Below are 72,089 nucleotides of genomic sequence, written 5' to 3'. Positions count from 1 at the left end.
TTGCATGTTTTGTGTTCTTAGTATGGCTGATTTATTTTCCTGCTCGGTAGTGACCTTAGTTACCCAGTGAGTTATATGTGTTAGTTGTGCATTGTTAATTTCTGGCCAGTCCTGCACATGGAGCGTCCTTAGTTGTATTGTCCTCTGTCTGTATGTTTATTCATTAAATCATTTATAGTCAGTCCTGTCTGCGGCTCATGCATTTGGGTCCTCCCTCCCAAGTCAGTTTGTTTGCTTCTCGCCTTGTCAACAGAAAATGGGGTGCACAGATCTCTGTATTTTGTGTCACTTGAATTTGTGTGGTAAACAAAAGACTCCAGAGGCAAGTTTACACCAGGAGTCTCTAGCTAGGAGCTTCTGTGCCTTAACCGCTAGGCTGTTGGTCCTCTGAGGGAGACCTACTGTATGGACAGACACTAAATTCCTTCATACAGCATTATGTTAACAAAGCTTTGATTTGAGTGGAACCTTTAAAGGTCCATGCACACGCTTTTTTAATGCTACACAATGCTAAAGAATTTGACCTTTTGTATTTGGTCTCAGTAAGGTGTCTGTAACTTTTCATGCCAAAAAGCGCTGCAGAACGCCCACACAGCCCGTTTGAAAATATGTGTTTTAAGCTCTCGTCCACAACGCTCTGTTAAGGGCTGTGTCACAAGGGAAGTTGATCGCCACACCCCTTTGAGGAAGCGCATAGCCGTGACCTGCCGCAGGGATCAAAAGTCATGGTCACTGAATCCATTGTAACAGCGAAACTGGCTACCTCATCCTTGTAGTGGAGTTCAACCATATGTTTGATCCAAAATCTGACTCTGAAGTCGACAGGGAGGTTGTTGAAGTGGTTACACTTCGACTGGCGCAAGGTACTTCTAACTGGCAATTTCACATTTAATTTAATTTATTGATTTATATAATACGCAACTTGATTAGCTGCTAACGCTAATACTAATGGTTGCCAATAAGCAGCCTGAATAATACAACAGAATATTCATAACACGACTAAAGCTTGTTAGGGAGCATAGCTCGATAAACTAATATGAACTCATTTTTACATGTTTTTTTTCTTTCTTGTGCTGCTGCTGTCAAAATATTTTTTCCATAATGGGGTCTTCAGCTTCAGCTTATATTTTGCCTTATTTGTCTGTAATTAAGTGCCAATATGGGAACGGTGAATGCCTACAGAGGCATGGTGTGACAGAAATTGTTGCCGTCAAGATATTGCACGTGTTTAATACTTTTATTAATGTGACATGGTATTTAAAATTAAAATTTCGATAAATCTTACCTCAAGACGCCTGAACTAGTTGCCAAACCTACTGTAATGTTTGGTTGATGTTCCAGGACTGGAGCCAATATGATTGAATGTGTATTCATTACAGAACACATTTAATATACAGTATATCAGACAATTACACATGCATGGAATAAATCAGTATCTCAGAAATTCATAAAAAAATTTAGAACATTTTACTATTTACAGATTATTCATAATGTACCTGGGAACTCTGGTTTACAAAAATAGTTTTGTTTCTAAATATATATTGAACTAATATATTTTAAGTACTTTTAGTAAGGTGTATGATATATCAAGTGCTAATGTATAACTAATAGAAATGTAGTTATTGTTGTAATTATTGTTTTTTTTTCTTCATAAATTTGACAGTACTATGTCTGTGTGTATCTCAAGTGGTTGCAGGTATCTAGGCTAGAAGTCTTGTTAGCTGGTGCTGGGGACTTCTAGGGCGAAGAGTCCAAATTGTCATCCCACCTTCCCTGGTCTGGATCAGGGCAGTGTTTCCTGAGGGACAAGGCACCTATGTTGGACTTAGACCACCTGTGAAATACCTAAATTATTGTTTTTGTGGCAATATCATAATAAAATCTGAGATATTATAAAACATTTGTCTGTTTTCCCTCATCAAAATTAGTTAAGTGAAACAGCAATAGTCAAAGCCAACTTTATTGTCAACCAATGCAATATCTTTTTTGTCCTTATCTTGTTTTGGAAGACAGTGCAGCTCCTGTACAGATTAAGGATGCAGCTGTTTTCCTTGACACCACTCTAGAAGGTATAGAGAATAGAATAGTAGATTAATGAAATGTCTAGTATTTCCTATGTATCTCACAACCTTCACAAATGTGAACAATATATAGAGGTAGCTAGATCAGTTTTAATGGTGTTTGGAGCAAACATGTTTTCAACTTAGCTTTTATAGTGCTGGTTTGTTAAATCTTGGCATGGCAATAATGACCTCCTTTCTGTCAGGTTGCTCATATTCTGGGTCCAGCAGGACTTTATTGAAGATGGTCTCCATCACATTTTCCACATAATCTGCACCATAACACAAGAATTACAAGTTATCCGTCAACAGACTAAAATGCCAAAATAAGTTGACCAACTGCATACAGAGTAAAAATATAGACAATAATATAGATCACATTATGAATACTACAACTACTGAAATGTGAAATCCAAATCTCTGTCAAATAAAACTGCCTATTGGCCAACAAATTATCATGCTGCTTTTAAATGTACATACGTTTGCTCCTGAGGTGAGCAACAACTCTTCTACAAGGTAGCCATGTGTCCACAGCCTGAAGTGGCGTCAGTTTGAGAAGCAACCTCCTCGCGTTTTGGTAGTTGGGATACGTCAGCCTGTATAAAAAAAAACAGTAACATTTACAGGTAGCTGACTAGATAAGCAACACATACGAGAAGACAGCAACAACATACATGTTAGACTTAGATAGAACCCAAATAACCCAAATTCACAAGTCTACTTGGGCTACAACATATAAACGACAGGCTCGATAGTAATTAGAAACACAGCTGACTCTCACAACTTACTATCGCAGCCAAACCCAAGTTGTACTGAACGTTGTGTGGAGGCTACCGCTGGAGGCTAGTGCTAGCTGCTAACGCTGCGCTAGCAGCTAACATGACGCTAGCAGCTAAAATGTGAGCTGAGTGAATGACCTCAGTACCATATATCACACGATTCGAATCGGAAAAATGCTGGAGAGGCTTGGACTCATCCAAAATGCATGGCAGCACCTTGCAACAAGGTCTCTCTCTGTCGCTGTAGCTGTTAGCATCAACTGTTCTAGCAATTAGCATTCCTTACACAAGAGCGAATCTAGATTATAAACAAAGGAACTCATATAAGTCATATAAATGTACCAAAATGTCCAAAAAGTGAATTCTGCATGTGCAGGCCTTTAAAGTTATGGATCCATGAAGAATTTTCTTGTTAAGCAGTTTACAAATATATCTGGTTTTCATGGCTCAGGTGAAGTTGTGTGAAAGTTGAGTCAACTTTTTCAGTCTGGTGTCCTTCTTGGGGGAGGGTTCATCACACCTCCACACTTTTGCGTCTTTTGTTCACGTAACGAGCAAGTTCTTTGCAAGTGTGAAGTGAAGCCAAACTGGAGGATAATATGGAACGTCCCTCAGACTGAGGAAGCTTTTGGTCTTTGTCAGTTGTCATTTAAATTTAGTGCTAATCATTACAACACAGTAATACATAGTATAATTAGAACAAAAAAAATATCCATGGGGATGTTGACTGAATGTTTGACTCAATGGCATTATATTCAAAGCTGCTGTAATTTACTACTTACTTAGACATAAATAAGTTCAGTTATAAACTACTTTACATTTAAAACACTCATGAGGTTTGTGTACTCATTATATGTGGGCCTGGATTACACATCACTGCTCCACCTGGTGCATGAATGTGCAATTGCAGGTCATTTCTTAAAAAAAGTTTAGGGGGCGTTAACAAGGCAGCTACGCATTAAGTACATCACAGTGGGGGGTCATGACTGGTGTAGGGTGGCTTGGTGGAATGGTATCTAAGTCATGCTAATGTCACACAAGATCAGTGTGAAATCCAGCAGGAGCGAGGCAGCGACACTTTGCCGCTCCATCTGTAGAGTGGGACATATCCCAGTACAGCACGAGATCACAATGTTTTAAGCCAGAAATGCTCTTTAATTCATCAAGAGAGCCACAATTTTCAGCAGTTTGGTTTGAAACCATTTCAAGATTTGATCTTATATCACATCCTAAGGAATATTTGTGAACACCTGCTAAATTTACAAGAATATTTGCTGTCTTTCAATTGAAAAGGTTACAGAATCTCATCTCTGCTTTATATTGTAGCCCATTATTTGCGTTATCTAAATCAAGCTTTGTAGAAAATGTTCCTGGACCATCATCAGCTCAGTCAGCTCCAAACAAACACTGGAGGTAGCAACTGTAAACCAACCAGGCCACAGCAAAGCCAGGCTTGCTCACCTTGACATTTATGGAATAAAGTTATTAGTTTATAAAAGCAGGAATACTTTTTGTCTCCATGACAACAGTCACTGAAACGGTTTGATTGACCTTATAGGTTTTTTTGCTTTGATTTCTCACCTGTTTTATTTTATCAGATTTGTCAGCTTTATCATCTTTTTTGTCATTGTCAACAATGTCATGATCAACTTTTTAATCCTTTTTTGTTCAGTTATTACATCAGAGTTCAAGTACAACTGCCACAAATGATTCTTTACTGTATGATTGTTTTGTTTGATTATTGTTCTTTTATTCAATAGCTCATCATCTTGTTTCTTTTGCTATTGCTACTGTAAACAAAGACATTTCCCTACTGTGGAAGAAATATAACAAAAGGCTTACAATATATAGGAGTCACATCATACCCGTTCATTTCATATGTAAAGGAGCACCTTGAGATTATGAACAGAAATTTGATTGTTTGAGTGCATTTTGAAGCTCAGCTGCTCCCAGTCCTGCTTGTCAGTCATTTTGAAACGCAGTGTGGCCCTCATCTGAGGGCAGTGTGCTTTGAGAAAACTGACGAACAATCTGAAATGTCGAAAAGCAACACTGATGTGTTTAAATATTTTTTTATTGTATTAATATTATAATATAAATCAGGTCTATCAGGACTGCTTATTTATGTCGCTTTCCAACCCTTTATTGCTGTTAGTTGCCATAACTTACAACTACAGAAAGAAATGTGCCAACTGCAACTGATTAAAGCCTGAAGCCAAAAGGCTGATTTTTATCACAAATGGAGATTAAGGTCAAAGAGTTACAACTTGCAGACTAAAACTGACAGTTTAAACATTTATTTGTCAGAACATTATGTATCACAGCTTAAGGAATATTTGTGAACATCTGCTAAATTTACAAGAATATTTGCTGTCTTTGAGTTGAAGAGGTTACAGAATATCATCTTTGCCTAATACTGCAACCCATTAATAGCTTTATCCAAGTGTGCAACTGATGTGTTTATATTACTTGCACAGCTGACTTATCAGATGTTGATAGAAATGTTGGCCATATTGGGGTCTGGATGAGTGCCTTTCTGGTTCAGGAACCCTCTCTGCAACCTGCAGTTATGACAATTTGAGCGTTGTTGCCGGCCTGCAGTACGCCTAGAGCATCGAGTGACTTTTTTTCTGTTTCTGTGTGCCATAATGCCCAAAGGAGGTTGTTGGACTGTAGATAGGCCACATACAGTGTTCTCATTTGAAATATAAAAGACAGGGAGGAGATGAAGGGAAACAGAGAGCAAGTGAGTATTTTTGGGTCATGTGAGTTGCCCCATTTAGCAGTATTTGCCGACATTGCAAAGACAAAGTCTACACACACACACACACACACTCCACTTTGCTGCGTAACACTAAAGTGGTCGGTTTCCCTGAGAAGCTTTTCAATCTAACTTGTAATCAATAAATCATGCTGTTTGGTTTCTGCTTGTTCCTCGATCATTTTGCAAAGAAATAGAAAAAACACCAACAGCTTTAGTGTTTAACCCTTCAATCTAGAATTTCGATTTATCCTAGTTTATGGATGTATTTCAAATCTGGTTATCTCTGAAGGAAGGAGTGTGAATGCTTCTACCTTCCCAGTCTTGTATTGATTTTCCCCTGTTTCATAACTAAGAAAAATGACAAAGTGTTGCTGAAAAAGTTGCAAATCCTTATCCTTTATGAGCACCTCCCCTCAGATCAAATCGGTAGGCTATATAGGATCTTCTAGCATAAGGTGTTCGGCTTCAGCAGACGTCACTGTATGCAGTCTGAATCTCAATACCAAAATTAACATTTCCAATTCTTCACTTGTCTCCTTGGAAGTCAAACACTGCTGCTGTGCTGCCACCAGCGACAAAAGCTGGTGATGTTGCTGTGCAATATTGTAACAAGGATGGAAAACATTTAACTCAAGCAAATGTAGAGGCAGTTACACTGACAGAACAGATTGCTGAGTCAGTTTTAGTGAGCCGATCTTGCCATGCTGAAATTATGCATTACGATACAGTAAGATACAAAATAAAACATACATTTAGATTACAAAATACTGTTCCTTGCACATGCATAGCTACCTAGTTTATGTTTGCATCTTAGTTTATTAGTGGGAGAGCTGAACAGCTCTCACACTATTGTTATCTTCGGTCTTTATTATTATTTTTCTTCTACTTGTTCCGCCCTTTTTTCGATTGCTATCTACTTTTTAACACTTCATCGCAGAATCGTCGTTCAAATTTCTAAACGTGTGTCATCTTTAGGAGATGTGGGCTATTACTTTTTGTGTTTTCAGCTTTTCAACTTTTAACGTTATTCAACTTTTTTCATAGTTTTTTTATAATGGTCGTCTATGGGAATCATCGTTCAACTTTTTCCCTCTTCCAACTTCCCTTTTTTCATCAGCGTCTATCATTGTCATACCTTGTCGTAGAAACGTCATTTTAACTTCAAAAGCGTCTATCATCGTTCAACTTTCTCCTTGTAAATCAGCTTTGTTGTATCTTCTATACTTTTCAACTCGTAAGCATTTAAATATGGTGTGGTTTTTGTTAAATTTTCAGCTTTTCCATTAGTGTGTATTGCATCAGCTAGAATGCGCGATGTCACCGCTAGAGTGCAAGGACTTGTTTTTTTAAGACAGATCTTCTGTCTTTAACTCATCACTACAGCCACAATTTTCACTCCATCAACGTAATTATTTCAGTAAATCGTAGTCATGCTTGTCTTCTTTCTAATGATGTGTCTGGCTATACTCTCAGACCTATACGTTAGTCGCTATCGACCTCAAAGCGCAGAGAGATCCTGAACTTCTCTCATTAAGTCTAATGATATTTTTCGGCAGACGTCTTGGGAAAAAACAGGAAGAGACATATTTTGAAATTGCGACTGTGGCTACAAGCTTTCGTCCTCAAACATAAAATTAACTCCACATGTTCAGGGAAGCCTTGGGATTCATAAAATGAAAATATTTTTGTAATAACCATTATGGTTTTGCTAGAATAAGCCTATTTATCAAGGGTAAAAGTCTGCTTTCACAGAGCAGAGTGAACCTGATTTTCCCGCTTTTCGTATCCATGGCGACGGCGCAGCTGCAGATTTCACTGACAGGTCAAACTCCTGATGCTCAGTGTAGACAGCAGTTCCATGCTTATTACTGATTACTTAACTATACTATTGGATTGTGTGGTAATTAAGCGCACACTTCCTCTAAATCCTTTCAAAATAAAAACACCAAGCCAAATAATTAGCTTTAATAACAATATTTCTGCTTTTAGATGGGTAATTATGACTATTTAAAGATAGATTAACAGTTTAGTAATTACCCACACATGCTTCCTCTACGTCCTTTCAAAATAAAAGCACCAATGCAATTTATTACCTTTAACTGTACTGTTTTTGCTTTTGAATGGTTAATTATGACTATTTTAAGACTAATTGACAGTTACGCTATTACCCCCACACATTTACTCTAAATTCTTTCAAACTAAAAGCAACAATTACAATTTATTACCTTTACTGGCAAGATTGATTAGAAAATTTCTGGTTCTGAATACTTACCAATCGTTAATGAGACTATTTTAGAGTTCAGTAAATAACTACTCACACTTATTAAGGTGCTTTTTTTCTGAAAGGGCTTAATTTAAATGTTTTGCTTTAATAGGGCTATTTTTGCTATTAAATGATAAATTATGACTATCTAATGACTATTTTATAATTTAGTAATCACTCACAGTTTCTGACTGGTTGATTTTTACTAGTTATTAAACTATTACACAGTTAAGTAATTATTTACGAATACTTTCTTCAAATCAAAAAGCTAGTCAGCATATTAATGATTGTCAACAATGCACTCTGGTCACCTTTTTAATCTTTGACATCTTTTTAATCTTGTTTTAGTATGACCTTGGTCATCTTTTAAATCATTAACTTTTTAATCGCCATCTTTTGTCATCGTTTTAATCTTTGTCAACGTTTTCTCGTTTTCATTGTTTTGCCCTAGTCAACTTTTTGACCTGAGCAGCATAATCAGCGTTTGACATCGTTGCGGCAGCAGATCAGCTCTCCCACGTAATTTCTCGAGAAATTACTTTTTCTAGTTAGTTATACTTTCTAGTTTCATGAGATTCTAGATCCTCTTTGTTGTTTGTTTTCCAGCTATCCCATCCCCATGCACTGATGATAATTCAGAATCCAGGTAATCAGTAGTGGATCCGGGTAGGGAGGATATCAGCATGTCAGAGCATGTTAGAAATCCAGTACTCTAGGGGCAGGTTGTGAGTGAGAGTTGTGAGGCGCGATGCTGTAAGGAAGCGCGATGCTGTGAGAGAATGCGAGACTCTGCGAGAACAGCACGAGAAATTCAACAAGGCGGCGCGACACCGGTAGTAAACAACAGCACGACAAACTATCCGCCAATTTAAATAAATAAATAACTACCTCATTCTACGGAAAACAATCAACCATCTTACCATTCTGGATAACACAGAAGAAAGTTTTGAGTACATCGACGAGTGCTTTGAGCGTCTGGTAATGGGGAAAGAGGACACGGCTCCAAACAAGAGATCCCTGGAGTCACCTGGAGCTAGCTCGGCGGACAAAAACATCATAGACATCCTGGAGTCCATAGGGAAATAAATAACAAGCTTCGATGCGCGTCTGGCGCTGGTGGAACTCCTCCACAAAGGGTTTATGGCCCTCCGCGACTCCCTGGAATTCAGCCAACAGCAGGTGATTTCTCTCGCCACTGAGAACGAGGCCCTAAAGGGAACGGTGCAGGATGTGGCTCAGCTAGCGGCCGAAAGTAAAAAAATAAAAGAAGGCATCATTGATCTGCAGGCCCGCAGCATGAGGGAAAACCTGGTGTTCTCGGGGATTCCAGAACAGATGGAGGAAAACGAGGAAACCACCGTTAAAAACTTCCTTAAACAACAGATGAAGATTCCATTGGAAGTTGTCGACAAGATGGCGTTTCACCGTTCCCACAGACTCGGAGGAAGACGACGAGGACGTTGACGACGACCCATCGTTGCCAAGTTTCATGACTTTAAGCAGAAGGAACTGGAGCCAAGGCAGACAGCTGAAGGGAACCGACTACAGCGTCAACGACCAGTTCCCCAAGGAGATACTCGACCGCCGCCGCCGACTGTTCACCATCCGTAAGAGGTTCATGGTAGAAGGCTGCAGGGCTGTCATCAGCGTCGACAAACTGTACAACAACAGAGAGCTCTACCGGGACTGGGAAGCAACTTCATGGTTGTACCTGCAGGTGGTATGTAACAAAAACGGTTTAATATAAAAGGTTTGTTGAAAAATAATAGATGCAATGCAATTATGTGTTATAACTTTACATCTAGTATTCAAACTCGTTCTCTCGCAGATGTTTCATGTAAATGTTTTTGTCATTCTAATGTCACTCATCCACTCACTTTGCAAAGCACCCATCATGCTTAATCACTCACTTTCCTTTCACTTTATTATTCCTTCCCTTTACTCTTTTTCCTTCACCTACTTTCACTCCACACTGTGTACATCCTTCTTTTCTCTATTCTTCTCCCACGTAGTCAGCCAGCTATGTAGCCCTCCAGCAGCCACACACAAACATCTACTGCACAGGGGGAACACGTGCGCATACATAGATAACACACAACTCAGAATACACAGGTACTTAAGGTTAGCCACACACCTAAAGTCTGTCACACTACACACACAAGACTAGTGATCCACAGCAGTCAGGTAAAATATGACACCACTGAAGATTGTCACTTGGAATGTATGTGGAATCAATAGGAAGCTAGAAACGACTTAAAATATTTAATCATTTGAAAACCCTACAAGCAGACATTGTTTTACTACAGGAAACTCATATTCCCAAAACTATAGATTAGACTGTTGACGACCCCTCTTTCTTTTACAGCTTCTTCACATCACTGTCTGCTCACTCTGGTTCCAAACTTATAGTAGGAAGGGACTTTAATTTACTATTTAATCCAAAGTTGGACAGGCTAAGCAAAGCTGTGAGCAACAGGAACTGGCAATCAGTACAGACCTTAAAACAGTACATGGGTGATTTCGGTCTCTGTGACACATGGCGTTCTCTTCATCCTACATCCAGGCAATATACCTTTTTCTCGCCAGTTCACCACTCTCACTCCCGTATAGATTATATTTTAGTAAATAACTCAGTTTTACACGATGTCTCTGACACCAATATTGACTCTATCACAATCAGTGATCATGCACCAATGTCCATTTCGTTGATTAAGACAGTCAAACCATCAACCAGGAATTGGCATTTTAATACATCATTACTCAATGATCAAGACTTCATCAGTTATGTCAGGAGAGAATGGGCAACCTTTATAGAAATCAATGATACACCGGGAACCTCACCCTGTGTTCTTTGGGAGACTGGGAAGGCAGTCATGCGTGGTAAAATTATTTCATATTTATCGCACAAGAAAAAAAGGACATGCTACTTGAATTAGAATTAGAGCAAAAAATAAAATCTCTAGAGATTAAATATGCTGCCTCTCCAACCAATGATAGAATCAAAGAAGACCTAAGGAATCTAAAGTCGAAGTAAAATAATATAATAGATTGCAAAACTCAGTTTCAGATAGATCAATTACGCTGGGAGAACTTTGACCATGCTAACAAATGTGGTAAATTTTTAGCTAACCAATTAAAAAATAATAGAGAAAAAAATCATCCATTCGATAACTAATAAGAAAGGGAATATTACTCGAGTTATATACGTCCCAAATAGATCCATCCACCTCAGCCAAAATGGTAAAAAAAAAAAAATGGTAGCTGAAATTAAACATCAGCATTCATTACCCACAAATATGAATTCTGCCTTCATAAGCCTGCTCCAAACACCAGGAAAAGACCCTACACTCCCATCAAGTTATAGACCAACTTCACTATTAAATGTAGATCTAAGAAGTCTAATCTAGAAGATTAGAAAAAATCACTCCATATACAATTCACTCTGAACAAACAGGCTTCATTAAAGGTAGACAGTCAACAAACTATATGAACAGATTAATCAACTTAATTGATTATGTCACCACCCATAAACTAGAGTAGGCCATCGTCTCCTTAGATGCAGAAAAAGCTTTCGATAGAGTAAACTGGAAGTTTCTTTTAGCCACTCTGCACAAATTCGGCATTGGGGATTCATTCATAGACTGGATCCAAATATTATACAGCTCAACAAACGCCGCAGTCAGAACAAACAAGCAGATCTCACCAAGGTTTAATCTGCATAGAGGGACAAGACAGGGCTGCCCACTTTCCCCATCACTATTTGCAATATTTATTGAACCTCTAGCCGCAGCAATAAGACAGCATGAAGGAATTACTGGAATATCGACCAAATCAGTAAATCATAAAATAAGTTTATATGCTGACGATGTGTTACTGTTTCTCCTGGAGCTACAGACGTCTCTTCGTACAACTATCAACCTCATAGATGAATTCTCAGGACTTTCAGAATACTCTATTAACTGGACCAAATCTATAGTGCTACCACTTAACCTTAAGGTGACTAACATCCCTTCTACCACACTCCATTTAGGGAACATTAAATACTTGGGCATTGAATTGTCGTCTAGGCTATCAGAGCTTATTGATCTAAACTACAATCCATTATTAAGACAAATAGAAGCCAACCTCAAAAGATGGCAGTCCTTACCCATTTCACTTATGGGAAGAATTGCCACCATAAAAATGATGATCCTGCTAAAAGTTTATTACATATTCTCAATGATTCCAACTCAGCCAGCCCAGGTGTGGTTTAAGACATTAGACTCCTACATCTCCACATCTCCATATCCACAAATGGATAAAACCCATGCCAGCAGACTCCTCCTGGATAGACATTGAACAAACATTTTGTGGAAATATTAAAGCTGCAGATCTGACATTTATCAGCACCAAAATCAAACGTCATAGTTGTTACCAGAGCATTAGCATAAAAGCCTGGTGGGATTTTCTTAAAATTAATAGGTCTTCCCTTACTCTTTGTCAAAACACACCTCTCTAGAACAATCCAGACATCATACAAAACAAAAAGGCAATACACTTTCCAACTTGGCATATCAAAGGGATAACACATCTGAAACATGTTTTCACAAGAGACAAGTTTACCTCTTTTGAATAATTAGTGTCCCACTATGAAATCACTAGTGCCAATTTCTTAGAATACCAACAACTAAAGTCAATACTTAATGCAAAAAGTAAGAATACTCCCATCCACATGCAACCGTCGCCAGTAATAGAGTGATTTATTGATATATCAAGGAAAAGGACAGTACCCAAAATCTATATCTTAATTTCCAATGTAAATCAGACAGTGAGCCTTCCGATCTCTAAATGGGAAGCTGATCTCAACATCACCACCAATTACACATTCTGGAATAATATATGTTCTATTTTATTCAGAATGACAAAAAATACAAATTTACAACTAATACAATATAAAATTCTTCATAGAACTCACTATACAGGGCAAAGGATGTTCAAATGGGTCTCACAAACTGAAATATTTGCCCTTTCTGTACAGATAACACAGCAGATAGATTCCTACGTGCATTCTGGTCATGTTCACCTGTGCAGCATTTTTGGCAAAGAGTATGTGAACACCTGTCCACCCAGTTAAGTTGTCTAATCCCAGTGGCCCCTGCACTTTGGCTTCTAAGTGATCTACAGAGGCAGCCGGTAAAAGTGTCTACCCCCACCGTGTTTGGGTTTCAAATCTGCCGCGTCAGTGCCGGGTTTGTACTGCGGGAGGAGTGTGTTACGTCCTTCTGGCCTGTAGGTGGCGATTGACTCCCACTTTTGGTCCTGAAACATCGTAGTTGCTTACGTCATATATCCTCTTGTAGAACAACCAATGATCAGGTCTTGGGTGGCCTAGTGGTTAACGTGCATGGCCACAACGTTTTTTTTTTGTCCGGGGTTCGAGTCTGAGTGGAAGCAGTTTTTTTATTTTAATTATTGGAAAAACAGCGTCTCATCATCATCATGTGATCACGAGATGACAACGTTGTATTACTTAGTGCATGAATCGCCAAGACCATGAACCGCTGGTCGCGTTATAGTATGAAGTTATGAACGTAAGTAAATTATGGCAAATTATGGCAGTTTAAAACTGAAAATAGGAAGCTGAACGGTGCGCCCTCCCGCGTGCAGCGTTCGATTTATGGCAGACAAGCTACTGTAACCCTGATTTCTTGCTGTTGGTACGGGCAATTTTCTTTACGTGGAATGCTTCTTTAATGCACCACACGGCAAGACAGTACGGCACACTTTTGTCTTTACGCCGCGCTTATCCAACGCGCGTCACATTTTCTTGTCCCCCGTCAACAAGGACAGGTAGGAACTAATGTTGATGACAAATAAAATCACAGTAGCTGAAATGTCACGTTTCCCAAACATAAAATAAAAAAAATAAAAAGGAATACTAACTAAGGTTACACTACTACAATTTAAAAAAGTGAATAAGGATGATCTAGACCAGAGGTCTGCCACCGGTAACACCCACGTTTTAAATGAAAAAAACAAACACTGGGAGCCGCGGAGGGCGGCAATATTATATTATTTTAGAACATTCAACATTTGTTTTTTAATCCAAAGAAGACATAAAAGTCGGGGCTCAGAGATCTAACCGATGCTAAAACATTGTCAAGGCATCGACAAGGACAGCTAACTCGCTTTTCCCTGCTTCAAACAGCTGTTTTAACTGAGAGCAACCTGTGCGGCATCACCGGTCAATCTGTAAACGTATTAATTTTTTTTTGTAAATAAAAATAATGTTTGCCCTGTTCAAACCTGCATGGGGAATTCTGAAAGCGGCTGAGCAACTTCGTAGGAACACATTTCATATGGTACAGGTGAAAGGGAGACTAACAACACAACGCAGCCGAGGCTGTAGCAGCAGAGAAACGCAGATCTTTGTCCTGCGTGTTGATGAGCGTTTCCCATCCCCCAGTGTCACCGCTCTGGGACGTGGATGGCCACGCCCACTTTCATTTAACAGACGGACATGAAAGAGGGAATAACGAAATAAACAGCTGGTTAACTTTGTGGGAACATGGCTGTAGCTCTGCAATGACTTTATGTGGTACAGGTGAAAGGAGTAATAACGAAATAAACAGCTGGTTAACTTCGTAGGAACACCTTGTAGTAGGAACTGGTATATTTAGAAAACCCAGTAGTCCTAGTGTTAAGGTGTGTGACCTGGGGAGGAGACGGCAGCAGCGACTGAAGAGCGACTAAATAGAGTTGATGTCTTCCCCGCTGACAGGCGCATTCATTTGATAATGCACGTACCTTGGCTGACAGTTCAGTCAAAAACCATACTGAATCTTTATTAAACCGTCCCTGAATAACAAATATGAACTGCAGTTTCTTCCTTGATTATCCATGATTATTATGAAAGAAGCGCAAATCTTCGCCAGTCCAAATTGTGCAATTAATACTGTGTTTACAATAAAGGTAATAAATAATAATATTAGTATTTTCGTTTTAAAAAGCACTGCATATTTTAAACGAATGTCGAAGTGCTACAAATAACTTAGATCAGAAAGCTACGATAAATACATACGTTTATTTTTGCAGAGTAAACGTATGTAGAACAAACTACTTGCTGCATTAATGAGTCTTAGACCTGCAGCTGATCACGCCGCCTGATGCTGCCCTGTCTCCCACGGAGCTTTGTCCCGGAGCTGAAGTATTTCTCACCTGCTGATCGAGTAGTAGCAACACATTAGCATGTCTATGCGCCTCTACGAAGGAGGGGGGAGGGGTGTGTAGATTTCCTTTGCGACTGTGAGCAAACATGAGACAAGCAAAAGCTTGGTCGAACTCAGATCCAAGTCATCTGAGTATGAAACACATCACATTTCATTCAATCTCGTGTTTCATTCGAGCGGCAGTCGGGAGCTCTCTGCTACGACTGCTGCCCCGCGACCCGTCCACGGATGAGCTTCGATTAAAAATTAAAAGCAGAGGTTTTTTGTTTTTCGTTTTTCTCTAAACAAAAAAAACAGCTTGAAATTCAAGTCTGTGTGTTTTTGTTAAAAATATTTTTGTTCAGTTTATTGGTTTGTAATGCGGTGCTTTTATTCAGGATAGATAGACGGATGGGAAATCAAAGTTTTGAAACGTACACGAGCCGAATAAGTCACATCAGCCACTCATTCAGTTACAATGACACGCACAGTCAAAACAAATTCTCGCTACATCTCGTGCACCACTGCCCCGTTCCTTTCGTAGCCTGCATTTGCACATCCATACATTTGTGTATTGGTCACTCTCTGTCTGGACACATGACTCCGAAACACGTCACATGCTTGTGTAAGAGATGTCTCCACCAAATTATAAGCAGAGGTAACGAGAGAACGACTTTTTGTTTTCCGTTTGTCTCTAAACAATAAAACATATTAACTCCAATTCCGTGTCTTTTTGTAAAAAACAAATATTTTTGCCTGTTTTATTGGTTTGTAAGGCGGTGCTTTGATTAAAATCCGTTTGCCGCTCATCGAAAGAGAAACGAAAACGCCGGTGAAAGTGGCTGGATGGACGGATGGGAAATGAAAATGTTGAAACGTACACGGGTCGAATAAGTGATCTCAGCCTCAGTTACAATGACACGCACAGTCAAAACAAGTCAAACTGCAGTTCTGCAGACACAGAGTAAACACGTAGGAACAAACATGTTGCTGTAATGCGTCGCTGTAGATCTGCTGATTTCTGGCGTCCTGTCAAAATTACGACCGACAACTGCTGTAAAACAAATTCCTATCATTATTACGGTTATTTGCGTAAAATCTACGACTATTGGAAAACATTCATTAACAAGTTGTGGAAGTTTAAAACCTAAATAAGCGGCTGTAGTCGCAGATGGACTGCGCTCTACGTCTTTACTTGCGCATTCAAATTATATTAATTAAACCACGACGCATAATCATGGTATTATGTGAAGCCAATATGTTGTATCAGATGTTAGAGCGGTGGGTGTGTACATATTTTTAAGAGACGCCTTCTATTTAAAGACACGAAAAAGCTGAGGAGAATGAAAACAAGAATGTGTTGCTGCTGTGGCGCTGCCTGTTTTAAACCACACAGAACAATTATAACTTCGCAGTGAACAGAAAACAGCTAAGCCATCAACAAGTTGTTGCCCTTCACACTCCCCATGTTTTAGCACACAACAGATACTTAATAGTAAAGACTTAATAGTAAAATAGGTCTGGTGTAATATATGTGTGTTACAGGTAGAAATGAACAGTCGGACCTCAGTTACGCTGTAGTGCTTTGGAGGCTTCTAATCAACGCTGCGCCACCTGGTGGTTAAAACGAGACTAGCGTCCTGATTTTTTCCAGCCGGCTGCAGGATTAAAAATCTTTAGTCAGCGACGCACTCGCTGCGCCGTGGCGACGCGGCAGTACTGCAGTAAAAACCCTAGTCACTTTGAACCGCTGCCACTGTAAGTGGGCTTGATCTAGAGACAAACTCATCACACACATCTTTCTGCCCTCTGTGTCGCAAAGACTAAAACTAAAAAAAAAAAAAAAATTAAGCATTACTCAGTACCTGAACAGTTGTTAGATTATACCACCTTAGACACATTGTCTGCTTCATAAAATCACTGACCAAAACTATACTCTGATTGATTACATTTCCAGGTAAGGATGCATGGAGCTCGGGTGCTGCGTTATGTCTGAAACAGTGGTGAGGGGGTGACTGGTGGTTGGGGGTGCCTGCCTGCCTAAGGAACCGGGACAACGGGGCTGGTGGATTCTGGGCTGGCCGCATGGGTCCCCTGCGGCGGGGGTGTGGTGGCTGCTGAGACTGGCGGTCCTGTGCCGGACAGCGTTGGCCCACTCCGACCTCGGGTGCTCTCTCTGTGGCTGCTGCAGCTCTGCCTGGCGGGCTATGTGTGGGTGGCCTGGGTCGCAACACCCGCCCTCCTGGAACTGGAGGCTAGGATTCTTTCCTCTGCTTGTTGGATAGGTGTAGTGGCCGAGCTCCTCACGTCACCCTGGCTTCCATAAGTGGCATTGTTCATGCATCAGAGTCTGCCTCACCCTTTGGGTGAATAATGTTAAGCTACAGCCCTACTACCCTTGTAGTGGGACACTCAACACCTGAACAGGCTTTCCAAATCCAACTGTAAGTATTACTGATACTTATCACTACCAATATCAATAATGTGTAAATATGGAAATTGTGGTGTTGTATGTCATAACTTTTATTAAGTAGTATGGGATATGTATAACAATGCAAATGTGTATGTATATGATATGTATATGTTTGTATGAGTATGTGCACATACCTTAACACTATTATTGGTATTAGTATTAATCTCCAAGGTAAACCACAGTACAACAGTTGTTTAGTTATGAATGTGTTAGCCTAAGGTACATCCCTGCTTATTTATTTTGCACCGATTGTTTACTTAACAGATTTGCTTGGTTTCAGCTGCTGGTTGCACTCCCGCAGACACACCCTAAAGCAGAAACTTAACCTGTCCACCAACACAGCAACATCACGCATATTTGGAATTAGCTAAATAAACCATTAAATAAACCATAAATCAAGAAGAGTATAAATATTTTTTATAGACCCCTCTTGTTAAAGCAAAGCTGTCCATCACAATATGGCATTCAGCGTAAGATATGCTGCTTGTTAAACTGCTGGACAGAACAAATTATTAAAAAAAAAAAAAAAGAAAGAATTATTAAAAAAAAAAAAAAGAAATCCAGTACTCTTAAGACGGTTTTATTTTGATAGGTCCTGTGGTTATCTTTTGTATATTTCTTGTTTTACTTCCTGTCATGAGTTGTTTCACCTGCCGCCCATTACTGTAGCAATCTAGGCATATATTTAAGATTGCTGTTCCCACTTACTTGTTGCCAGACTGTCTACACCGAATGTCAGTCAGCGTTTCAGCATTCATGCTAAGTCTTGCCGGTCTGATCTTTGCTACTTGTTTTTGTACTCTGCCTTATTTTTGTTAATTATTATTACCTGCCATTATTGTTTAATAGCGCAACAATCACTTGGTAGCTGTCACATGACAAATGAACGAACAAAGATCCATAAGGATCTGTACGAACAAATCGGGAACAAACTAGAGAGAGCTTGCTGCACGCTACAAAGCCCGAGCTGTGAACATAGGAACAATGAACAATACCATGCAGCCCAAGCTGTCTTCGTGAACCATGAAAGTAAAACTTATTTAGTAAGACCTTTAAAGCAAAAAGCTGTAGCGGATTCAAATTATTATTAAATTAAGAGTTTGATATTAATGCAGAAACATTAATATACCTCGAAGTTGGAGCACCAGGTTTGTTTTAAAGCTGAAACCACGCTTGTATTAATCTAGTCAACGCCAGATATCAATTCAATGAGTTACCAGTGATAAACAACAATAACCACTTTCTTGTGATAAAACCAAATCAGTCTCTTATGTCGTGAATTCTTGTCGCGCTGACCTCTGCTTAAATCTGAAGAGCAATGCACACAAAACCAGATTCCTTTTAACGTTTTATTAATCTAACACTACTGGATAAATGAATAACATAATATGGAAGTACTCAAATAAACAGAATAGAAAATGAGAGAACGATCAGAATGAAATGATGAACAGTGAATGAATCAATGATTAAAAGCACAAGGAATGGTCAAGACCTGAGTGTGTGATGGCTTTGATCAAGCGAAAAGAGTACTTGTCTCTAACTAATTCAAATCTAAGGATAACTAATGAATTTGGAATGTTCAATTTTAAAGGTTTGAGAAACACCAGACTTCTCAGAGGATTAGAGATGTTCGTCTTGCCTTAGTTTGGAGCTGTAGCCGCTGTGCAGCGTCTCCAGTTACCGGTTGGTTGAGCAGACGTGCCCTCTCTGGTTCAGGTGCCACGGCCTCTGGGCCAGGAATCGTCGCCCGCGGTGATGATGACGGCTCGGGTTCAACGAAGTAACAGTCAGCCAGGCTGGACTTTCCAAGGTGTTTCAAAGCGTCAGCGCTGCTTAAACTAGCCCAAAAAGTAAACGGGCTGGAATCTAATTTAACTAGTTTGATCAAAAATAGCGAGTCAATTAAGGACTGGTTGTGATAGTTTCAGTTTCGCAGAGTTTCTTGATGACTTTCTAACGTAATAAAAATCGTTGTTCGTTCGTGTTTCTAAGTTTAACTTAGGTTTACAAAATTTAAGAACAAAGGAAAATTTAAAGAAAAGTAATGCGATGCAAAAAGAAAAGGTGAAAGAAGTTTGAAGATAGAGGGAAATCTGAGATCCACTAGGATGTCACTGGTTTATATACCCCAGGGGCAGTGGTCACTGCAGGGCGGAGAATTTAGTTCAACCAGTGGTGAAGAGTTCCACCTCTTCAGAACAGGAATCAAACTATTTGATTTGGATTGCTCCTAAATCTGGGATAACTAAGCTTTCCTCTTTTCATCAAGCTCAAAGTTCCATCACACCATAACACAATAAACATGTAATGATCACTTTGACACTCAAATGAGCAGAAAAGTCAGAATGGTTAAACAGCAATATTAGATGCATAGAATATTAAGGTCTTATACGTGGTCCCTTACAATGCTGTACCAAATGAAATGTTATTCATGATGCCTGGTCTTGTTTTATGTAACACCCAGTAAACACTAAAACATACACGAATAATAAATGCAAGTAAAGTCAAATTATAAATGACCTAATCTGGACATTACTAATTAAACAATTGTAACACTTAAAAATGTAATACAATAATGAGGTTACCAAATTGTAGCTTGTGGACATAGTCTATGTTTATGTTGCACAGATTAAAATAAGTAAAGAAGGTGAGTATCTGTATTTCAACTTTGTGCCTACACACAAAGGGAAAGCATGGTGATAAGTTGAAGTCCCTTTGTAACTTTAGGAATTTCCTGGCAAATCTGTAGATCAGGCATTAAACATCACACAGAAACCAATCTAATATCAAATGAAAACATTTTGTCCACAGAATACAATGACATCTGAGATTTACAGGTAGATCAACAAAGTAGACTCATGGTTCTTTGATATGGACATTTGAGATGTTGGCGCTAATTGGTGCCGGTTCTGATAGAAACCAGCCTCCTGTGGTGGAGAAAGGTTCAGGGTCTCTTATCTCTGGCGACTGGTCTGACGTAGAGGCTCTTCAAAGGAGGGAGTTAAGTTCACATGTAGGTCAGGTTACCTCAGTCCAGACGTGGATTGCTACAAAGCAATAAGTTCCCTAAAATCTTTTACCTGGTGCCTTTATTGTGTCCAAACGTGAAATTATTATTATTATTATTATTATTATTATTATTATTATTATTATTATTATTATTATTAATAATAATAATAAATAAATAAATAATAATAATAATAATAATATACGTTTTGTGCCATTACTATCAACTTCAAGTTTATATATATAAATACATATATACCAATTTTGTCTAAGTTTTGTCTAATAAGAGTCTAAGTTTTGGTGGCGATCACATGAAGACAGGATTTGTGTCAGGAACACACGGAGGAGGACCCAAATGCACGGTGCAGACGAGGATTATAGTTCACAAACAGTGTTTATTACTCAAACGTAGTCAGGCGATCCAGGTCATACACATGAAGGCTCAGTTCAAAGGCACAAAAGAGGCAGGCAGGATCAGATCCGGTAAACAGGCAGAGGTTCGATGCACAGGTAAACTCGGCAAAGGTACAGGCTAGGGCTAGACAAAACTCGATGGTCAGACATAAATTTACCACAAGGTCCAAGGCGAATGTACAGACAGGGTGTTGACAGGAATCGACGGTCAGGTACGGACAGGATCGTGCAACAAGAATAGCTATACGGAGACGCTGGAATGTGGTACTGAGACTCGACAATCTGGCGAGGTACTGGGGTGCGAGGTGGTGCTTAAATACACGGTGAACTGATTACTAATGAAGTGCAGGTGTGGATAAATGACTGGTGGAAACAGGGACAGCTGTGACATACGGTAAACAGGAAGTGAAGCTAGAACAGAAACAGAAACCGGGGATACTACCAAAATAAAACAGGAAATGGAAACTGGAACCAAAACATGATGACATGGCTGACAAACTAAGTCCTTAAAAAAATAAAAGCAGAACTAGAACCAGATCGTGACAATTTGAAGCTTTGTGATTGGCTATTTTGAAACTGTATGAAAAAAAAAAACACGTTAACATCATTAACACTGTTTCATTGATTTCATTCAGTTGCCTCAGTGACTGCTAGCTGACTAGTTTTTTCCAAAACTGAAAAATCAACCTATGACTACGTCCAGGGATCTGTTGTAGCCACTCCTCCAGTTTGGGGGTCACTGCCCCCAGGGCTCCGATCACCACAGGCACCACTGTGGCCTTCACCTTCCAAGCCTTCTCCAGTTCTTCTCTGAGCCCTTGGTAATTCTCTAGTTTCTCATGTTCCTTTTTCCTGATGTTGCCATCGCTGGGTATTGCCACATCCACCACTACGGCTTTCCTCTGCTCTTTGTCCACCACCACAATGTCTGGTTGGTTTGCCATTACCATTCTGTCTGTCTGTATCTGGAAGTCCCACAGGATCTTGGCTCGCTCGTTCTCTACCACCTTGGGAGGCGTTTCCCACTTTGACCTTGGGGTTTCTAGTCCATACTCTGCGCAGATGTTCCTGTATACTATGCCAGCCACTTGGTTATGGCGTTCCATGTATGCTTTCCCTGCCAGCATCTTACACCCTGCAGTTATGTGCTGGATTGTCTCAGGGGCCTCTTTGCACAGTCTACACCTTGGATCTTGTCTGGTGTGGTAGATCTCGGCCTCTATGGTGCTCAGTGAACCATGGAGCTCCTTTTCCGAGAAGCCACAGCTCTCATCTTCAGAAAACCTGCACTGCGCGAGGCCCTGGGATTCACTGAGCTGCAGTCAGAGCGTGCATCAGTGCCTGCGTCTCAGCCTGCATCAGTGCCTGCGTCTCAGCCTGCATCAGTTCCTGCACCTCAGCCTGTGTCACGACCTGCATCAGTTCCTCCATGCCTTTTGGTCCCGAAGGGACCACGGCAGCGGGTTCTGGGGGGTCCAGGCTGACACAGTGTGAAAGATTAATTGTTTCAGACCATTCACAAAAGAGTCAGTGTTTGTAAATTGTAAATTATATAGATATATAGAATGCTCATACTGTATATCTATATATCATGTGCAAATTTACAAACACAAATAAAGAACTGACTCTTTTGTGAATGTTTTTCACCAGTAATGTCTTACCCATTTTTCACTGTCATGTGGTCCGAATCACACACACACACACACACACACACACACACACACACTTGCTGAGGACAATCTCTGCACATCCCCTGCTGCATGACAAATCATGTCAGTTTTCCGTCAAATTCCATTGCCAAACATTTGAATGGATGTTGATCCATGAATATTTAATTGGCACTCTGTCCCCTGAGAAGAGACTCTGAAACCCTCAGTATCTGACTAACAAGAATGAAGGATGAAGTGAGAGAAATAACATAAAATCTTTGTGTGTATGTGCACAACAAAGCACTCAAAATGGAGAGTGCGGATGCTTCACAGCACAGCTTAACAGTGATGTCGTATTGACATCACACCATTGAGTGGAAGGGTGAAAAAGGACAGCGGATGCAGGAGGATGAAGGAGGGAAAAAGAAAGGCCACTGAGTAACATTTGACATGACATCTAAGAAGAAAATTAAGGGGACTGTTGTGGAAATCTTGTTATGAAGAAATCTAGTGGAGATCATCAGTGTGATAAACCAACTCACTAGCATGCTGGCATGGAGTCGGTGACAATGTAGTTGTAGCAGGTGTCAGCCTCTACTGCGATTTGTTGCTATTTTCCCATGTTCTCACTGCATTTTCATAGCGCCACAGTGTCTGTTACGTCTTTTTGGCCTGTAGGTGGCAATCAGCTCACACTTCTACTTCTGAAAAGCTTTCGTTGACTGTATCATGAAGGCTTGTGCAGCATCTCGTACTCAAGGTGTGAATGGTGTAGTGGGTAATACGCACAACTTTATACCTTTTGACCCACAAAGTAAAAGGAAGACCCAGCAGCGTTTCTGTTAAAGATGGCTTTTCTGTTATATTATGAGACAACTTTCATAACAACGTCAGGGACGTGGGCATTCTTATGTACAGGTCTGCTGCAGTAAAGGCTTTTACACCTGAATTATTACGGTGTGAGTATCAGATGATGCAGAGAAATCTGAGCTGCCATAATGTGAATACATAGATCTCTACCGCCGTGTTCCCATGTGCACAGTCTTAATTTACATACTTTGTGCTGAGTTCAACCCATGATTTGCTGACTTTGATGTGTTCTTCAGTTTGTCACCCTGCTGTAGGTGATGAACTGAACTCAACAATGCTCATCACGTCCCTTCCACTACTGACGGGCGCATTGATATGATAATGTATTCTAACCTTAGCTGCAAGTTCAGTAGAAAAACACATTAAATCTTTACCAAACCCCCCTTGAAAAACATCTACGAACTGCAGTAGCTACTTGATTAATTATTTGTGATTATTAGGGGAATAGTAAAAGTGCAAATCGTTGTCAGTCAGAATAAGGCAATCAACTTGTTTTAGTTTGTTTCACTTATTTAGTTTTACCTACCTTTTTGTAGAAACACTCAGTCAGTGCGCCGCCGAGCATATTTGGTCAAATCAGATGTCACCATAATTCAAGTGTGGATTGATAAACCTTTTACAACAAAGATGATGTGTCATGCAAAAAAAAATCCAAATGTTTATTGAGTTCAGTACAGTAGTTCATTTATTTCAAAATCTTTAATAGTATCAACTTATCTGTTAGGCTACCTAATATAAAACGTTGCGTTCAGTGCAATATTTACCTAGTTGTTTAACCAAATAACATTTATAATATCAACTATGTTATTCCTTGGCTTTGAGAAAACTTTAGATTTTCAATGGGGGTTGTCCAAAAAAAAACTCCTTCTACAGTCAAATGTCCAATGTGTTAGAAATGGAGAGCTATGCTATATTTAGTGGAAATAAACATGTGAGGCAGGAGCAAACTACAACCCACGGCCAACAACGGGTCTGTTTACCAGCTGCTGAAGGGGAACCTATGAAGATCAGCAGGACCTGCTCTGACCCTCCAACATCTGCCAGGCTCCTGGGCTCAACGAGTGTGAAAGCTTAGCTTTTAAACAGGAGCAGGGTCAGTGATGGCCCTCCTTACGTAACAAAAGCAGCTCTTGGCAGGGTGCCAGCTAAAGCGTGCCAATCATTTGAACACCCAGCCAGTGTTAGTGGTGTGCAGCTATATGTACGGCCTTTAGTCATTCTACTGTTAAAACTACAAAACAATCTTTAACTATTCAACTGTTAATCTGTTGTTCAGTTTTTTTAATATCTTTCTATAGTATAGTTTCTGAGTTATAGCAGTTTAAGCATAGGGTGGTTTTTGAGGAATTTTTGAGGAATTCTCAGCTTTTCTATTAGAGTGTATTGCGTGAGCTAGAATGCGTGATGTCACAGCTAGAGTGTGAGGACACGTTTTTTAAGTCAAAACTTTAACCTTAACTTTAACTTGTCATTACAGCCAGTTTTTAGTTATAATATATATACAGTGGCAGCGGTTCAAAGTGACTAGGGTTTTTACTGCAGTACCGACGCGTCGCCACGGTGCAGCGAGTGCGTCGCTGACTAAAGATTTTTAATCCTGCAGCCGGCTGAAAAAAATCAGGACGCTAGTCTCGTTTTAACCACCAGGTGGCGCAGCGTTGATTAGAAGCCTCCAAAGCACTACAGCGTAACTGAGGTCCGACTGTTCATTTCTACCTGTAACGCACATATATTACACCAGACCTATTTTACTATTAAGTATCTGTTGTGTGCTAAAACATGGGGAGTGTGAAGGGCAACAACTTGTTGATGGCTTAGTTATTTTCTGTTCACTGCGAAGTTATAATTGTTCTGTGTGGTTTAAAACAGGCAGCGCCACAGCAGCAACACGTTCTTGTTTTTATTCTCCTCAGCTTTTTTGTGTCTTTAAATAGAAGGCGTTTCTTAAAAATTCGTACACACCCACCGCTCTAACATCTGATACAACATATTGACTTCACATAATACCATGATTATGCGTCGCGCTTTAATTAATATAATTTGAATGCGCATGGCCAAGTAAAGACGTAGAGCGCAGTCCATCTGCGACTACAGCCGCTTATTTAGGTTTTAAACTTCAACAACTTGTTAATGAAGGTTTTCCAATTGTCGTAGATTTTACGTAAATAACCGTAATAATCACAGGAATTTGTTTTACAGCAGTTGTCGATCGTAATTTTGACAGGACGCCAGAAATTGGCAGATCTACAGCGACGCATTACAGCAACATGTTTGTTCCTACGCGTTTACTCTGTGTCTGCAGAACTGCAGTTTGACTTGTTTTGACTGTGCGTGTCATTGTAACTGAGTGGCTGAGAGACTTATTCGACCCGTGTACGTTTCAACATTTTCATTTCCCATCCGTCCATCCAGCCACTTTCACCGGCGTTTTCGTTTCTTTCGATGAGCGGCATACGGATTTTAATCAAAGCACCGCCTTACAAACCGATAAAACAGGCAAAAATATTTGTTTTTTACAAAAAGACACGGAATTGGAGGTAATATGTTTTTATTGTTTAGAGACAAACGGAAAACACGAAAAGTCGTTCTCTCGTTACCTCTGCTTATAATTTGGTGGAGACATCAAACTCTTACACAAACACGTGACGTGTTTCGGAGTCATGTGTCCAGACAGAGAGGGACCAATACACAAATGTATGGATGTGCAAATGCAAGCTACGAGAGAAACGGGGGAGTGGCGCACTAGATGTAGCGAGAATTTGTTTTGACTCTGCGTGTCATTGTAACTGAATGAGTGGCTGATGTGACTTATTGGGCCCGTGTATGTTTCAAAACTTTGATTTCCCATCCGTCCATCTATCTGAATAAAAGCACCGCATTACAAACCAATAAACCGAACAAAAATATTTTTTAACAAAACACACGGACTTGAATTTAAAGCTGTTTTTTTCGTTTAGAAAAAAACGAAAGACAAAAAACCTCTGCTTTTATTTTTAATGGAAGCTCATCCGTGGACGGGTCGCGGGGCAGCAGTCTTACAGTAGCAGAGAGCTCCAGACTGCCGCTCGAATGAAACACGAGATCGAATGATATGTGATGTGTTTCGTACTTAGATGACTTGGATCTGAGTTCGACCAGATTCAGATTCATTGAGTTTGTCTCATGTTTGCTCACAGTCGCAAAGGCAAACTTCTCATCTCTCCCCTCCCCGTAGAGGCGCATAGACATGCTAATGTGTTGCTGCTACTCGATCAGCAGGTGAGAAATACTTCAGCTCCGGGACAAAGCTCCGTAGGAGACTGGGCAGCATCGGGCGGCGTGATCAGCTGCAGGTCTAAGACTCATTAATGCAGCAAGTAGTTTGTTCTACATACGTTTACTCTGCTAAAATAAACGTATGTATTTATCGTAGCTTTCTGGTCTAATTTATTTGTAGCACTTCGACATTCGTTTAAAATATGCAGTGCATTTTAAAATGAAAATACTATTATTATTATTTATTACCTTTATTGTAAACACAGTATTAATTGCACAATTTGGACTGGCGAAGATTTGAGCTTCTTTCATAATAATCATGGATAATCAAGGAAGAAACTGCAGTTCATAGATGTTATTCAGGGACGGTTTGTAAAGATTCAGTGTGTTTTTCAACTGAACTGTCAGCCAAGGTACGTGCATTATCAAATGAATGCGCCTGTCAGCGGGGAAGACATCAACTCTATTCAGTCGCTCTTCAGTCGCTGCTGCCGTCTCCTCCCCAGTTCACACATCTTAACACTAGGACTACTGGGTTTTCTAAATATACCAGTTCCTACTACAAGGTGTTCTTACGAAGTTAACCAGCTGTTTATTTCGTTATTACTCCTTTCACCTGTACCACATAAAGTCATTGCAGAGCTACAGCCATGTTCCTACAAAGTTAACCAGCTGTTTATTTCGTTATTCCCTCTTTCATGTCCATCTGGTGAATGAAAATTTTTTAACAAAAAATTAAAACGTTCACATGTGATTTGTAAATGCTGCACTGAGCTCTTTTGCTTTGACGAGTTTTGTGTCTACATAAAAGCGGGCAGAACAACGTCCGAACCAATGAATACGTTTACAGATTGACGGGTGATGCCGCACGGGTTGCTCTCAGTCACAGCAGCTGTTTGAAGCAGGGAAAAGCGAGTTAGCTGTCCTTGTCGATGCCTTGACAATGTTTTATCATCGGTTAGACCTCCGAGCCCTGACTTTTATGTCTTCTTTGGATTAAAAAACAAATGTTGAATGTTCTCAAATAATATAATATTGCCGCCCTCCGCGGCTCCCAGTGTTTGTTTTTTTCATTGAAACGTGGGTGTCACCGGTGGCCGACCTCTGGTCTAGATCACCCTTATTCACTTTTTTAAATTGTAGTAGTGTAACCTTAGTTAGTATTCCTTTTTATTTTTTTATTTTATGTTTGGGAAACGTGACATTTCAGCTACTGTGATTTTATTTGTAATTAACATTAGTTCCTACCTGTCCTTGTTGACGGGGGACAGGAAAATGTGACGCGCGTTGGGTGAGAGCGGCGTAAAGAAAAAAGTGTACATGTGCCGTACTGTCTTGCTATGTGGTGCATTAAAGAAGAAAACCACGTAAAGAAAATTGTAGCCCGTACCAACAGCGAGAAATCAGGGTTACAGTAGCTTGTCTGCCACAAATCGAACGCTGCACGCGGGAGGGCGCACCGTTCAGCTTCTTATTTTCGGTTTTAAACTGCCATAATTTGCCATAATTTACTTACGCTCATAACTTCATACTATAACGCGACCAGCGGTTCATGGTCTTGGCGATCCATGCACTAAGTAATACAACGTTGTCATCTCGTGATCACATGATGATGAGACACTGTTTTTCCAATAATCAAAATTAAAAAACTGCTTCCACTCAGACTCGAACCCCGGACAAAAAAAACGTTGTGGCCATGCACGTCAACCACTAGGCCACCCAAGACCTGATCATTGGTTGTTCTATAAGAGGCTATATGACGTAATCAACTACGATGTTTTAGGACCAAAAGTGGGAGTCAATCGCCACCTACAGGCCAGAAGAACGTAACACACTCCTGCCGCAGTGCAAACCCGGCACTGACGCGGCAGATTTGAAACCCAAACACGGTGGGGGTAGACACTTTTACCGGCTGCCTCTGTATACACTCGCTGGATACTCGCTGGACTTCTATACGAGTGGTCCCCGGTTCGAATCCCCGTTAGGGCGAATAAGCATCCAGTGTAGGTCCTAGGGCAAGGCCCTTCAAGCTACCGCCTACCTCATAATGATGAGAGACAATGAACCACATGAGATACCGGCTCCGATGTCGCTCGGTCTAACAAGGTCTGCGTCAGGTGTTGGGGAACCAGAGCACCTCGGTGAGAAGTGGTTACAGATAGAAATGATCTTTGACAAGCTCAATAAACAGAATAAGGAACAAAACAAAAATCAGATTAACTAATAAGACTAAACATAACCTAGGCATGGCATGAGCAAGGCTAAATAGAAGCTAGGCATGGCATGAGCAAAGTTAAACAGAAGATCTCTGCACGATAGAGTCCATAGAAATAGTCCATAGAAAAGCATCAGCTATCAGCAGCAGTAATGACCCAGCATAGACTGTCAGGCTGGGTGAGCTTGTAGGTAAGCAGAGGGGAAGTACAGGTGTGCGGAATTGCATAGAGTATAATGAGGAAGAGAGAGGGAGCAGGTGTGGTCCAGAGCAGGGGTGTGCCATGGTGAGGGAGAATAGAAACAGAAAGGCTGGCAGAGCCAGCCCAGGGATTATGACAAAAAATCCTTAGGCAGCAATGCACCTATGGCGCAACCATACTGCATACCGCTAAGACATATTGAATATCCACTGGACTGAGGAGACAAAGCCTACTTATACATCAACACAACATCCTCCCACTGTTATTTATATGTTATTTACATGCAGACTCGGGGTGGGCGGATCAATCCTAATATTGATAATATCAATACAAACGCTAGTATTAATATCGATCGCTATCCCAACAAAAATATGGATACTTTGGTTGAATCTTTAGTCTTCCGCACTGCTGCCGGTTTTCGGTTTTGTAACTGTCTCGCCTGTCTGTGTCTGTAAGTGCCTATGTGTAAGTGACGTGCAGACGTGCACCAACACCCTTCTCCTCCCCCTTTGTGATCTCACGTGACTCAGCGACTCAGGCCAGCAAACAAACAAGTACAAGGGAAAGACAGAGGAAGCAGAAGGATGGAAGCAAGAAAGAGTGTGGTTATAAAACATGACAACCTAATAGCATCTAATCATTACAGTATAAATTTTGCACAGGATCAGCATACTATTCAGTGTAACGGATCGATAAAGAGGTTGATAGTGGAGAAGATTTTATTGATACGACAGAATTTGAAGTTCAGTTTTTGTCTACAATGTTATTTGGATTTTAATAATTAAAGGTAATTAAAAAAATCAGAATATATAATGGGGATTTGTGATTTAACAGTAATTTATTGTTGGCAATAGATGATTGCCATAGAAGCTGCCAACTCCACATGAGTCAACTTGACAAGTGACTGACTGATGTTCCCTGATTCAGCTGTGGGCTGGCCTGTCCAAGGGGCATTGACATTTCCAAATGAAATCGTCATTCGCAGTTCTATAAATACAATCATAAAGATGGAATATCATATGTACATACTTATGAAACATGACTAAACAAGTGCAAAAAAACCCCACCAGGATGTTCATCCATTACCATTTTAACACCTTATCTGCATGTTTCGAAGATAGGGAAAGACTCATTTAACAGTTGCAGACAATACATATTATTGACATAATTGAGACATCTCAAATATGGGGTAATTGTAACTATAAGCTTTAACATAAATTTCCTTCCAATTACTATATTTCCTATTTATTTATAGTCTGCATTGTCCAAGATTTTTCTATTTTCTTTTGCTTTTTGCAACTGTTTTTGTAGCACAAGGATATGCAGATCATCTTGTTCTATAAAACTGTAGGCCACTAATTTAATTAGCTTTATTTACATCAATCTTGTTTTCTGGCATATTATTTGCTTACTATAGCGCATACTGGCATTGTTTGTGACCACGCCTTGCCAGGGTTAGTTCGGGTTGAGGCCACACCAGCCACATAGTTGCACCCCCCGACCTTATGTCACAAGATGCAGGATGCAGCTGCTCTGTCCTCCATGCGCAGTGGAAGTGAAGTCTCTGAAGGAGGTTTTGGGGGGTCCTTATCTTTGAGCTCCAGTTTGCTGTAGTGTTGAATGATTGATGAAATACAGACCTATTTATGACACGCTGAGCGAAGCAGTGACTGACCGGAAAGATAGGATCATGGCAAGATTGAGCAGGCAACCCCGAAGACAACTACAACGGCTAAGTGAAGTACTATCAGAAAGTCTCATGGAAGATGTGAATGCAGCATTGAGAGCGATCCTTACCACAACAATCACAGAAACCAATGAGCTGATATACGCTTCACCATCAGTGATCCTGGAGGTGCGGGGCCACCATAAGTCACCTCCTCTACATGGATGACATCAAGCTGTACGCCAAGAGTGAGCGATACATCGACTCGCATTGTATCGGGAAAAAAAACAACACTTTTTTTGGTTTGTCGCTCTCATCAAGAGAAACGAAAATCCAGTTTGTTTTGTATTTTTTCTTCACCACCAACAAACCGGAAGACAAGTACAGATATACATATAAAATAAATTTATACCACAGATTGATGAATGAATATAGATTCCTACTTTATGTTATTATACTTATATTTTCGTATTGGATTGACTGCAGGAGGGACTGTGTCTCTCGGCTGGCCTGGGAACTATGTAAAGACACTAGCGCACACTAGCGAGCAAAGCCGCATAATAATCTTTAATATTTAAAAATGAACTACTTTCCATTTAATGATACAATAACATGACAAAGTTTTTTGTGCTTAATGTGCAGTGTAAAAAGTACACAGTCGGACCTCGCATCTTTGTGCCACCTGGTGGTTAAAACGAGACTACCACCCTATTTTTTTCAGCTTGCTGCAGGATTAAAAAAGCTTGAGCTTTTAGGTGCAACAGAAGTAGAGATAAGATATTCAGAATGTCAGCAGGTAACCTAGACTTTTAAAGTAACTACAATGGCGCCGGCATCAAATCATGCATCCGTAATGAACAGAATTGGAGTGTGGTCTTATAAAACAACTCCTTTTACTATTCTGAATTATCTTCACACTAATGATTCAAACAATCCTCGTGCCAAATTCAGATAAGGTTACTTTCACTGTACAACCATGTTTACTGAGGAAGCCAGAAATTTCAACATCACTCATATTGTTCAGATCAAAGATATGATTATCAGATTATCAGATTCCAAGGCCAAAGGAATTATTTCATGAGAGGTTCTGGTTAAACCGGTGATCATGGCATATACAAGAATTACAATCTTGGTGGATATTCCTTGTGCTGGGTTTTACTATAGGTTTGAGTCAGATTGGTGCCCCATAAGTGACTGAGAGAGTTTGTGTATCTCGATCTGGTTTTGGTGAACCCATTTGAACGTAGGTTCCACCTGTCCTTTGGTGATTTTTATTTGGTAGGTCACAGGTGACAGTTTGTCTGTGACCAGGTATGGGCCTGACCAGTGAGGCAGGAGCTTACGGCTAAGTTTCCCTGTGCTTTTATTTCTTTTCTGTGTTGGCTAGGTAAAGATATAGTACCACACCTTGTCCCCCACTTGGAACTCTTGGTGGGAAGCTTTTTGGTCATAGTGGGCTTTGTGGCCTTCTACGCTTTTCTCCAAGTGTTTTGGGGCTCGTTCCACCTGGCCTGAGGCTCGAGGATGGTGTGTGATGTGGAGATTGGCTTTCACGCCTAGAGTCTGCCAGAGCTGTTGTGTTAATTCTGCCGTGTCCCTCTGTCTGAGTTGATAGAGGTTGGCAAGCCAAACTGTGACTAGACATTTGTGGCTCAAACGTCCATGGGGTGCCCAAAAGGGACCCTTGTTTGGCTAAAGCATCATCCTGGTCATTGAGTTATTTGTCAAGTCCTGGGGCAAGAGAGTGGCCTTTAACTTTCTTCCAGTACACCTGTATGGTATACTGGAAGAAAGTTACTCAAATGGTAACAAGCAATAAAGAGCTCTTTATTTTTTCTAAAAAAAATTGAATTGAATTGAATAAAAATAGGTTGTGCGATGGACTGGTGACCTCTCCAGGATGTACCCTGCCTCTCGCCCATAGCCAGCTGGGATAGGCTCCAGCCCCCCCGTAACACCACGTCTGGGAGCAGACTGGAAGTTGGATGGATGGATGGAAGAATAAAAATAGTATCAAAAAACATTTTACACATATGCAGAGAATAAAGGGCGTGTGACACTTTCTTCAGACTCTTCTCAATGTCTTGTAAAAATCAAACGAAACACTTTCAGATCCCTCATTCTCTCAATGACCCTCATGCTCTCTTTTGTTTTTTGGTTCAGCTCTGTTTTAGTTCCGTTGTGGTGTCTAGTTCTGTGAGCCAGATTTTAAAAACTAAAACCTTTGTAACCTTCTTCAGCTTCATTCTATCTGTTTTTGGCTGAGAGACTATTGAGACCATGTTTGTCACCACAGAAAGCCCCCAAGAACCGTTCTCCCCTAGCTGATTCTCCAGCAGCATGAACGATCCTGCCAATTGCCCAATTTATGTATCAAAAGCAGCCATTTACGCATGACTCAGGGGTCAGCTACAGCGAGCCGATCACTTGAACACCCGGATATAAAAATTTTCAAGTTTTCAGCTTCCACAAAAAAAAAAGTTTATTCACACCTCCAAAGTTAGTCTTCAAAGAAAACAAACATTCTAAACTGTATATTTAGGTAGAGGTTTCAGTTTTAAAATGATTAAAATCTACAGTGCAAAATTTAAGAGCGAAAAAACAAGAATTAGCAAACAGAGGTATCATTATAAGTTTAACAAGCCATATTTTTTGTCCACAATATTGAAAACAAAACAGTGTTGACATTAAATGCACATTAGAAATTTCCTGAGAGTTAGACATGTATTGGATTAGGGTTTTGTTAATATATTTGTAGTATATTTATGTATCATATCATATATTATTATATAGGTAGTGAACAATCTGTTCGGGTCAGGTTAAGATGCAGTGACTGTTCTTCAACCCTTGCAGTTTGGCAGGGTCGTTGTCTGGGGAGCATCTGGGATAGACTCCAGGAAACAGACATCTACATTTACTTTTAGCAGTAAAATTGATCATTGCTTATGAGAGAAGTACAGAGAGTAGATGGGTTCGTGTGAGGTGGGGTGAAAGAGTTTGCGTAAACTGGGTTCGCAGAATCCGTGTTCGCAGAATCTGTTGTTGTTAACAATGATTATCCAAGCTGTTCCTAAGGAAATATTCAAAATGTCACGCCGACCTGGGAAAGGAACTGGGAGGTTGATGGTGGGCCAGATGCAGCTGGAGCTGGACAGATAACACGGCCCAGCGCCAGGACTTTCCGAGTAGCCGAGAAAAACATCTACACGTCCTTATTTGGACATGTGGAAAGATTTTAGGTGGTGGTTAAAAGCAGGCCTTCACAGGCTGGGGTTTTCAGAGCGCTTCGCAGAGGGTCCGCTGGTAGCACACAGCGGACCTTTTCCGACCTCTCGGTTCTCTCTGCAGAGGAACAAGCAGGTGAATTCGGTCTCTGCCTCTCTTGTTATTACTCTTTTGTAATCATTATATGATTGTTTCAATTTGTCATGTATAATAAATTTGTATGCTATTGATTTAAACTTCAAAGTTGAGTTCTTGTGAAATCTCTGTCGTGGTTGAAGAGAATAGAAATACACGACATATTTATTTATTATCCGAATATTTCCCTCATCACGTGTGTTGCTGAACTTACATTAGGCAGTTTTATCAAATAACACCTGATATATCCCTAAAAATACCACAACAATTCAGTTAAGATAGCAGGCAGGGCTCTTAAACTGGTTATTTAGTATAACCATTAGTATAATGTAATAATTTCAGGGATATTAGGAAGAGAGGAAGACACCACTATATTCTAAGAGTGCTGCAGCTTTGGGTAAAGGGTCTTTGGGGTTGTCGCAGCACAGAACAAAGATGTGTCCTATTTTAGGTCTTGGGACAGAAGGTATTCAGTAGCCTTCTTCAGAATTAATCCAAACCTACTAACACACAACAAAGAGACAACTTTTCATCAAATTAATTTTTGACAGCTCTAGGTCAAAGGTCACTGCCCTTTCACCCTGACCTCTAAGGTCCTAGATCGCCCTCCAGTGTCAAGGGTTAGCAACATCAGGGGTTACCTGCACTCTAACCCTAAATGTCAAAGGTTCACTGTGTCAAAGGTAAGCTGACCCTTCACCCTTCCAGGTTATAGACTGTCCCTCTATGCCAGAGATGGGCTGCACTCTCGCTCCTCACACCCTGTTCGATCATAGATGGATCTGCTTTTTGGCCTGTGCTCCCAGTATCACCGGTGTAAGGCATTCTACCTTCCCTCCTCAGGCTTTAGTAGGCAATGACGCAAATGTGTTTACCCTGTGCTAGCAACTTAGTTGTTTGAAACTAGGGGCTGGCGTTTGTCACGGGTCTATATCCAGTGAGTGAGTAAGCAGATGGCAAAACTCTGAACAGTCAGTATTAGCCCCTCAGCTCATCCAGCATATGCCCTTGCTGCGTTGATAGCCCATGTGTCTGTTGGTGAGAGGGGTTCTCATCCAGCAAGCATATGAGTTTCAGGCAGGGGCTCCAATTCAATTTTTAAAAAAGCCTATCTCTGACAACAACAAAAAAAACCAAGAGCGTGTTTAGAATACACAAAGTTTCCAACCTATTTAACCCGTTACACTGACTGGCATAAGGGGCCCCCCTTGAAAAACAGTGTAAAAGCAGAAGGCGCCAAGGCGTTAGTATCAGTGGGCTAGGGGTCAGAGAGGTGTGCAGGGGGTCAGTCCCTCATCTGTAAACCATTTGCATGATTCTAAATGGAGCCTATGGAAAAGCATAAATATATATAGAAGTGGGTTAAAATGCCAGAGTCCTCGTGCGCCGACCTTTCGAAAGACGCTCAAATAGAGGCATGAATCAAGGTAGATTTCTGGCAGAATGCAATCGGTTTTATTTCTCTGTTTTCACGAAAATAAGCTTAACAAATTTCATACACATCAGCTCTCATCCCACGCGCTCATCAGCATCTCACGCCGTCCGCAGGGCTTGTTTACCAGAGAGTGAGCGACTCTGTAGGTACAGTACGCCTTCTCTTTTCAAATTGATAGTTATGATGATTATTGAATAAGTTAGACCAACTAGCGCTACACCGCAATCAGCGCCAGAATTTTCCTCAAGAGCAAGGACCCCGACAGCCGCAGCTGACCCCAGTCCAGCACGCGCAAGTGCAATATGGCTACAACGCCTTCCAAATGCCTCAGTTCTTAGAATCGTTTGTCAGTTATTAGATAATGTAGGTTGAATAACATTCAAGTCTGCGACGTGTTGGTGCAAAAAATGTGCTGGAATCTTACTCCTCTTAATATCAAATAATATAATGGCTGATAAAAACTCCGAGCTCAATAATTTACAAGCCCTCGAGGCAGAATTAGAACAAGTGCTAGCATTGATATCAGCTGATCCAAGAGGCAGAAGATTTCAGGATGTAAATATTAACCACCAGGTGGCGCAAAGATGTCCGGTCCGACTGTCCATTTCTATCTGTGTCTGCACATTAGGCACAAAAAACGATGTCATGGTATTGTATCATTAAATGTAGAGTAGTTCATTTTTAAATATTATAGATTATTATGCGTCTTTGCTCGCTAGTGTGGGCTAGTGTTTGTTGTCAATTGCCGAAGCTGCTGATGTTTTTACAAAGGTCCCAGGCCAGCCGAGAGACACAATCCCTCCTCCAGCCAATCCAATAGAATAATATAAGTATAATAACATAAAAAGAGAATCTATATTTATTCATCAATCTGTGTTATAAATGTATTTTATATGTATATCTGTACTCGTCTTCTGGTTTGTTGATCATGAGGAAAAAATACAAAACAAACTGGATTCGTGGATCGTTTCAACTCGTCTTCTCTTGATATGAGTGACAAACGGAATTCAAGTGTTGTTGTTTTTTCGACACAAGGCACGGAGTTGGATTTAAAGCTGATTTTTCGTTTTGAGAAAAAAGCAGAGAACGAAAAACTAAGTCGTTGTCTTGTCATATCAGCTCTTAAGTTCAACCAAACTCTTAAAATTTACTCAGACCGCAGACCTATAGTTTGCTCTGATTCTGAATGAAACGTAAGTGTCAGACTAGGGCAGGCGTCGGACCCACATGTACAGCACAAAGGCGGGTTGAGGGAAAAATACAGGCTTAATTTCAACAAGCAGAGTCAGACGGTCCAGGTCATACACAAAGAGCTCGGCCTTAAAGCACAGACGGGGAGCAGGCAATCTCAGGTCCAGTAGACAGGCAGGGTTCTGTACACAGAAAGTCACGGTGACGGTACAGACAAGGGCTAGGCAAAACTCACGGTCAAGCAGGATTCAGACAGGATCAGCACACGAGAGGCAATACAAGAAATGCTGGATAGGAGTGCTAAGACTAGGAAACTCAACAATCTGGCAGCCAGGGTGTGTGTGAGGTGATGACTAAATACCGGTGCTTGATTAACTGATTACGGACAGGTGTGCTGAATGAACCGGGGAGTGAACAACTGAACTGAGAACAGGAAGTCTACAAAATAAAACAGGAAGTAACACGGAAACGTGACAGTAAGAGCCCGAATGACAGATGATGTGTCCAGGTAGAGCTTAACCAGAAATGCATGCTTGTCAAATGCAGGCTGTTGTCGCTGCTGTCTTTATACAGTATGTCCTCGTGTTTAACACTAGAACTACTGGGTTTTCTAAATATACCCATTCCAACTAGAAGGTGGTCAAATGATCTGCTCGGCTAGCTGAGACCCTGAATCATCTGTGAACAGCTGCTTTTGTTAGGTAAAGAGTGCCATCACTGACGCACTCTAGGTGGTGGGTTGCGTGGGCTTGCTGACCCTGCTCCTGCCTGCAAGGCTGCACAGTTCCTATGAGTCTATGAGTGACATCCACTGTTACAATGTTCCACCGCTATGTGCTTGGATTTACAACATGAAAGGATCAGTGTCATTGTTGGGGTCTCACCGAAGGAAGCAATAAGAGACATCAACAATACAATAAGATAGTTGTTTCAGATCCTTCTCAAATTTGGCGAAGCCTTGTTTATTTACAAAAAAAACTAGTTCAAATATTGTTTGCACTGTAACGTCACCAAAAATTACAGAAAAGATGACAGTACATCCATCAAGTTTTAACAAATGTGCAATAAAAAATATAAACAGAAAACGCTTGAAAGCGTTTCCGTTTTATATTCCGTTTATTTCGTTATTACTCCTTTCACCTGTACCACATAAAGTCATTTCAGAGCTACAGCCATGTTCCTACAAAGTTAACCAGCTGTTTATTTCGTTATTCCCTCTTTCATGTCCGTCTGTTGAATGAAAGTGGGCGGGCCGTCACATCCCAGAGCAGGGACACTGGGGGAGGGGGAAACGCGCATCAACATGCAGGACAAAGATCTGCGTTTCTCTGCCTGCTACACCCTCGGCTGCGTTGGGTTGTTAGTGTCCCTTTTATCTGTAACACATGAAATGTGTTCCTACAAAGTTGATCAGCCGCTTTCAGAATCAGAATCGTTTTTATTCCCCAGGTTTGAACAGGGCAAACATTATTTTTATTTACAAAAAAAAATTAAAACGTTCACATGTGATTTGCCCGCTTTGATGTAGACAAAATTCTTCAAAGCGTTTTACATTACATCCCGTTTATTTCGTTATTCCCACTTTCATATCTGTCTGATAAGTAAAAGTGGGCGGGGCTATCAGTCCCGTAGCAAAGGTAAGCGCTGACTGTGGGGGCTGGGCGCATCAACATACAGGACAAAGACCTGTGTTCCTCTGCTACAGCCTCCTCTTTCAGCCTGTTGCTTTGGCCCGTTATTATATGCGTCGGTGATTGTAATGAGAAACCCCCACCATCTCGTTTAAAAAAGGACAAACAGCATTTATTAAAAGCAGCGTGTTAAAAACGAATAAACAAGCTGAGTTTTTAAAACCAGACAAATAAATGGATTTAAAGCCGTTTTCTCGTTTTGGGGAAAAAACGAGTCGACTTTGGCATTAGAGCATTTTGCCAGAATGAGCCTCGCAAAAAAAAGGACAATTGGTTTCCAAACCGCGACCTAAACATCCCCTTAAACTGCACATTTGGGAAATGATTTCTAGGTGGGGACCAGGACCGATGATTTTTCGAGGAGTCCATAATCAAATGCACAGTGGGGCCATATATTAGAAAGTATTTTGGAGGCAGAAGTAATCAACAAGGTGTGCACACGGGCAGAGTCCCCTGATATGATCCCCTACTAATTAAACAACATCTTGCTTCTAAAAGCATTGGTCTTTTTTCTTATACTCCTGACATTAAAAACCTTTCACTTCACTGCTTTTGAACGCCGTTCTTATGGACGTTCACATAAAATGGAGGATTTTATTTAATATAAATAAATACATTGTACTAAATCTTTCTCTATGGCGCGTCAGAACAACAGAACTCAGCAGATCAACAACGCATTAATGCAACAGCTTGTTTGTTTTACATGTGCTTATTATGCACGATAAATGTTAACGTTTTTTACTGAATGAAAACGAAAAATAACTCCTGCTCTGCAGCATAAACCACATTGACCACTTTTAAGGTCGTCAAGTTAAACAGTTAAACCAGTAAGAAATAGTCAATGTGTCCTTTAAACAGAAGCTGCAACATTATACTTTACTGTAATGACATTTACCACAATATCTGCAGAAAAACAAACTCTTATTACACAGGCAACACAGTGGATTTGGAACTATAGGAACTTAGGAGTAGTGGCGTCTGATGTTGATTCAGTCGCAAAAGCAAATTTCACATCCCCTCCCCCTACTCCGTATTGGCATAGAGACATTAACATATTGTCTCCATTCAGTCAATAGGTGTAAAATACTTTAGCTCCGAGACAAAGAAAAAGCTCTATGGGAGATCGGGAAACATGATCAGCTGCACCTATGTAGGCTGTGGGACGCCAAAACCGCTCTAAACGCTCTTCTTATGGTATTTCACACAAGTCTGACAGACTACTGTCACAGCTCATGTCATTTAGTCACTGCAATTACTCATTTCCGGTTTTATTTTGTCACCACTTCCTGTCTCAGTCATTGTTAGTTTCAGCCAGCCTTACTTCCGGTTCTAATCAACTCACCTGTCACCCATCTAGTCATCATCACTCCGCATTTAAGCACCAGCTCTAGCCCTGCCCAGTTGCCAGATTCTCTTTGTGTTATTGCCAGCAGCCCAGCATTAATTCATGTCTTGTTTCGTGACCGACCCTGTTTTTCCCTGACCTTGCCATCCGCCTCACCTGTGATACCGCCTTGCCGTAAGTCTGACCTAAGCCTGACTTCTGACCACCGACTGTCTAATCCCTGTCTGTACTGTAACCGCCGCCTTTGTGTACCGACCCTTGCCTGCCTGACCACGAGTACGAATAAATCCTTGTTATTCACCGAGCTTTGTCTCCGCCGTGCATGTGGGTCCGCTACCTAGAGCGCCGTGACAACTACCACTGCTAACTTGTAGAGAATATTATATAATAAAAATCTCTCTGTGGTATGCCAGAACGCCAGGACTCGGTAGATCTCCGACTCATTATTGCAGTTAATGTTCAGTTCAAGTTTTTTCTTCATATATTGATTCTGCATGAGTAATAAGGACTGTTTTATACTTTTTTAGCTGAAGACAAAACTCAAAAGAGAGACACGCATCAAGTTTTAACGCTTGAAAGCGTTTCTGTTTATATTCCATTTATTTCGTTATTACTCCTTTCACCTGTACCACATAAAGGCATTGCTGAGCTGCAGCCATGTTCCTACAAAGTTATCCAGCTGTTTATTTCGTTATTTCCTCTTTCATGTTCGTCTGATGAATGAAAGGGGTCGGGGCCATCCACGTCCCAGAGCAGGGACACTGGGGGGAAGGGGAAACGCGCATCAACATGCAGGACAAAGACCCGTCTACTTTCATTCAACAGATGTACATAAAAGAGGGAATAACGAAATAAACAGCTGGGTAACTTTGTAGGAACATGGCTGTAACTTTGCAATTACTTTTGGTACAGGTGAAAGGAGTAATAACGAAACAAACGGAATATAAAACAGAAACGCTTGCAAGCGTTTTCTGTTTATATGTTTTATTGCACATTTGTTAAAACCTGATGGGTGTACTGTCTTCTTTTCTGTAATTTTTGGCATTTGCATTTACATGTTGTATATGAATAACGAAATTAACAAAATCTACGAAGAAACTGTGAAGAGTTCCGTGTCTACATGAAAGCGGGCAGAACAACGTCCGTCTATGACTTACTGCCGAAAGTAGCTGGTGAACCTCTTGGAACATGGCTATAGCTCTGCTAAATAATACAGGCAGCCAGTCCTATCAATCATTTGTTATTATCTTGTATGCCAAAATATAAAAATGTTCAGTAATTACAACTTCTGCTTCCACCGAGATTCGAACCCGGGACAAAAGATTGACACATCAAGGCTGTTTACCAACAGACAAACAACTACACCATGGAGGCGTACTCCTACATGGGCCTACATAACATGAGTTTAGGACAGCAGCATAAAGGCCAGTGTGGGGGCTGATCGCTACCCATAGGCCAAAAAGACGTAACACAGCTCTAACGCGCTAAAAACTAAGTGTTATAACTTTATATCCAATATTCAAACTCGTTCTCTCTCGCAGATGTTTCAGTTAAATGTTTATTGTCATTTTATTGTCACTCACTCCACAGTTTGCAAAGTGCTCATCAAGCTCATCACTTTTCTTTCACTTTTTTAAAATTTTCCTTTCCTTTACTCTTTTTCACTGGGTACACTGTGTATATCCTTCTCTTCTCTATTCTTCTCCCACGTAGTCAGCCAGCTATGTAGCCCTCCAGCAGCCACACACAAAGATGTACTGCACAGGCAAAACATGTGCACATACATATACAACACACAACTAAGAATACACAAGTACTCAAGTTTAGTCACACATACATACACACACACACAAAACTAGTGATCCATGGCAGTCAGGTAAGTCATGACACACTGACAATTGCCACTTGAAATGTATCAATAGGAAGGAGAAACAATTTAAAATATTTAACCATTTCAAAACCCTACAAGCAGACATTGCTTTACTACAAGAAACTCATATTCCCAAAACTATAGAGTACACTCTGGCATCAACAGAGTTCCCACATGCTTACTTAGCCGGTTACAATTCTAAACAGAGGGGTCGCCATCTTAATAATTAAAAAGATTAACTTTACTCATAATGATACCATTGTAGATCCAGAAGGGAGATATATATATAATCATTAATATTCTGATAGAAAACATTAAATATTGCATAGCCAATGTGTATAGTCCTAATATTGAGGTCCCGTCTTTCTTTCACAGCTTCTTCACATCACTGTCTGCTCACTCTGGTTCCAAACTTACAGTAGGAGGGGACTCTAATTTAGTATTTAACCCAGAGTTGGACAGGCTAAGCAAAGTGGTGAGCAACAGGAACTGTCAATCAGTACAGACCTTAAAACAGTACATGGATGACTTCGGTCTCTGTGACACATGGCGTTCTCTTCATCCTACCCCCAGGGAATATACCTTCTTCTTGCCAGTTGACCACTCTCACTCCCGTATAGATCATATTTTAGTAAATAACTCAGTCTTACAAGATGTGTATAGTCACTCTATCACAATCAGTGATCATGCACCAGTGTCCATTTCTTTGATTAAGACAGTTACACCATAAAACAGGAATTGGAGGTTTAATACATCATTACTCAATGATCAAGACTTCATCAGTTATGTGAGGAGAGGATGGGTAACCTTTATCAAAAACAACAACACACCAGGAACCTCACCTTGTGTTCTTTGTGAGACTGGGAAGGTAGTCATGCATGGAGAAATAAATTCATATTCATCACACAAGAAAAAAAGGACATGCTACTTGAATTAGAGCAAAAAATAAAATTTCTAGAGATTAAATATGCTGCCCCTCCAACCAATGATGTCCTAGAAGACATCATTGGAAGACAACTAGAAAAATCTAAAACTAAAATTAAATAATATAATTGATCACAAAACTCAGTTTCAGACAGATCAGTTACACTGGGAGAACTTTGACCACGCTAACAAATGTGTTTTTTTTTAGCCAACCAATTAAAAAAGTAAAGAAATACAAATCATTCTTTCAATAACTAATAGGAAAGGGAACATCACTCATCATCCCAATGAAATAAATGATACCTTTAAAAACAAAAGGAAGAACAAACCACAACTCTAGACACATTGTTGTAATTGGCAAAACTGCATGAAGCTCTGCAAGAGATGCCTCCAGGAAAAAAAAAAAATCTCCAGGGCCAGATGGATTCCCAACTGAATTTTGTAAGGAGTTCTGGTCTATGCTGGCACCCAGGTTTTACGAAAAGTTGAAGTTAAACAACAGCATCTATTACCCACAAATAAAAATTCAACTTCATAAGAATGCTTCAAAAACGAGGAAAAGACCCTAAGCTTCTATCAAGCTACAAACCAATTTCACTAATAAATGTAGATTTAAAGTGTGTAAAGCACATGCTAGAAGATAAAAAAAACTCGCTCCATATATAATTCACTCTAATCAAACAGGTAGACAGTCAACAAACAGTATGAATAGTTAATCAACTTAATTGATTACAGTGAGGGAAAAATTATTTGAACCTCGGCTGATTTTGTAAGTTTGCCCACTAACAAAATTGTGAAAAAATGATCAGTTTATAATTTCTATGGTAGGTTTATTTGAACAGCGAGAGACAACAATGACAAAAAAAATCCAGAAAATGCGTTTCAAAAAGAGTTATAAATTAATTTGCATTTCCATGAAGGAAATAAGTATTTGATCCCCTATCCAACAGCAAGATCTCTAGCTCCCAGGTGGATCTTATACAAGTAATGAGTTGACATTGACAGCCCTCTCAGCACGTTACCTGTATAAAAGAGACCTGTCCACAGAAGCAATCAATCAATCCAGATTCCAAACTCTTCACCATGGCCAAGACCAAAGAGCTATCCAAGGATATCAGGGACAAGATTGTGAACCTACACAAGGCAGGAATAGGCTACAAGACCATCGCCAAGCAGCTGGGTGAGAAGGTGACAACAGTTGGTGCAATTATTCACAAATGTAAGAAAAATAAATTGACTGCCAATCTCCCTCGGTCTGGAGCTCCATGCAAGATCTCACCTCCTGGAGTTTCAGTGATAATAAGAACGGTGAGGAATCAGCGCAGAACTACTCGGGAGGAACTTGTCAATGATCTCAAGGCAGCTGGGACCATAGTGACCAAAAAAAACAGTTGGTAACACACTACGCTGTGAAGGACTGCAATCCTGCTGTGCCCGCAAGGTCCCCTTGCTCAAGAAAGCCAATCTACAGGCCCGTTTGAAGTTTGCCACTGAACATCTGACTGATTCAGAGGAAGACTGGGAGTAAGTGTTGTGGTCAGATGAGATCAAAATCGAGCTCTTTGGCATCAACTCAACTCGCCGTGTTTAGAGGAGGAGGAATGCTCCCTATGACTCCACACCGTCCCCACCGTCAAATACGGAGGTGGAAACATTATGCTTTGGGGGTGTTTTTCTGCCAAGGGGACAGGACAATTGCACCGCATCAAAGGGAGGATGGATGGGGCCATGTACCGTCAAATATTGGGTGATAACCTCCTTCCCTTAGTCAGGGCATTAAAAATGGGTTGTGGTTGGGTATTCAGTGTGACAATGATCCAAAACACACGGCCAGGGCAACAAAGTATTGGCTCATAAAGAATAATATTAAAGGTCCCTGCACATGCAAAATTCACTTTTTGGACATTCTGGTACGCTTTTTCGACTCCCTGGGTCACGTTAAGACATTCCTGGTGTGTTAGAAGTACACCCCTACTTATTTCACATTTTTGAGAGTTTATCCAATCCGGTTCAAGAACCATCGTTTCAAATTTGTCGGACTGGATACGTCTGCATTCCCTTTGACCAATCACAGAACCAGCTTTGCCTCCCTAAGACAAACCTGGACCCCTAAATGTACCTGAAACATTTCGTTTCAGTCACTCCAGTCACAGATATCTACCATAGGAGGTGGCGCTAATGCACCTTTCAGTTGGTTGCCACCCGCCGCCATTTAAAAGACAAAAAAAAGTCACTCAGGTTGAAGAAGCGCCCACTTGCTGCTTCCCCAAACGTAAGTACATGCTTGATACTCTTTTGATGTATGTACTGCAGAAGTTTCTCTGTTTATAATGTAGCTTCACTCCTGTGTAAGGAATGCTAATTGCTAGAACCGGTGAATTTAACAGCTACAGCGACAGAGAGAGACAGTGTTGCAAGGTGCTGACACGCAATTTGGATGAGTCCAAGCCTCCCCAGCAATTGTCCGGTTCGAATCATATGATATATGGTACTGAGGTCATTCACTCAGCTCACATTATAGCTGCTAGCGCGATAGTAGCGCAGCTTTAGCGGCTAGCATTAGCGGCTATCGCGCTAGTAAGTTGTGAGAGTCAGTTGTGTTTCTAATTACTACCGAGCCTGTCGTGTGTATTTTGTAGCCCGAGTAGACCCGTGAATTTGGGTTATTGCAAGTTCTATCCAAGTCTAACATGTGTGTTGTTGCTTATCTAGTCAGCTACTTTAACTGTAAACATGACATGTTTTTTTATACAGACTGACGCATGCCAGCTACCGAAACGCGAGGAGGTTGCTTCTCAAACTGACGCCACTGCAAGCTGTGGACACGCGGCTACCTTGTAGAAGAGTTGTTGCTCACCTCAGAAGCAAAGGTATGTACATTTAACAGCAGTGTAATCATTTGTTGGCCAATATGCAGTTTTATTTGACAGAGATTTTGCATTTCACATTTCAGTAGTTGTGGTATTCATAATCTGATCTATATTATTGTCTATGTATTCACTCTGTATGCAGTTGGTCAACTTATTTTAATATTTTAGTCTGTTGATGGGTAATTTGTAACTCTAGTGTTATGGCGCAGATTATGTGGAAAATGTGATGTGACCATCTTCAATAAAGTCCTGCTGGACTCAGGTTGTTCTATGGAGGACCGTAAACATTCCTGTCCCACCGGCCCTCTAAGCAGAATTTGAGCAACCTGACAGAAAGGTGGTCATTAATGTCATGCTAAGATTTAACAAACCAGCACTATAAAATAAGTTGAAAACGTGTTCGCTCCAAACACCATTAAAACTGATCTAACTACCTCTATTTATTGTTTAGATCTGTAAAGGTTGTGAGATACATAGGAAATACTGGTCATTTCATTAATCTGCTATTCTATTCTTTATACCTTCTAGAGTGGTGTCAAGGAAAACAGCTGCATCCTCCATCTGTACAGCAGCTGCACTGCTTCCGATGTCTTCCAACACGTGAAGACAAAAAAGATCCTCACATCTCTCCAGCCAACTGCCCATGACTGTACCTGTTCCACTCCAGAAACAATGCTTTCAACATAACTATGAATCCTACCCGTTCATTTTGTGGTCTGCAAATTGAACTGTGACAGTAACTTATCCAGCATTATAGTGCTGGTGCATTGGTTAAAAATAAAGTTGGCTTTGACTATTGCTGTTTCACTGAACTATTTTTTTATGTATATACCTAATGTGGGAAAACAGACAAATGTTTTGTAATATTTCAGCTTTTATTGAGGTATTGCCAAAAAAACAATAATTTAGGTATTTCACAAGTCCAACATAGGTGTCTTGTCCCTAAGGAAACACTGCCCTGATCCAAAACAGGGAAGGTGGGATGACTTGGACTCTTCACCCTAGAAGTCCCCAGCACCAGCTGACAAGAATTCTAGGCTAGATACCTGAGATACGCACAGACATAGTACTGAAAGTATTGAAAAAAACAATAACTACATTTCTATTAGTTATAAATTAGCACTTGATATATCATACACCTTACTAAAAGCAATTAAAAATATTAGGTCAATATATATTTAGAAACAAAACTATGTTTGTAAACCAAGGTACATTATGATTAATCTGTAAATAGTAAATGTTTTTATGAATTTCTGAGATACTGATTTATTCCATGCATGTGTAATTGTCAGATATACTGTATATTAAATGTGTTCTGTAATGAATACACATTCAATCATACTGGCTCCAGTCCTGGATCATCAACCATACATGACAGTAGGTTTGGCAACTAGTTCAGCCGTCTTGAGGTGAGATCTATCCAAATTTTAATTTATTAATAAAAGTAATAAACTCATGCAATATCTTGAAAGCAATAGTTGCTGTCACACCATGCCTCTGTAGGCATTCACTGTTCCTACATTGGCAATTAATTACAGACAAATACTGCAAAACATAAGCTGCAGCTGAAGATCCCATTATAGAAAAATTATTTTCACACAGCAGCAGAACGAGAAATAAAAAAACATGTAAAAATGAGTTTATATTAGTTTATCAAGCTATGCTCCCAAACAAGCTGTAGTCGTGTTATGAATATCCTGTTGTATTAATTCAGGCTGCTAATTTGCAAACATTAGTATTAGCGTTAGCAGCTAATCAAGTTGCGTATTATATAAATCAAATTAAATTAAACCTGAATCTGCCAGTTAGACGTACCTTGCGTCAGTCGAAGTGTAACCACTTCAACAGCCTCCCATTCGACTTCAGAGTCAGATTTTGGATCAAACGTATGGTTGAACTCCACTACGAGGCTGAGTTAGCCAGTGTCACTGTTACAATGGATTCATTGACCGTGACGTTTGATTCCCGCGGCGAATTACAGCTATGCGCTTCCTCAAAGGGGTGTGGCGATCAGTTTAGCTTACGACACACTCCAAAAATAGAGCATTGTGGATGAGAGCTTAAAACACATTTTCAGACGGGCCGTGTGGGCAATCTACAGTGCTTTTTGGCATGAAAAGTTATAGACACCTTACTGAGACATCAAGGTCCAATTCTTTAGCAATGTGGAGCATGAAAAAAGTGTGTGCATGGATCTTTAAAGGAGACTGATCATACTTTCCATTCTAAAAAATACTAGACTTTAATGTTTCAGTAAGGTCTCTGTAAATTTTCATCCCATAAAACCTTTTAGATCATCCACACTGCCCCTGTCAATATGTGGTTCTCACTCCCCATCAGCAAACGCTGTGTTTTCTGGGCGTGTCGCCAGCGTAGCTGCTCACCACACCTCTGTGCGGAAGCGCATACCTTTTTTATTGTTGTTGTTTTTTTTTTTAATTAGCTCCATGAATACGAGCAACAGCACAGTAATGATACTATAGGTGGCAGTAGTGCGACATTGAGAATGCAATCCACCGCAAACCTCAGAAGAAGACCCATTACAGGACTGCACGACAATAGCCATCTGGTTCGTAGCGTAGTAGAACCATACGTCTACGATCCCGAATCTGAACCTGAAGCTGAAGAGGAGGCTGTTGAAGTCGCCACATTTCCGCTGATGCAAGATGTGTCTCATTGGTAATGTCGCATTTACTACAATTTAATTGATTTATGTAATTTGCAAAGCGACTAGCGGTTGCTAATGCATATGCTAAATGGTCTGTACAGCTTAAATATTCACAACACGACTTACCTGGAAAACTCTCGTTAATAGAAAACACTACTTTAGCTTACATTGCACAAATAAATAAAAGTTTGAGAGCATAGTAATATAAATAAATTTTACATTTACACATTTCACTGTTTTTGGCTTACTTGTGCTGCTGTTCTCACATAATTTTATTTAAAAAATGTGTATTAATATTTAGAGCAATCACTGCATGACCTTCCTGGGAACAAAAAGCATTGGTTCAAATTATATATTGACCTGACATATTTTTACTGCTTTTAATTATGTTTTTTGTCATTCTTGATAAATCTGACAGTAATATGTCTCTGTATCTGAAGTTGTTACAGGTATCTAGTCTACAGAGTGAGCTGGTGCTGGAGATTCCTGGGGTGAAGAATCGGCGTTGCCATCTCTTCATGCTTGGGTTGTAGATGAAGGCAGAGTTTCCTGATGGATAAAACATTAAAACACTCATTGTATGATGGATGTAGACCACCTGTGGAATAACTCCTTTACCATTTGAGTAAAGATGTGTTTTTTGTGAGTGCAATACTCATTAAGATTTTTTTTTATTTATATATAAGTTATGCCTTTTATTTATGGCCGGTTCATCTTTATAGCTTACCATATTAGAAAGAGAAAACATGTAATTTCAATACTATGATTTCCTGAATAAAAGTGTTTTCCCTTTAGAAAGAGTTCAGTGTAATACGTAACTTTATTGTCAACCAGAAAAATGCACCACTACTCCAAAGCTAGAACAAACTGTTACCTTCACACTTCAATGTGCAATGTATAGGTTACTGAGTTAATTAAGAAGTCTGAAGAGAAGACAGAAGCTTTTGCAGGGCCTTGCATATTAAATGCTTGATGGAAGTAGGGTAAACAGTCCATGTCCTGGGTAGGGGGTACACTTGGATATGTTGGAGATTTGTTTCTGCAGCAGGACAGGTATAGTTGTAAACAGATGACCGCAGAGATGTGGTGATCCTTGTTCTCATCACTATTTGGAAGACTGAGAAGAAGCAGTCTTCTACCAGATGGAAGCTGTGGCTGTCCTCACCATCACCTCATCAAAACAAAAGGTACTACAATCAGAATTGTAGATTAGTGAAATGTGCATTATTATGTAGGTCAAAACCTTCTCTAATGTAAGAATACACAATACCAGACAAAATAATAAACCAAACAAGAGGTCATGCCTGTCTGTGCTAAAACAACAGATAAACCGTTGTTGCAATTCAAATATAAAATCTAAACAGTATATACCAATTAAAATCTTCTATTGCCTGTCTTACTGTTGGTACATACAAACTTGCATACCTTCATACCTGAGCTGGGCAGCAGATGTCTGTGTACCAACAGTCTGCAGTGATTTCTCTGTTTGACAGCCTCCTTGCATGTGGGCAACTGGGATGTGCCCCCCTACAGTATAGAAAAGACTGTTACATTTACTGTAAATTGTATTGGTCCTACAAATATAATGGCTATGGTACAAGATATAGGTTACTGACCAGATAAGCAGCAGTTATTGTAGAGATGTGACTAATTAGCAACTAAGCTTGCAACACAACACAGTAATCATTCCAACTAATCATGTTAGAATTTGATAGATCAATGACATAACCCCAAATCACAAGTTGATTTAGGCTGTGACACAGGACGGGGTAATAACAAACATAACCGTGTTCATCTGCAGTTTCTTATTGTAGCGATCGACCAGCTGTAGCTCTGAAGTGCAAAGGCCTAAAGGCATGCTAACAGATAACGCAACACACAAACAGGGTCGGCAGCACGTCAAAAGGACAAAAGCTCGATCCACCGCTTCCTGCCTGTCGCCGATCGAAGGCCCATCACATACACAGGTGTGTGATTGCGCCAACTCAGAGTAGCACATTTGAAAGGGACAAAGGTTCGGTTAACTCACTGTAGCCGTTAGCAACGCTAGCAATTAGCTTGTCTCACATGTGGGTTACTACATTTTAAACAGACCCAACTAACATATTTAGATATCACAAGTATCATGCACAAACTTACTACAGCGAGCTAGATCCACCGCTTCCTGCCTGTCGCCGCTGGAAGGGCGATAACGATCAGCTGTTCCCTGCAGGTGTATGTGATTACAGACAAAGGACAAATGCTAGACCCACCGCTCCCTGCCTGTAGCCGCTCAATGCCGTAAGCCATTTGCTTTTCTCACATGTGGGTTACTACATTTTAAACAGACCAACCAGCATATTAAGTATCAAGCGCGTACTTACTACAGCGAGCTAGACTCACCGCTCCCTGCCTATAGCCGCTCGAAGGCTGAGTGCTATCAGCTGTTCCCCCCAGGTGTATACGATTACAGAAAAGGCCAAAAGCTAGACCCACCGCTCCCTGCCTGCAGCTGCTCAATGCCGATAGTCATTAGCTTTTGTCTACACAGGTGTGTGGCTGCAGGAGCCCACATGAGCACATTTGAAGGGGACAAAGGCTTGGTCGACTGGCTGTAGCCGTTAGCATAGCTAGCTACTAACTTGCCCCACACATAGGTTACTACATTTCAAACAGACAAACTAACATTTAAAAACATTATAAGTATTAAGCATGTAATTACTTCAGTGAGTGAATGACGGACTGTAGGAATAGATCCTTTTTTTCCAACAGGAGCCGTGAAACAAATCCAGCATTGTATGCACCCTCGTTTGAAATGCACATACGTATAAATGCTGAGGCAGTGTTTCTGGCACCGGTCCGTTTAAAATAAAAGTGACCCACAGAGTCCTCACTTGTTGATCCCTTGGTAAAGTGAAGAGACTTTGGTCTTGGTTAAAACATCCAAGAACCGAACTATTTGAAATGACGGGAAATGACGGAAGGCAAGTTTTGGTTCAGGATCATTGTGGGGGTAGTGGTTCAGGACTGGCAGGGAGAACTTCCTAACGAAAACTGGGGAACGGCCTCAGAGTAGGACGAGGTCTCTCTCCATTGAATGAGAAAACTTACGTTTTCAAAATGTGAAAAAAGAAGGAAATGCATTTTTACCGTGCTCGGTGTGTGTGACCCATAGAGTGATAGGAACGCTCCAAAATGTCTAAAAAGTGGATTTTGCATGATATGACCCCTTTAAATGAATGGATCTTCGCTTATTATTTGCCAAAACAAAAAAGGCAATACACTTTCCGACTTGGCATATCAAAGGGATAACACATCTGAAACATGTTTTCACAAGAATTTGTGTCCCACTATGAAATGACTAGTGCCAATTTCATAGAATATGAACAACTAAAGTCAATACTAAGAATACTCCCATCCACATGCAACCACCACCAGTAATAGAGTGATTTATTGATATATCAGGGAACAGGACAGTATCCAAAATCTATATCTTAATTTCTAATGTAGATCAGACAGTGAGCCTTCTGATCTCTAAATGGGAAGCTGATCTGGACATCACTACTAATCACATGTTTTGAAATAATACATGTTTTAATTAATTCAGAATGACAAAAAAATTACAACTAATACAATATAAAATTCTTCATAGAACTCATTATACGGGACAAAGGATGTGCCAAATATCGAATGTTTGTCCTCATTGTACAGATAATACAGCAGATAGATTCCTCCATGCATTCTGGCGCAGCATTTTTGGCAAGGAGTATGCGAACACCTGTCAACCTGGTTAAGATGTCTAATCTCAGCAGCCCCTGCACTTTGTCTTTTAGGAGATCTAAGTGGGCTTGACCTAGAGACAAAGTCATCACACTTTTTTCTGCCCTGTGTCGAAAAGAAAATCATCCTCCTGAACTAGAAAACTAAAAAAAAAAATCACAAAGCATTACTCAGTACTTAAACAGCTTTTTAGATTACACCACCTTAGACACATTGTCTGCTTGTTCAAATCAATAATCAAACTCTGGTTGATTCCATTTCCAGGATACATGAAGCTCGGGTGCTGCGCCGTGTCTGGCGGAGTGGTGGGGGGGGGTGCCTGGTGGTTGGGAGTGCCTGCCTGTCTAAGGGACCAGGGCAACGGGGCTGGTTGATTCTGGGGTGGCCCCATGATGCTGCCCCTGCCCGGGCGGGCACTGCCTGCCCTAGCGGTCCGACGCCCTCTGGTAATTGCTCAGGCCTGTTGTGAGGGGGGGGTCTGGCGGGTCACTCAGGCTGGGGTCTTCATTGAGCCCTGGGCAGAAGTTAAACAATAATGCACAACTGCAGAGTATGTGTGTAGGTTTGAGTGGAGCACTACACAGGGCGAGCATGAGCATACTTGAGCGAGAGTAACTTGAGCCTCCAGGACTATGAGGCTGACTCTGGGGGGGCCAGTGGACAGAGCCTTCACTTTGGTGGCTCTGTCTGCTGGACCCCTCGGGGAACTGGCGTCTCCTAAAGTTCCTCATACCTAGCGACACTGGCCTTGGTGGAGAGTTCACCACCCAGATTTAACTGCACAATAGACATTTAGGGTGGGGGGAAACTGTCCAGGGGTCACATTGGAGGTGCCCCCCACTTTGAGTGCACTCTAGTTCCACACACTCACGTTCAAGCTGGGCTAAAGGCCGGGCCCTACACTCCCCATGAATGATAATAAGCAAATGGTGTGGATGTGAGAATGTATCTGAGAGTACATGGGTTCACGTATGATTGACTAGTTCTTAGTGAGAGAGTTTGTGGTAGTGTGTGTTGATGTTTGTGTGGGTGTGCGTCTCTGTGAGTACTGTACAAATGTGTGTGGTGCAATTGGTTTGTTGGGGTCCCGTTTTCTGCCCAGGGTACGGGGATCTGCTGCCTGGGTGGTCTCTTTTCTGCTTGTGTGGGGGTAGTGGACTGGGGGTGGGCCCCACTCTAGGCGCGAGGGCATCTCCTAGCGGGCTCCCTACGGACCGTGGGTCCTCTGGCTCCATTCTCTCAGGCCGGCCCTCCGACTGGGGGGAATGTTTGCCCCTGGTTCTCATGGGGTGGATAGCGTTGACCCACAGTGGCCCACTCTGACCTTGGGTGCTGTCTCTGTGGCTGCTGCAGCTCTGCCTGGGGGGCTCTGTGTGGGCGGCTTGGGTCACAACACCTGCCTTTCTGGAACTGAAGGTGTGTGGGCTCCCTGGCTGCTAGGATTCCTTCCTCTGTTCATTGGATGGGCGTAGTGGCTGAGCTCCTCCCATCACCCTGGCTTTCACAAGTGGCATTGTTCATGCACCAACGTCTGCCTCACCCTTTGGGTGAACAATGTTAAGCTACAGCTTTACTAACCTTGTAGTGGGACACTCAATACCTGAGCTGATAAACAGGCTTTCTAAACCCAACTGTAAGTATTACTGATACTTATCACTACCACTATCAATAATGTGTGAATTTGGAAATTGTGGTGTTGTATGTCATGGCTATTATTAAGTAGTATGGGATATATAGTGATGAACAAAGTATTGTTTGGTGACTGTTGATTTGTGGTTAAAAAGGGTGGAGTCCTTCCCAGCTAAACATGCTAATAGCCATGCAGTTACCAAAGCACTTTTGACAGAAATAATTCCCAGATGGGGAATTCCAGCCAAGATCAGCAGTGACGGCTCACCTTTTGCGAACCAAGCCCTAGAAGAGGTAGGGAAATTTCTGAACATTGACATCAGAAAGCATTGCTCTTACCACCCCCAGAGCAAAGGAGCGGTAGAGAAAGAGAACTAAACTAAACTACACAAACTGGCTAAATGCTGTTTAGAGACTGGTCTTAAATGGATTCAGGCTCTTCCCATTGTGCTCTCATACATGAGAATGAGGAGAAGGGTGAGAACAAACCTCAGCCCATTTGAGATCTTATTTGGTAGATCTCCTATGATGGGACTCTATCCTGAGACCGAGACTAGAATGTTGCCCCCTACTGTAATATGGGAAGATGCAATGTTACAGTACTGTAAGAACTTATCCTCTGTTTTTTCTCAAATCTCCCAACAGGTAAAATGTAATCATAATTAATTAGTGGTTTTTGATTCTTGTCGATGTGGGCAGTTTCATTGTGTGTATATAATGTAAAGTGTGTTTGTAAAACATTACTTTTGAACACTAGATCAACATGTTGATTTTGTGGTCCTGTATACTCTGCCACAGTCATAAAATATGATAATAATAATAATATCAAGTTATGGATAAAATGAATGCACCAGGTAAATATTTTAGGGAAGTTATTGTTACTTTTTGCTTTAAAAGTCTCACTAATTGTCAAAATAAGTTTTACTATCACTTTACTAGCTGTCACATAAAAGGCAACTCGGACTTCACGGTTTAGTTCATCATTCTTGTTCATCATTCATCATTCACAGCTCAGGCTCTGTTGCGAGGACCAAGGTCTACAGTTCTTTTGGGGCTCGTTCATATGGATCGTTTGTTCGTTCACTTGTCACGTGACAGCCGACAGGCTCTGTAGCGAGCAGCAAGCGCTCGAGTTCGTTACTGATTCGTTCCTACAAATCTTTACGGATCACTTGTTGGTTCGTTCTTTTATCATGTAACCGCTACCAGGCGACTGTCCCGCTGTTAAACAACAATGGCAACAACGCCCACAGCGCCACTTGCGGTAAATGAACGAAATGAACGACTGACGCGAAATGATTTGTTCACTTTACTGATCGAGACTTGAAGATCTGAGTCAGTAAAAAAAAGGGAGCTTCCCATCTCTACCCACCACTAGTGAGGAGAAATGAGAAGGACAACTCTCGCTGTGAACACACATGCACTGAGGAGAGGCTGCGTTGACCATTCAGCTAAAGGTGGGAGCTAAGCGCTGCCTGAAGCTGTGCCAGTAATTTACACTGTCAGACCTTACTGTCACGGAACGGCAGAGAGAGGACCCAAATGCTCAGTGCGGATGCAGCAGACAGATGGAGTAAGTAAAAGGGCTTTAATACGGAATCATAGTCTCAGACAGTCCAGGTCATACACTTGCAAGCATGAATATAGAGGCACAGAAGGAGCAGGCTTAATCACTTCCAGAAGACAGGCACGGTTTGGTAAAAGAGTCCACAGCATGCAATACCAAGTCAGGATCAGGCGAGAATCAGAAGTCGGTAACACGGAACGGGATCAAACACGAAGTGAGATGACAATGGAATGCTGGAAAGTGACGACATACGTACAACGATCTGGCGGATAACTAAGGTAACAGGTGCTGTTTAAATGTCCTGGTGAGTAATGACAGATGAGACACAGGTGCGTGAACTGAAAACCGGAAGTAAAGCGGGAACTGCTGTGGTGTGACCAGAAACGGAAGTGCTTACAAAATAAACCCGGAAACTGGAACCAAAACACGGATGACAAACTAAGACCTTTCACAATAAAAACTGGAAACAAGACCAAAACCTGACACTTACATCTACACAAACGTTCCTGAGAAAACACCGACGCTGGACGACATGTAAACTCTTCACATCACAGGATTGACAGTGACACAGGCGACATTGGGAGGAAAACCTGGCGGTCATAACAAATCCCAAGTGTCTCTCTTATCAACTAGCACAACCTGAAAGACCCCAATGAACAATCAATGTCCTAACACAGGTTGGAAACAATCTAACCCTAATATTCGTTTTGGCCCTTATTATATGTTACCTTGGTAATTACTTTAATTGTATGGTTAATCTACATGTATGTTTCTATGTGACTTTATCCACTATGTTTGAATAAAAAATAGCACAACAAATATATTTGTTAGGATTAGTTTTTTCCACTTAATTCACAATTGCACGCAGTTTTAATCTTCCACTGATACATGATGGAAGCCACCATACAAAATAAGATAAAAATGATTATCATATCATATTGACCATCATAGCAATATGCGTTGTCTTTCTGACCCTTTGGATGACCCACGATGTCATTGCTCACTGCAGACCCAAGTGCGATATTAAAGATCCAAAAGCATGGCAGCTTGCCCATAATTACGTAAATCAGAATACAGCCTACAGGCATCTTAGGTGAGCGTACATCAAGTACACGTCCAAATCACTCACAAGTAACTCATGCGTAGCATGCGCAGTCGTTAGAATCGATCTCATGGCAGTGCACACTCCTTTCAACAGCAGCGAGTGTTACAATGAATAACAGCTAAAGAACCACGGCACCGGTTGTAGGTGTATTGCAGATCCTAGTATTCCAAGATGCAATCCAGCTTACAAAATACACGCCTTACACAATTTAGGAAGGGGGATGAAGATGTACAGCCCAATCACACACAAGAAAAAAGAATTAGCCGACATTAAGGTGATGGAAAAGGAGCCCGCTGCTCCCTTGTACTACACAGTATTCACTTTCAGCCTTGACGGAGGAGTAAACGTAGACCACGTTCCCAATTGCCCTCTAACATGGGACGTCTCAAACCCACATGGGCTTAACCCTGAAGAGCATGAGATCCAGTTTGCTGTTCCAACTGACACAGACGCTGTACCTTCACCCTCCTACACATCTAGTATAGATAATGTCTCTCATGTCATTCCCTCCTCCACTGACTTAATCCGACAGAAAAAGACCTTGTCCGACATGTGGTGGCTCTGTGGAGACCACCCCATACCTACTTTACCAACTAACTGGACCGGCACCTGTAATCAGGTGATGTTCCTCACAGGGGAAATACAACTTTTGCCATCAGCACAAAAGAGGCACTCACGTCCTACATCTCAGACAACATGGCAGAATAGAATGGCCCTGGACATGCTGATGGCTGAGAAGGGAGGTGTTTGTGTTATGTTTGGAGAAGCATGCTGTACTTTCATTCCGTACAACACTGATTCTAATGGTACGGTGACAACAGCTATCAAAGGTCTTGACAGTCTTGAGATGAATGGGCCAGAAACTTCGGTGTAGATCCTTCCCCTTGGCGCAGGTTAGACCAAACATTTGGGAAATGGAAATCTGTTTTCCGGCCGCTCATACAGCTACTTGAGTAATTTTGGGTCCTCCATGTCAAACACTCCCATAGTGCTCAGTCGTGGCTCCTAGTCATGGTGCTCGTCTCTCCTCTTCTTGTCAACGGGCTCATCATTGTCATCGGATTCGTTCTTGTCCATTCTTTCAAAGGGCTCTCTCAGACATCCGTCTTTTATGCCGTGCAGAACGCTCCAATCATTTGCTGTGGCGAGCATTTGGTGTGGGGGGAAAAAGCATCGCCTTCTTTGAGTTGATAAAGACGCAACTCCCCCATGGTGAGAGATCCCATACACGTTAGAAGGCAGAGGGTAACAGGTGTATCACATAACTGCTGTATTCACACCACACTTTGCCATGGAGGGGCAGTCTATAATCTGAGAGGGTGAAGGGTCAGCTCGCCTTTGACACGGTGGACCTTTGACTTTTAGGGTTAGAGTGCAGGTAACCCTTGACATTGCTAACCCTTGACACTGGAGGGTGACCTATGACCTTAGAGGTCGGTGTGACAGGGCAGGTGACGTAAAAAGTTGTCTCTCTATTGTGTGTCTCCTATATTTCATTCTTTCTATGGATCATGCAAAAATAAAAAACTCCTAACAGATTCTTTTCAGCTCTCCTTCCTTTTTTCCTTTTCCATTGGTTTCATTATGAGTAAGATCCCCTGGGCCCCTGTCTTTTCTCTCCCACATCATCCTTGTCTCTTTTCTACCTCACACATTTCTCTCTTTAAAGCCAGAGTATGTGCGGTGGAGTGGCAGGTTAATTATATAGATGACATTCATTTAGGCAGTTCCCATGGCAACTGCACAGTTGCAGTGTAAATTAGTTGGCACTCAATCACTTGAGCAAGTGATTGAGCCCCTGTAAATGTAAGATACAAAGGTTTGTGGACCAGTATCATTAGAAAGATACCTTTGCCGGTGGGCTCATGACGTTATCATGGTTTAAAAGGCATTACGTTACTATCAAAAAATTGTATAAAAATACTTTGGCACAGTGTGATACCTATTGACACCTTCCATTACGCCCTACGGCCTGTGGGTTACTATATTTAATCTTCAATACTGGGCAGGTTTCAGCTTTTTTTTCACAATTGACTTCACACAAACTTACCACAAACGTCTTGAAATGTTTGCACACTAAGTAGAAATGAGACTTTTTGCTGCATACTAATTTAGCTGGTATTTCTTGGAGAAGAACACTTTCAACTTTCTACAGTCTTCCGTAGGAATGAGTCAAATACATTTTTCTGCCATGAATCCTAAAGATGTACTGTATGTTACACAGTATGGAGGTGTGGCTCATTGGTGGAATGTACTGTACATGATTGAGAAGAAGGAGATCAGTGGAGGAATATTCTGAACTCTCTGATAAGCCTCCATTGCCTCCTGAGAAAATATTTTAATGGTGTATTCACGTGAGTATCATATGAATGAATTTAATCTGTGTGTTAATCATTTTAATGTTACCACAACTAAAAGGGGAATTTAGATTTTCACACAGTTTTTTGTTTCTTGTGTTTTTCAGGTTGAAAATAAAAGAAAAGGACTGTGGCCTAACCTCAAGACCTTAGTTTGAGTACCAGGTGCCTTTTTGTGTGGAGCGTGTTCCCTCTTTGTCTGTATGGGTTTTCTCCAGGTACTACAGCTTCCTCCCACAGTACAAAGTGATTATTACCATAAATTGGAAACTCAAAATTACTTGTAGGTGTGAGTAGTTGCTTGTCTTTGTATGACGCCTGATGGACCGAGACCTGCAATTATAAATGCAATAATGTGTCAGTAACAAGAAAACTGACAGTATACATTCAGTCTTGTTTATACTTTTCTTTTCAGTGTTAACATGTTTTAATATTAGAGTTTAGTCCTTTATTGTTGCACATCCTGTGAATATTAAATGTCATTTTGAGGAAGAATGAGTAAAAGCTTCTTTAATCCTTTAATGACAGTCACTGAGAAACAGTTCAAGCATCATTATGTGAGGACTATTGCAGTAATTTCTTAAGTCAGTAAGTCTAATGACCAACCTACTGCAAAACAAAGTCATTATAATTAAAAATCTACAGAGAATCCAAATAATCTATACAAGATAGTGAATAAAGGTTTTGCACTATACACGTACACACACTCTATTCTCACGCTCCGCTGGTGGTCTCATCCACTTTTTACAAGCTCGGGTCCTCTACCAGAGGCCAGGGAGCTTGAGGGTTCTGCGCTGTATCCTTGCTGTTCCTAGGACTGCACTTTTCTGGACTGAGATGTCCGATGTTTTTCCAGGGATCTGTCGTAGCCACTCCTCCAGTTTGGGGGTCACAGCCCCTAGTGCTCCGATCACCACAGGCACCACTGTGGCCTTCACCTTCCAAGCCTTCTCCAGTTCTTCTCTGAGCCCTTGGTATTTCTCTAGTTTCTCATGTTCCTTTTTCCTGATGTTGCCATCATTTGGTATTGCCACATCCACCACTACGGCTTTCCTCTGGTCGTTGTCCACCACCACAATGTCTGTTTGGTTCGCCATTACCATTCTGTCTGTCTGTATCTGGAAGTCCCACAGGATCTTGGCTCGCTTGTTCTCTAGCACCTTGGGAGGTGTTTCCCACTTTGACCTTGGGGTTTCCGGTCCATACTCTGCGCAAATGTTCCTGTATACTATGCAAGCCACTTGGTTATGGCGTTCCATGTATGCTTTCCCTGCCAGCATCTTACACCCTGCAGTTATGTGCTGGACCGTCTCAGGGGCCTCTTTGCACAGTCTACACCTTAGGTCTTGTCTGGTGTAGTAGATCTGGGCTTCTATGGCTCTGGTGCTCAGGGCCTGCTCCTGTGCAGCCAGGATGAGTGCCTCTGTGCTGTCCTTCAGCCCGGCCCTTTCAAGCCATTGGTAGGATTTGTTGAGATCAGCCACTTGAGTTATGTTTCGGTGGTACATCCCATGTAAGGGCTTGTCCTCCCATGATGGTCCCTCTTCCAGCATCTCATCCTCAGTTCTCCACTGCCTGAGACATTCACTCAGCACATCATCTTTCAGGGCCTTATCCCTGATGTACTTATGGATCTTGGATGTTTCACCCCAGATGTTGTGACTCGGCTTCCACGCCACCAGGGGCAGCCTGGTTTCACCCTTTTGCTCTTGTGTCCTTGTTTCCTGTCTTGTGTTTCCTGTATTAGTTTGATTGGGTTCACCTGTCTTGTCTGGTATTTAAGGCCTCAGTTTGTGCACAGTCTTGACTCACTACTCGTTATGTGTTACTCATGCTTGTTACTCGTCACTTGTTACCGTGCCATCGTGTCCTGTCCAGGTTTGTGTGTTTGTTTGCTGATTACGTTTGATACTGTTGTTTGCATGTTTTGTGTTTAGGATAGTTATTTAGTTTCCTGCTCTGCAGCATTTTTTAGTTTATCTGTGAGTTTTAGGTGTTAGTTTGCATGTTTTGTTTTCTGGTTTATCCTGCATACGCAGCGTCCTTAGTTTGTATTGTCCTTTCTGTATGTGTTATTATTAAACCATTTCTCGTCAGTCCTGTCTCGGGGTCGTTGCGTTTGGGTCCTCCCTCCAGTCCAGTTTGTAGATCATTGTAGTTTGTCTCCCCGCTTAAGGAGCGTGTCTTAGAATCTTGTTCAGTCCGGTTTGACCCCCGTCCGTAACAGAATGCACCAACCATTTGGACCCAGCCGACCCTTTTCTTTTTGTTTTTCTCCGGTTAGCGTAGTGGAGCGCTACTGTAGGAGTTCTGTGTTAGCACTATAGCTTGTCTTGTTTGTGAGGCTGTGTGTTTGTGTTCACTGGGTGCTAGTCTTGTTTTCGTGCTTGTACAACTTGTTTAGTTTGTCTGTGTGTGTAACCAGTTCGAGTTCAGTGCCATGGATCCAGCTAGACCAGATCTGTCCCCACACTTTTTGATGCGCTACGAGGTCATTTTGAAAGCAGCCACTGAAGCTCCTAGGCCGGAGGCCAGGTTAGTAGCAGTCGAGCTGCTGGATGACATTTTGTGGGAGGAACCCTGGTTGTTTGAGTTCCCGGGTGTGGCAAAGCTGTGGGTTGAGGTGGGTGCGATGCGCGATGAGCTACAACGCGCACTATTTCGCCCCCCTCTTCCAGACTCGGGGTTTCGTTTTTGTACTGGATCCTCAGACTTCCATGGACAGTCGCTCATCTCCAGCTCGTGGGTTGGCGCAAAGATGGGCGTCCCTGATTCGGCTCGCACAACGAACTTCACTGCGTCTGTTGCACAGCCCCCGAGACGTCAGCGTTCAAGGCAGAGGACGCTGCGACTGCCGAGACAGCAATGGAGGGCTGCTGTTCTCGCTCCTCCAGACCGGCACTTGGAGGACCAAGTGCCGGAGCCCGCTGGCCGTCGGCCGGCAACCGTGCCAGCGGGAGACCCTCTTACCCAGCGCTCTTGGGAGGGAGCACTGGATGGGGAGTCACAGCGCGAGGATGCCGCTGTTCTGACTCCTACACCTGCACCAAGGCACTTTAACGAGGAAGCGTCGACGGGTGCAGATCGGCAGTTCACTACTGCTGTGCCAACTCCACGGTCCCAGCGTTTGGAGGAGACGCAGGGCGTGGAAATGCAGCGGGGCAGTCCCGTTGCACAACATCTGGTTCTGGTTTCGGCCCCTCGGCGTGGAACGTCAACGCCGCAGCCGAACTTCCCAGTACCTGCACCACGGTGCCATAAGGTGGCGGCGCCGTTCAGTGCAATTCAGCGCGACAGCACATCAGCTGTTGCCTTCACCTCTTCATGTTTGGCTCCGGTTCCGGCTCCACGTCTAGTTTCGTCTCTGGCTCCGGCTCTGGCTCCACGTCTGGTTTCGTCTCCGGTTCCGGCTCCACGTCCACGTCTGGTTTCGTCTCCGGTTCCGGCTCCACGTCCACGTCTGGCTTCGTCTCCGGTTCCGGCTCCACGTCTGGCTTCGTCTCTGGTTCCGGCTCCACGTCCACGTCTGGTTTCGTCTCCGGTTCCGGCTCCACGTCTGGCTTCGTCTCCGGTTCCGGCTCCACGTCTGGTTTCGTCTCCGGTTCCGGCTCCACGTCTGCCCTCCAAGAAGGGCGCTTCTCTGATGGTGGGGCTGCTTCTTGTTTCCCCGAGGGCAGCACCTCGTACGGTTCCTGTCGCCAAGCCACATTTGACCCTTGAGGTTCCTGGTGGTCCAGTGGAGGCCACGTTTCGTCGCGGTGGTCCAAAGAGGACGCCGTTGGTTCCCGTTTGTCGTCGCGGTGGTCCAAAGAGGACGCCGTTGGTTCCCGTTTGTCGTCGCGGTGGTCCATGGAAGACGCCCCTGGTTCCCGTTTGTCGTCGCGGTGGTCCAAGGAGGACGCCGCTGGTTCCCGTTTGTCGTCGCGGTGGTCCAAGGAGGACGCCGCTGGTTCCCGTTTGTCGTCGCGGTGGTCCAAGGAGGACGCCGCTGGTTCCCGTTTGTCGTCGCGGTGGTCCAAGGAGGACGCCGCTGGTTCCCGTTCGTCGTCGCGGTGGTCCAAGGAGGACGCCGCTGGTTCCCGTTCGTCGTCGCGGTGGTCCAAGGAGGACGCCGCTGGTTCCAGTTCGTCGTCGCGGTGGTCCAAGGAGGACGCCGCTGGTTCCCGTTCGTCGTCGCGGTGGTCCAAGGAGGACGCCGCTGGTTCCCGTTCGTCGTCGCGGTGGTCCAAGGAGGACGCCGCTGGTTCCCGTTTGTCGTCGCGGTGGTCCAAGGAGGACGCCGCTGGTGCCCGTTCGTCGTCGCGGTGGTCCAAGGAGGACGCCGCTGGTTCCCGTTCGTCGTCGCGGTGGTCCATGAGTGGCCTTGGGCCTCATGGGGGCTAGGCCACCAGACTGGTCGCCTTGCCGCCATGACTTCCCGCTGCTATGCTGGCCCTGCCTCTACCGTCGACGCCCACCCAGGGAGCTGGGCCCGTGTTCAGGGGCACCAGGAGTGCCAGTCGACTCCCAGCGGCTGCTGGGTTGGACCCTGCCTCGTTGGCACCCACCATGAGACTGGTGGAGGACTCCTCAGTTTGTTTTGGACTTGGTTGCTTTTGGGAGTTACGTTAGTGGGGTTGTGTTTTGATCATACAACTGGTTGTGATGTTATGGGTTATTTTTGTTTGGAGTGTTTACTGTCTGGTTGTCATGTTGGGTTCTCGTTTCTGTCTGTGTTTTTGTCTTTTCGTTTGGCCCTCCTCCTCGCCTCCCTCCGCCCGCCGGCTCGTCTAGTTTGTGCGAGTTCGCCGTCTGGGAGCCGGCTTTGAGAGGGGGGCTCTGTTGTGACTCGGCTTCCACGCCACCAGGGGCAGCCTGGTTTCACCCTTTTGCTCTTGTGTCCTTGTTTCCTGTCTTGTGTTTCCTGTATTAGTTTGATTGGGTTCACCTGTCTTGTCTGGTATTTAAGGTCTCAGTTTGTGCACAGTCTTTGTTGGTGCATTACTTGTTACTTGTGACTCACTACTCGTTATGTGTTACTCATGCTTGTTACTCGTCACTTGTTACCGTGCCATCGTGTCCTGTCCAGGTTTGTGTGTTTGTTTGCTGATTACGTTTGATACTGTTGTTTGCATGTTTTGTGTTTAGGATAGTTATTTAGTTTCCTGCTCTGCAGCGTTTTTTAGTTTATCTGTGAGTTTTAGGTGTTAGTTTGCATGTTTTGTTTTCTGGTTTATCCTGCATACGCAGCGTCCTTAGTTTGTATTGTCCTTTCTGTATGTGTTATTATTAAACCATTTCTCGTCAGTCCTGTCTCGGGGTCGTTGCGTTTGGGTCCTCCCTCCAGTCCAGTTTGTAGATCATTGTAGTTTGTCTCCCCGCTCAAGGAGCGTGTCTTAGAATCTTGTTCAGTCCGGTTTGACCCCCGTCCGTAACACCAGATAGTGGTTTTCACACTCACTAGTCCTCGGCCTCCTTCCTTGCGGCTAGCGTATAGTCTCAGGGTGCTGGATTTGGGGTGGAACCCTCCAAGCATGGTGAGGAGCTTTCGTGTCTTCGTGTGGTCTGTATGTATTCCTTTGGCCACCTTATTATTCCCGTAGGATATCTGATCACTGGCAGGGCGTAGCTGTTTATTGCCCGAGATTTGTTTTTACCATTGAGCTGGCTTCTTAGGACTTGCCTTACTCGTTGGAGGTATTTGGCTGTTGCCGCATTCCTTGTTGCCTGTTTAAGGTTGCCGTTCGCCTGTGGTATTCCAAGGTACTTGTAATTGTCCTCAATGTCTGCTATTGTTCCTTCTGGGAGTGAGACCCCTTCTGTGTGGATTACCTTGCCTCTCTTTGTCACCATCCTCCCACATTTCTCGAGCCCGAATGACTTCCCGATGTCCGAGCTGTAGATCCTGGTGGTGTGGATCAGCGAGTCGATGTCTCGCTAGCACCATTAGGTCAACTTCTCAGGCAAGCAGTTTATAGCTGGCTAATCTCATTAAACCTTATACAGAAACCCTAACCCTCACAGAAAATTGATCATTACACAAGCTGTGGGTAAAAGATCAGTGATCATAAATAAAGAATCCCTCTGTGGATTCTGTGGAAACACGAGCTACAGTTGAACTGAAAAAACCAAGAGTTCAATTTTATGCTAAACTGATTCATTACAAGCATCAATGCATGCAGAAAAGAGGAAGACAAATGATCCATGTCTCACGTGAATTGAATCGAATCACAATTGCACACAATACAGTACCTACTGTACCAGCCTTGTGATCAACATAATTTCCAAAGGCCAGCATACTGTAGCTATATCACATTCATGAGATTCAATTTGGATTATTCCATACATAATGATTTATGTTCTGCATAGAGCACTATGTGGCAGGTGGAATGATTTAAACACTACTGTACTCTTTCAGTGTATGGAGAGTATTCCAGGACAAACAATTTTGCAAACATCCAAAGCATCCTCAGCTGATTTTACACAGGCTGTGAGGAAAACCTGTCCCCCTGTAACTATCTCTGGAGGCAGCTAACAGGACAACCCGAACCACACTGATGTATGATACATTTCATACAGAATGACGCAGTATACTGGTGACGTAAGCATGCCTTGTAGAGTATAGGCTGTGGAAGGGGCTTAAACAATTAAACAATCAAAACATTTAAATAAACAGATGATTCATGAATTATTGCACTGGATAATGTTTTCTTATTTGTAATTGCAGTAAGATTGTGACAGGAGCTTAGTTTTTCATTAGATTCAATGTAAGTTTATTTGCTTTTTCAGTTGCTCAGTCCACTAGTACATGTCTTAGTCATTTGTGGGGATGGGATGGCAGTGTTGGTTTGGAGCATCCCATTTTGTGCACTGAATTAAAAAAAATAATACTAATGAAAAATGCTTAAAACTAATGCAGAAGAATTAAGGTTTTTGCTGTGATAAATGTGATTCTTTATAAAGCTATAGCATCTGTAGTACTGTCTACCATCTAAAGAAATTATGTACTCTAAAGTATTGAATTTAATGTGTCTAGTCCTGTAATATGTAGAAACGTTTTGAACTATGTTTTATAAACTGGCACCTCTATTACAGTAAATTGAAAGAAGTCACACATTACCGTTTAAGTGGCTGCTGGAGGAGAAGGCTAATGTATAAATTTATTCTAATCTACAGCCATTCTCATTAACCTAATATTTTTCATCAAGCCTCAGGCATGGTACAGTAAATGAGGCTAAGCAGGCAGAAAACAATAGTAAGCTAGAAAAAGTAATTTCTCGAGAAATTACGTGGGAGATCTGTTTTGTTGCCAAAAAGATGCCAAACGCTGATTAAGCTGCTGATGTCAAGACGTTGACTATGACAAAACGATAACAAAGATCAAGACGATAACAACGATTAAAACGGTGACCAAGGTAAAAAAAAGAAAAAGATTACAAAGATTAAAAAGTAGACCAAACTAAAGAGATGACAAAGATTAAAAAGTTGACCAAGGTAAAAAGATGTCAAAGATTAAAAAGAGGAAAAAGATTAAAAAGTTCACCAACGTAATAAGGTGACAATTAAATAGGTGACCAAAGCAGAAATATTGCTATTTAAGCTAATTATTTGGCTTGGTGCTTTCATTTTGAAAGGATTTAGAGGAAGTGTGTGCTTAATTACTACACAATCCAATAGTGTAGTTGACTAATCAGTAATAAGCATGGGACTGCTGTGTACACCATCAGGAATTTGACCTGTCAGTCAAATCTGCAGCTGCGCCGTCAAGGAAATGTGTGGGGGTAATAATGTAACTGTCAGTTAGTCTTAAAATAGTCATAATTAACCATTCAAAGGCAAATAGTGCAGTTAAAGCTAATAAATTGCATTGGTGTTTTTATGTTGAAAAGACGTAAAGGGAGCATCTGTGGGTATTTACTAAACTGTTAATCTATCTTTAAATAGTCAAAATTACCCAGCCAAAAGCAGAAATATTGCTATTAAAGCTAATTATTTGGCTTGGTGCTTTTATTTTGAAAAGGAAGTGTGTGCTTCATTACCACACACTCCAATAGTGTAGTTGACTAATTAGTAATAAGCATGGAACTGCTGTGTACACCATCAAGAGTTTGACCTGTCAGTCAAATCTGCAGCTGCGCCGTCGCCAAGGAGACAAAAGGCGGGAAAATCAGGCTCACTCTGCTCTGTGAAAGCAGACTTTCACCCTTGATAAATAGGCCTATTCCAGCAAAACCATAATAGTTATTACAAAAATATTTTCATTTTATGAATCCCAAGGCTTCCCTGAACATGTGGAGTTAATTTTATGTTTGAAGACAAAAGCTTGTAGCCACAGTCGCAATTTCAAACTATGTCTCCTCCTGTTTTTCTCCCCAGACGTCTGCCGAAAATTATCATTCGAGTATATGGGAGAAATTCAGGATCTCTCTGAGCTTTGAGGTCGATAGCGACTTAAGTATAGGTCTGAGAGTATAGCCAGACACATCATTAGAAAGAAGACAAGTATGACTACGATTTACTGAAATAATTACGTTGATAGAGTGAAAAGTGATGAGTTAAAGACAGAAGTTCTGTCTTTAAAAAGCGAGCCCTCTGGTGACTGCTCGGGCCTGTTGCAGGGGGGGTTTTAGTGGACTACTCAGGCTACAACCTTCATTGGGCCCTGGGCGGAGGTTGGCCCTCAATGCACAACCGCAGAGTATGTGTGTAGGTTTGAGTGTAGCACTACACGGGGCGAGCATGGGCATACTTGAGCGAGAAAATGGGTAAGTGTGAAAGAAGGGTGAGGATGGCTCTGGCTGTGCTGCGTGTGGTGCCTGGGCAGTAGTACTGCAGCCCCTGGGTCTCGCCTGTCTCTTCCTGGCTGGGGGTTGTGGGGGGCGGTGGGAGAGGTAGCAGAGCCAGTCTGGCTCTGTGGACCCTGGTGCTCTGCTTCCCAACTACATTTCTCCACATTCATCCACTTAGGTCTGAAAGGGAGCAGCGTCCTGCTGATGGAGGGACCGGGGCTACCGGGAAGTGGTTCCATCCCTCCCAAGCTGGATGCTCTGCAGTTTTAATTGCATTAGTCATACACACTCGTCCAGGAATCTGGGGGCTACTTCCAGGGGGGCCAGTGGACGGAGCCTTCACATTGATGGCTCTGTCTGCTGGAACCCTTGGAGAATTGACAATCTCCCAAAGTTCCTCAAATTGGCCACATACACATACATTTAGGGCCAGGGGTGGGCTCTTTCACTGGGGCCTGGGGCTGAGGCCAGTTGTGGCCTCGCCCACTGGCCCTGGTGGAGAGATCACCACCCAGTTTTAACTGCAAAAAGACATTTAGGGTGAGGGGGGGCACTGTCTGGGGGATACACTGTCAGTCAGCGGTCGTGCTCCTGGAGGTGTCACCCACCTTCAGTGCACTTTAGTTCCAGACCCTCACGTTCAAGCTGGGTTGCAGGGTTCTGGGGTGCCTTTTCCACTGCCCTCTGCTTCCCCCGGGTTGGGGGAGTTGGGCGGGGCTCAGGAGGAGCTGCGGTCCCTGCCTTGGGCCACATGGACGTCAGGCCGGAGACCTTCCCTCCCCACGAATGTGACCAAGCGAATGGTGTGGGTGCGAGAATGTATCTGAGAGTGCATTGGTTCACGTATGATTGACTAGTTTGTTGTGAGAGAGTTTATGGTGTGTGTGTGTTGATGTGATGATGTGAGTTGTACGTGTGGGTGGGTGTATGTGTTTGTGTGAGTTTGTATGCGTGTGGTGCGGTTGGAGTGTGGGGGGTCCGGTTTTCTGCACGGGGTATGTTGATCGTCTGCCTGGGTGGTCTCTTTTCTGCTGACCCCCACCAACTGCTGGCCCTGTGCTGCAGGCTGGTGTGGTGCCAGGGGATGAGGTCGGGCCGATGGGGTAGGCCCCGCTCTGCTCATGTAGTGGTGGTGGACTGGGGGTGGGCCCCACTCTGGGCGTGGGGCATCTCCTAGCGGGCTCCCTACCGTGGGTCCTCGGGCTCCACACTTTTAGGCCGACCCTCCCACCGGGGGGGGAGTGTTTGCCCCTGGTTCTCATGGGGCGGACAGTGTTGACCCACGGTGGCCCACTCTGACCTCGGGTGCTGTCTCTGTGGCTGCTGCAGCTCTGCCTGGGGGGCTCTGTGTGGGTGGCTTGGGCCACAACACCTGCCCTCCTGTAACTGAAGGTGTGTGGGCTCCCTAGCTGCTAGGATTCTTTCCTCTGCTTGTTGGATGGGCGTAGTGGCCGAGCACCTCACATCACCCATGTCATGACTTTTATTAAGTAGTATGGGATATGTATAACAATGCACATGTGTATGTATTTAACCAACCCTTGACCCTGGACAACTAGCCAACTATAGGCCCATTTCAAATTTACCCTTTATTTCCAAGATTCTGGAAAAAATCGTGGCTAAACAATTATCTGACCACCTGAGTGGGAATAACCTGTATGAAGATTTTCAGTCAGGATTTAGAAAACATCATAGCACAGAAACAGCTCTGGTTAGAGTCACTAATGATCTTCTATTAGCTTCGGACAATGGTCTAGTTTCTGTCCTTGTCCTGTTAGATCTTAGTGCTGCATTTGATACAATTGATCATCACATTCTATTACAGACACTAGAACATAGAATCGGGATTAATGGAACAGCATTGGGATGGTTTAAATCCTATTTGTTGAACAGATTCCAGTTTGTTCATGTTAATGATAAATTCTCCACACGCACAAGGATTAGCTATGGAGTTCCACAGGGTTCTGTGCTGGGTCCAATTCTGTTTAGCTTATACATGTCTCCTCTAGGTGAGATTATTAGAAAGCATTCTATTAATTTTCATTTTTACGCAGATGATACTCAGCTATACATGTCCTTGGAACCAAATGAAACAGATCAACTAGTCAAAATTCAGGGTTGTTTAAAAGACATCAAATCCTGGATGTCCCAAAACTTCCTTCAACTAAACTCAGATAAAACCGAGATTCTTATTGTTGGGCCTAAAAATCTGAGAGAGACACTATTGAGTCAGATAGCCACCCTGGATGGCATAACATTAGCTTCAGATTCTACTGTGAGGAACCTTGGTGTCATGTTTGACCAGGATCTCTCTTTTACATCATACATTAAACAAATCTCCAGAACCGCCTGGAGCATCCTCTCTCAGAGCGATGCAGAGAAACTGATCCATGCATTTGTTACCTCTAGGCTGGACTACTGTAACTCCTTACTCATAGGATGTCCTAACAGCTCCTTAAAAAACCTACAGCTCATTCAAAATGCTGCAGCCAGAGTTCTGACAGGACTTAGAAAGAGAGATCACATTTCTCCTACATTAGCTTCTCTGCACTGGCTGCCTGTAAAATGTAGGATAGAATTTAAAATTCTCCTACTCACATACAAAGTACTCAATGATAAAGCTCCTTCTTATCTTAAAGACCTTATAGTTCCTTATGCTCCCAGCAGAACACTTCGTTCTCAGAGCGCTGGGCTACTTGCGGTTCCTAGAGTGTTTAAATGTAGAACAGGGGGCAGAGCTTTTAGCTACCAAGCTCCTCTCCTCTGGAACCAGCTCCCTCTTCAGGTTCGAGAAGCTGACACACTCTCCACCTTTAAGATTAGGCTTAAAACCTTCCTTTTTGATAAAGCTTATAGTTAGAGATGGTTCAGGTCACTGGCAATTATTGTTAGTCACAGGAACCATCTCTTAGTTAAGCTGCAATAGACATAGACTGCTGGGGGACTTAATTTATACACTGAGCTCCTCTGTTTCCTTCTACCTCCTCTGTCCCATAACCTCCCATCATTGTCCCATGTTTAACTAACCTTGTCTCTTTCTGTCCAGTAGTTGTGCTTCTCTCCTCTCCCCCCCCCCCCACCCCCACTCTTTCTCCCTCTCTGTCCTCACCCACAGGTATCATTGGACTCAAAGTTTGGTGTCTGTGATGGGCAGCTGCGGATCCAACCATCCTGCCTGCATCCAGTCCCTGGTCCTACCATCCTGCCTGTGCTCTGTTGTTGCTTGTTGTTGCTTGTTGCTGTTGCTGTGCTTTTCTATCTCTCTATCCTCTCACCCCAACCGGTCGAGGCAGATGGCCGCCCACATCCAGTCTGGTTCTGCTGGAGGTTTCTTCCTCGTTAGAGAGGGAGTTTTTCCTCTCCACTGTTGCTGTCAAATTAAATGCTTGCTGTATGTGGGATTTGTTGGGTTTAGTTGTGTGAGGTTTTAAACCTTACTTTGTAAAGTGCCTTGAAATAACTTTGTTGTGATTTGGCGCTATATAAATAAAATTGAATTGAATTGAAATTGAATATGACAAGTATATGTTTGTATGAGTACGTGCACATACCTTAACACTATTATTGGTATCAGTATTAATCTCCAAGGTAAACCACAGTACAACAGTTGTTTAGTTATGAATGTGTTAGCCTAAGGTACATCCCTGCTTCTTATTTTTTTTGCTACGATTGTTTACTTAACAGATTTGCTTGGTTTCAGCAGTTGGGCCACATCTCCCACGTTTGACCCACGTTTAGAAAGTTGAATGACGATTCTACGATGAAGTGTTAAAAAGTAGATAGAAATCGAAAAAAGGGCGGAATAAGAAGAAGTAGCGGAATAATAAAGACCGAAGATAACAATGGTGTGAGAGCTGTTCCATCTCTCCCACTAATAAAGATTACAACAACTACTGTGATAAAGATTACAACAGCTAAACAAAGACCGAAGATATCAATAGTGCAGCATTCACTGTGATAAAGATTAGAAAAAGAATACAGTGAATGCTTTGCAGCATTATTTGTTTCACACATGACTACAGTCTTGCAAATCCTTCTTCTGAACTTTGTTGAAAGACTTGTTCAATTCAGGTTTTGAGCCAGGAAAAGGACCTACATCATTGAGCTACAGAATATTATGAGAAAAAACTACGTAGCTGAAGAGCTTCCTCCAGATAGAAAAATATTTGGAATTTTTGCATATTTATGTTATTACACAAAGACTTGAATGTTGCAACCGTATCAAAGGTGTAAACCTAAAACAAATGGAATGGAATGGGAATATTTTAATACAAAACCAGGCGTCAATCATTACAATGGTCACTCCTTCTCACACCAGCTTCTGTTAGGGTGCCAGAAATAGTTACTATTGATACTACAATACAAATATGGCTAAATATACCTCAGATCAGGTAGTTTAAAAAAGCTTAATGTGTAAACCTGCTCTGATCAGGAATGGACACAGAACAGTTTCACTGAGAGGTCCAACTCCTACTACTCAGAGCTCAATTACTCATCTACTGCAGCTGCGCCGTTGTTAAGGACACAATTCTCAAAAGGCAGGAAACTCCACAGATCAGTTGTAGCAAAGTTGATTTCCACCCCTTAACAGACTTGTTATAGCAACAACATAAGCAACAACAATAACTGCACTTTATGAATCCCAAGGCTTCAATGAGCATTTTATTATTATTTTAGCAAGTTATAATGGCCTAGTATTGTTATTCCCGCCCTGAGCCACTAAGGCTTATGGGTAGTAACCATTCTT

This window comes from Betta splendens, chromosome 10, assembly GCF_900634795.4.
Source record: "Betta splendens chromosome 10, fBetSpl5.4, whole genome shotgun sequence".
In the NCBI taxonomy this organism is placed as follows: domain Eukaryota; kingdom Metazoa; phylum Chordata; class Actinopteri; order Anabantiformes; family Osphronemidae; genus Betta; species Betta splendens.
Note: the sequence above shows the minus strand (reverse complement) of the source record.